Consider the following 60,948-nt stretch of genomic DNA (forward strand, 5'->3'; position numbering starts at 1 on the left):
GATTTACCACGCTCCAAAAGAAGCGTGACATTCTTTGTCAAAATGTTCATTAGATCCAATGTTATTCAGCACGACACGCTCGTGCCGTCAGTAAACATATTTACAAACAAGTTGTCACAACTTTGCTTGGTTCTCATTCACAAGATCGCAACTGTACTATGAAACCAAAACCATGCAAGACATATCCATGGCAGCAAAACAATAATTTATCAACATCAGATCACTTTATCGTTATCTATATGCGACATTGATTAGTTATCGACGTTTATATGCTCACTCGAGTTGGGTTTCCCCAGAATTATAAGATGATCAAGCAGTGTCAATCCTCGGCAGTCAGTTTCCCCGACTTGATTGACTGGGTGGTGGTTGAGTGTGTGGTTTGTAACAATTCACCATGCAGTGTGAGGTATACAATGCCTGTTCAGATTAATACGTGTATTGTATAGACAGAGAGCTTTTGTCGCTTTAACGGATTAACTTGATTGGCGTGACAGACAAATGCAGATAACAGTTGGTACACTAATGAGCAGCGTCTGGCGAAGAACAACACACTATAGGCGTACATCACCTCGACACACCACCATTGACTTCGTAGTGCCGCTAAGTCATGACATAGTTGTGACATTTAGCAGTCATGGTCTATGTTGGGATATAGCAGCTTAAGATATGGAAGTCGCTGCCTATAGGACTACAAATAAAGGGAAAACTTTAGGTATCAAAATACGGATAGGATTATATTGCTGGAGAATACCCCGCCACGATTCGATATCATTATAATCTCTGCTGCCTTTGAACGTGTTGTATAGTAGATTTAACTCATCGGTTTCTTATGATTTACATTTTAAAGCATTGACAAGCAAAAACAGACCCCGACTTGAACATGTGTTACTCTTTCGGGTTTTAAACAGACTCGAAAGCTAAATGTAAAGAAGTAAGAAATCATACATCATATAAACAAAATGTTTGAAATAAAGAGCTATCTGTAGGAAAGAACCAAATATCGTGAACATTAAAACTAGAATGTATCTAACATGAAAATCATCTGCGAGGACAACATTAAAACGTATGTTTTCAAGTATTACAAAACGATCTCAAATTCAGGACGCTATTAAACACTGACCTTTGAGCGTCGACGACGTTCCAAATCATGCATCTTCACAAATCCTAAAAGCGAGAAGGAAAGTTTCAGATTAGCTTTACCAGTTCGCTCTGTAACTATGATGAAATGTGGCTGCACATTAACCGGCAGTCTGAAGGTGGAGATTCATCATAACACCAGAATTTCATGTCTAAACACATTCCATTGTGCTATCAAGAGTGTATTGTCGTGCAAAGAAGTACACATTATCGCATTACACAACATTTCATCTCTCCAGTACAAGTTTAGAAACGTCACAACGGCCACTTGCTCCCCACCGATGTTCAAAGTTCATGAGGTCACGTCGAGACGGCAGGCATAGCGTGCCCCGTGCCCATGGCAACGAATAACTCTCGACCCCTTTTTTTTTTCGGTTACGGTAGTGCACGTCGCACGCAGACGATTCACAGGAGCAACCACTCTCCCTCTCCGTCGCGGTTGATTGTCGTAGTGATTTATTGTGTTGATATGGCTGTATAATGATGACAACGATGTTGATTATGTCATTTTTTTTTTGACCCATAGAAGTTTAGACTGGTCAGTTTGATGAGCTTTCTAATTCCATGCATTTATATCATCTAACGTTAAAACGCGCAGAGCAAAAACAGTAAAGTGACCCAACATAGTCAAAATAATGATATCATGTCCTTTCCCCTCCATCTGCAGTTTTTGCTTCATCGCGGGTGTCAAAATGAGGATCCCACAGTCGCCTACTTATACTAATATTGTGTTTCCAACTTTGCCATAAAGTGCCATCACACCGTTGACGATATACATAAGTTCACAACAAGGACGCTTAGATCGGGAAAACCATTAACGACACTGTTAATAACCAATAATGTCCTGTACAATACAACAGCGCTTGCTGGATGTAACAAAAACCTCTCAATGTAATCTAACACGCCTGTCTTTTAGACAACATTTCTTATTTGACAATATTGTACTCGAATTTCTGACATTTCTTCATTTTTAGAGCGAACGATTTTCAAAAAGAGAGAAAACTACAAGCGAAATAACCTCGTTTGTCAACTTTGGCAGAAAATAATAGGCTGCTCAGCTTTTTTACTGAGGCCATAGTAATACTGAGTATACCATTGCTTGATTGGACGTGGGTGACTAATTATAAGTTACAGCATGATAATTAGGTTATAGTCAGCCCATCCATCTGTTTCAGACAATCAGTAAGCTAAAGGCAAGCGAGAAAATATGGACAACAATAGCCAATCGTCGATTAGCTGGCTATACCTCAATGTTAGTGCTAGGAGAACGAGGGCTGGTAGACCGCAGGGTGCAAACAGAAAATAATGTACAATTATTATTCCGGTATGTGCAAGTAAACGGCCAGGCCAGGGCCCCGTTGCAAGAAAGTTGCAATCAATTGCAAATAATTGCTAATTTTGAAACAACCATTCTGATTGGCTCAGGGTCTGCCCTATTAAGAAGACATGCATGCAACAATGATTTTGATTGGCCAGTGACAATCAGTTGCAAGTTGCGTTTAAACGCAAAGTTTCTAGCAACGGGGCCCTGAGCTAAGAAGGCAAGCCCTGCCGGAAAACACAAACGAAACCCAAATACTATTAAACGGACATTAATTTTTGTATTCGTTGGTTCATACCAGGGAGGTGGCACCTCCCTGTTCATACCGATCGCAATGATATTACCGCTTCCAACGACAATGCCTGATGTGACTCATTCATGCCAACAGAAAACTAAAGGTGCAGAACAATCATGCTGGAGTCTGTCTTGAGTCCGTTATATCATTTCTTTCTCCTAAATAAATGGCTTGTGTATCAGTCGCTATAATTAAGCAGAACGGCGACGACGGTTCACAGATATTTCTTGGCAAACCTCGCGGGTGTTAGCTTTGAGGATTAATCTGGTCGAAAAAGGAGATAAATGGTAAAGATGGCCGTGATAGTATGATGAGGTTAGTCTCGGAGGAGACTGACGACTCATGTCAGTTTATCTGTTTTCATTAGGAGAGATAGCGACGATCGACGATAGCGGGATTTAAAGGGATGATAAATCTATACAGTTTCAGCTGAGATGGAGCTACATGTTTCCAACGTTTTTTTGATGATGATTTCTTTTTTTGATATACTGAGAAACCTATTGTGAAATAATGAAAGGGCATACAATTTTAAGAGGAATTCAAAGTTTATTTGATGAGAATTGGTTAAGAAATGGCTGTGGTAGCCAAAAACTTTTTAAGATCGCTTTATTTTACTTTAAAAAGATATTTCAACCATTCAAAAAAAAAAAAAACACAACCGACTTTCATCAAATAAACTAATGTTTCCAGGTTAGCGTGCCTGGTCAGTGACGGGGCATTAATCTGCACGTTACTTGAATATGAGACTGTTCTGAAGCAAATAATTTTCACACAACAGTAGATATCATAAGGTACTCTTAAATGAATCCCACAAGGATTGGAACAATCATCCCTCAGCATTTCCCACTGATTCCCACTGATCGATTACTAGCCATCCCCTTTAAATTCATCTGAGAGAATTGTACGCTCTTTAACATTTCATGAAGTGGTTTCCAAGTAGGCCTATCTCGCAAAAAGTTAAAAGCTGAATCCTCATCTCAACTAATACTATAAAAGATTAAAGATTAAAGATTAAAGATATATATCCTGGAAAAGATATTAGCACGCCACTTGCTTTTCACAATATTGCTGTTTAGACTTAGAGCACTTTTCGTGTATACTGCTGCTTGATGAATGAAGTAAAATATCAACGAGAAAATCCGCTATATAAAGTCACATTAAGAAAGTGACAAGTTTATTTCAATCGGACAAAAGCAGCAAGTCTGTTTAATTTGACTAACTTATCTCTCTCTCTCTCTCTCTCTTTTTTTCAGTAACAGTCATCTAAGTCAAATGCTGATATAACGATACATTGTATACATATTCAGGAACTAACTTGTCAATGTGTAAACTCAGTTAAGTATAGTAGTCCTTAGACATGTTGGATTATTATGCCTCCCGTACATTTTGCTGCGAAAAGAAATGTTTTTATGTATTCACTAAATGTTTTAATGTATTCATTAAAAAAGAAGGAATTTAGCGAAAATAAGATTGCAAGCTGTGGGATAATTGTGAAGAGATGTTGTCACCTCATCTAATTGGCATATCTAATATCAGTGGTATCATTCTACGTAATTCTGTAAAACTTCGGCGTGCCACAAAATTATTGTCTCGTCTGCTTCGCTGTTCTGTTTGTTTTGTTTGACTTCGCTTTTTCAAAGAACTTTTCAAAACCATCACATGATGGGATTGTATCCCATAAAGTACATAGGCCTATTCCACGAAACTTGTAAACTTTTAATCCAAGAACACCATCACATCCGGGTGTTTTCTCTTCCCACCTCCCTGATCACGTTTTGTATGGGTTTAACGAAAGTCAAAGCATTGTCACATAAAAATCATTTCTTTTTGTGTAACTGTAAGACACTTTCCAAATGATTGAAACTTCTAAATCTCATACACTCATTACTAATCTGATATACAGCGACTTAAAGGACCAAGCTTACGGCACATTCACATTCCTGCTTTGGTTTACGTATAGTTACTATGTCTTTTGTGGATGTTGAAGGAAAATCACATTCCGGCGTCGTGATGTTTATCTATTGGTCATGCAACGCAATCCAAAATTAATGTTTTTTCCACCTTTCATCACTTGCTGATATTTTCTTATTTCTCCATTACACTTCGCAGGAATACAGATGTGGATCCGAAACCAATAAACCTAGGGGGCAAGAAACCAAAAACCAGAGGATTATACAGAATTGATTCCCCCGCGGCCTAGATCCCCACCCATACATCCCCACTTTCTGGATTAAATTTGATTAGTTTTCCCCGCCACCCCGAATGTTTACATCGAATTCGTGGTTGTAAATCTATGCATCTGTTACTCTACCAGCCGCTAAACGCAAGGTTAACCAAGTCCTTAATCTCTCGTCAGGGTACAATCCTCAGACACCATCGATCAGGCAAATCGGACCACCTCGTTACGTCATAGGAAAGGCGCGAAATTCCTCGCCCTTCTCTTTTGGAGACAAAATGTGCACTTTTGACGTGCGGACATTCACTGGATGAAAACCTTGGGTAGGTCAGAAAGGTCACAGTGCGAATGCCCAAAATTACAGCAACATATATACTACCGTAATCAAAATTTATAATTGAAAATACAGTATAGGCCCTGTACATGCATGCATTTACCCGAGGGGTTAAAGTCGATGGTCGGAGTTGGTGAAATTGATTATTATGATGATGGCGATGATGATGATGATGATGATGGTGTCGACAACGACAATGGTAAGTAGCTGTGTCAGTCAATGATGTGATGTGTGATATCATAATTAATTTGCTCTTTCAAGTCTGCAACGAGGGCTATTCAACATCTAATGAAGTAAAGTTCGCACAGCCTGACTGAAGGACATAAAATCACTACCCGGTACTCAATAGGCCTACACCTTGACAGCGTACTCACTCAGTCTTTCCTTCCCAAACTGCAATGATTCTCACGAGCATCATCATTTAGAGATAAAAAAAATCACAGCCAATACAATGTCTATTTATTCCAGAAGGATTAAAACACACACCATCAACCGTTCAAACAAAACAAACAGACAACACTTTATAAGAAACAATAATTTTTTTTTTTGTATGTGTGTAATATATTATCAGCTGATAAGGTTATTCCATGAAAGGCAACTACATTATGTACATTCATTGCATTGAAAGACTTACAATGTATGTACACATCATGCAAAATACAATATAATTATCTGACATCAGAAGACACACTGTTTTGAATGAATACATTGTACTTAGAAAATAAGAGCAGATCAGTGACATTGAAAAAGTATGGCATCTTTAACAAACTTGAACATCAAGTTTTCTTCAAGGTTTCCAACAGAAACAATGAAATAACCAAACTGATTAAGTAATGGTAGCATTGCATTTAAGTACAGCTGTACATTGTACTCATATTTTGTTGGGCAAAAGATCAGACGATGTTTTTATTTTATTTTATTTTATATATTTTATTTTATTTATGACTTTGTTTAGTTCATACGAAGGCAATCAGCGTATTCGGTCTTCAAGGACCTACCAAACAATTGAGTGGCATTGTTGGTGACCGCATTGAAGTGAGATATAATAATGTAGTAGGGAGATATACAAGTTAATGTACCCCCACGCGCGGGCGCGCGTACGTGCCCGTATACTGAGTATTAGCAGACCATTGGCCACGGATGAATGACCCCGCCGAGGTGTCAAGGGACGCCCGGACGGTATTCCCGAGCAGACCGACGGACAACCGCAAGACAGAGAGACAACCCCCCGCTAACTACTGACCGCCAACTCACCTCCAGGCTGACACCAGACAGGCCCATACCATAGGTGAGTAGGCAATATCGGCCATTTTACAACAGTGGCGCTGCGAGCAAAAAAAAGAAACTGCGTTTTTGTGTGTCTTTTCGGTAAAAGATACCGGCAAGAGTTTCTTTTCGGTCTCTCTCTCTATATATTCGTTTTATAAAGTTTACGCGTTTTTTGTAAGTACCGCTTACGACTAGTGTGAATATTTTAGGATTTCTTAGGTCCCCGGGCACTTGATATCATTCTTGGGGAAGATTTTTCCGTAGAAATATAGCAGATTTAAACAATTAAGGGGATATCTGGGTATTTGAGTGGGACACTAAGGCATAGAATCGGTTCCCGCGCAGGCTATTTATAAGCAAAGTAGGAGTTTTTGTCCGTTTACCATTTCATTGTCTCACGGCGTGCCGAGAATTCCAGGGTTGCGTTTTGGCGGGAGTTTAGGACTCCTGCCACCTACCCTTTTCTAGTACGGAGTTTCCGAGTCGATTTTCGATTACTGTGACAATAGATTTGGATTTAATAGCTATTTAGTAGATATTTATATATAGATTTTTTCTTCTTTTCTGCGTATAAATGTGGTATATAACCGGATTTTTTTTTTGAAGATATTACGTGGATACGGGAATTAGTTTAATATTGTTCCGTTAGAGCATTAGGTTAGGATTAGCTCGTTTTCCTTATTTTGTAAGTTATTTAAGTGTCCCGAATTTTGGGAACCTTATATAACAACGGCATTTTCCGAGGAGGATTCTGTGAACCTTTCCGCCGAGAACCTTAACCGGATTCGAGAGGAACGGGAGCTCGGTAAGTGCACGTTTTCAATCGATTTGTGTGTTGTTTGGGTGTGCTGGTTCATAGTCTCTTTCGAATATTTTATTTTGAGCGACATTCTTGTGATTTTTCTGTTATCATTGCCCCCTGTCAGAGATAGAGAAGGGCTAGATCAGGCGAACAATAAGTCTAAAATTCGCATTTTTGGAATTTTGTCTAAACTATACATTAAATCGGTTACACGTGCGGATGCTGCCATTGTCGGGAAGCGCGCCTGTTGCATCTCGTGATCACCGATTCGCGCGTTTTCCTTAAGCTTCATTATTTTTCGCGACTTGTGAGCATCCACCTGTTTCCTTGGGGATAGAACAAAACCCCATCTCCCGTCGCACCAGGGTGGTGGATACCGCATGCACGTAAGTAGAATTCCTTTTTGGTATTTTGTCACGGCTTTCTTTCTTTTTGCTACTTGTACTTTCTCCGCACTTGGTTCGTTCTAAAAAGTTCCGCATATATTTTGTACTTGTATACATGATTGTAAAGTGATGTGTGTGGCTCTATACGTGACGAAACAACTTGTGAGATTTGAAAAGGTTATACTCTTTTGCCCCTTCTCTCGTTGATTCGCACTATTTTCTTTCTTCCTCGCTACACTGTACACGTGCATATGAGAAAGGCTGTTTTCTCCCGGTCTTGTTTTCGGACATTTACCTGCCAATACGCAGAGTTGGCGTCGAGTTTGGAGAACCAAGAGTTTTCAGCCAGAGTGTCCAAACACTCATCAATGCAAGGAAGGGGGTATACGTCCTTTTTTGTGACTTTGTTTAGTCTACGGTAGTCGATACACCATCGGACGCCACCATCTCGCTTCCTTATCAGCACTGGGGGGGATGCCCATTCGGACACTGAGGGCTTGATCACTCCGGCCGACAACATCTTGTTTAGAAGTGCTCGTTCCTCTTGAATGAAATTCATGGGTGTGCGCCTCATCTTCTGCTTGATGGGGGTTGCACTACCCGTATCAATGGAGTGGGTAACCTCAGTGAAGTTCCCTAGGTCAAATTCGTCTTTGGCGAAGACGCATTCAAATTCAATAAGTAAGTCCCTAAGTACCTTTTGTTCTTCAGGTTCAAGTTGTACCGAGGATCTTTCCCACAAACCTTGTAAATGAGGGGGGATTTTGTCCTCGGTAACGTTAACTTGATGGACCTGCATATTGTCTGACATATCACTATTGGGGGGCTGGATAACTAAGGCTTCCTGGGCTTGCCCAATTACCTGGTCCCTTCGCCAACGTATGTGACTGTCTGTTGGATTCAGAGAATAGATCTCTATATGATCTCTTTCCTCATGCAGCGTCCTAGGGATTAAACCGACTAAGCTCCGCTCCGGTTCCACCACAAACTGTTTCCAGGGTACGCAAGTTTTAATCTTGCATTTCACCCTTTTCACAGATCCTGTCCGTGACGCCAGGTATCAACACACGCATCGGGCCATCTTTGGGAAGCTCCGGAAAGAGGTGAGGCAGGTCGCCTTCTCTGAGGAGGACACCCGAGAGCCCACTGTTCAGATGGTAAGTGCGCCCCCGCCCAGGCAGGGAAAGGAGCAAGGGCCACTTGAAAAAAGGGTGTCAGCCCTCGAGGGCAAGATGAATCTAGTCCTCGATCAACTTGACTCTCTAAGAGCCACAGTTCAAGGGCTGACAGCAACTTGCGCCAAGATGGAGTCCCTACAAACCAACATGCAGGGATTAAAGGGATCCATCCAGGGCCTGAGTGAGATGATGGCAAAGACTCGAGCCTCACCAGCCAGACCAAGGGGCTCTCCGGCAAGACCAAGGCCCTCTCCCGGTAGGAGCAATTTGTGTTACCGGTGTGGGAAGCCTGGCCATTTTGCTAGGGAATGCCCCGAAGTGAACAGTGACAAGTCCGTGTCCTTCATGGGTGAAGAAGAGGGAAACGACTGGGGATCGGGAAGGGAGGAGGGCCCAACCCGATCCGAGTAGACCAGCGCCCTCAAACATCAGCCTCTCCGGGGAGGAAGGAACTCTCCAAGGGAGGCGGCCAGGGCAACGCTGACAGGGACACCTCATCAAGAGGAGCAAGAAAGGATGCCCCCAGGGAGCAAGAGGAAGTGAAAACTTCCTACGCTACTAGTGCCGGGCATCCTCCTATTCCACCGAGTCCCTGGGTAACACCCCCATGGCCCCCACCTTGTAATAGTATTGTGAACACCCTGAAAGACACGGATGAAATAGTGGTGTGCCGAGTCAAATCGTCATCACTTTTCAGAATTGATATCACCGTTGGACAGAGGCCTGTTCGTGCGGTGGTAGATACAGCAGCCGAAGTGACCATCCTTTCGGATAAGACATACCAGATGCTTCAACCCACCCCTCCCCTCATCAGAGAAGTAACTTTGAATGCAGCTGGGAGGGACATGAAAATGAAAGGCATGGTAGTGGGACCGGTGCAAATGACATTGGGGACACATGTTCTGAATGAGCATATATATGTGGCTCCAATCGAAGATGACATGCTTTTGGGAGCAGATCTGCTCCGTAAACATCATGCATGCATTGATATACCAGGTTCCATACTTTGCTTTCAGGGAGAAGCTTTACTTATGACCTTTGGCGAAGGAGGTGCAGTAGCACAAGTGTTCATTTCCGACCCAGTCACAATCCCCCCTCGATCTGTGAAAAGGGTGAAATGCAAGATTAAAACTTGCGTACCCTGGAAACAGTTTGTGGTGGAACCGGAGCGGAGCTTAGTCGGTTTAATCCCTAGGACGCTGCATGAGGAAAGAGATCATATAGAGATCTATTCTCTGAATCCAACAGACAGTCACATACGTTGGCGAAGGGACCAGGTAATTGGGCAAGCCCAGGAAGCCTTAGTTATCCAGCCCCCCAATAGTGATATGTCAGACAATATGCAGGTCCATCAAGTTAACGTTACCGAGGACAAAATCCCCCCTCATTTACAAGGTTTGTGGGAAAGATCCTCGGTACAACTTGAACCTGAAGAACAAAAGGTACTTAGGGACTTACTTATTGAATTTGAATGCGTCTTCGCCAAAGACGAATTTGACCTAGGGAACTTCACTGAGGTTACCCACTCCATTGATACGGGTAGTGCAACCCCCATCAAGCAGAAGATGAGGCGCACACCCATGAATTTCATTCAAGAGGAACGAGCACTTCTAAACAAGATGTTGTCGGCCGGAGTGATCAAGCCCTCAGTGTCCGAATGGGCATCCCCCCCAGTGCTGATAAGGAAGCGAGATGGTGGCGTCCGATGGTGTATCGACTACCGTAGACTAAACAAAGTCACAAAAAAGGACGTATACCCCCTTCCTTGCATTGATGAGTGTTTGGACACTCTGGCTGAAAACTCTTGGTTCTCCAAACTCGACGCCAACTCTGCGTATTGGCAGGTAAATGTCCGAAAACAAGACCGGGAGAAAACAGCCTTTCTCACAAAGCATGGGCTATACGAGTTTGTGCGCATGGGCTTTGGCCTATGCAATGCTCCCGCGACCTTCTCCAGGGCAATGAACCTCGTCCTCAGAGGGCTGAATTGGGACATTGCTTTGGCATTTCTGGACGACGTAGTGGTGCTCGGTAACTCTTTGGAGAACCATGTCAACAATCTCCGATTGGTCCTTGAACGATTCAGGGACTTTAAGCTCAAACTAAAGCCCAAGAAGTGTTCCTTTTTCCAACGTCGTGTGGAGTTTCTTGGCAGGGAGGTGGACGCTAACGGCCTGTACCTAAAAGACGAGCATATCAAGGCCGTCTTGGACTGGCCAACACCTAAATGCAGTAAAGAGGTGGAACAGTTCCTCGGTTTGGTCAACTATCACCGCGTCTTCCTGAAAAACTATGCCGAGGTAGTAGGGCCGCTGTATGGCCTCACCGGCAAACGGGAGTTTCGCTGGGAAGCTGACCACCAGGCCGCCTTTGATCAGGTAAAAGAACTACTGACCACTGCCCCTGTCCTTGCACTGCCCAACTCTGTAGACCCCTTCATCCTGGATACCGATGCATCTGGTACAGCTATAGGTGCTGAACTCATTCAGGTCCAGGAGGGACAAGAGAGAGTGATTGCTTATGGCAGTTGCTCCCTGTCCCCGGAGCAGCGACGGTACTGCGTCACTAGGCGTGAACTGCTCGCGGTCGTGAGGTTTACACGTCAGTACAGACACTACTTGTTGGGTAAACACTTCACAATCCGCACTGACCATGGGAGCTTGACATGGTTGATGAACTTCAAGGAGCCACAAGGTCAATTGGCCCGTTGGCTTGAAGAACTTAGCCAATATGACATGAAGGTTGAACATCGACCCGGTATGAAGCATCAGAATGCAGACGCATTATCGCGCATGCCCCAGGGTGATTTTCTCTGTGAGAATTATCGCCTAGGCATGGAGCCCGATGATCTACCCTGTGGTGGATGTTCATATTGCAGAAAGGCACATAACAACTGGTCCCTTTTTGCCGATGTCATAGATGACGCTGTTCCACTAGCACAAAGAAATAACATCTCAGAGATCACAGTGGATCAGAGTGTAGAAGGGAACCTCTTAATCACCCATTTAGACATAGATTGTCAGGAAGGTTCCCCCTCTCTGTCCATTAATGGAGTGGCAGCTGACGAAACTGCCCCCAGTCGCCCAGTCGACTTAGACTCAACAGACTCCCTACAAAAAGAGCAGGAGGCAGACGCCCAACTGTCCCTTCTACGTAGGTGGTTAGTCAGTAAGGAAGAGCCGGACGAGGGCACAATTCTCTTGTTGGAGCCCGCCAGCAAATTCCTTTGGATCAACCGAGACATGTTTTTCTTAAAGGACGGCATCATTCAAAAACAGGACGATGACGAGTCTGTGCTAGTGGTGCCAAAATCATTGCAGCAGGAGGTGATGAAAGTAAATCACGACCTGCCCTCCGCAGCACATGCAGGCGTGACTCGAACAAAAAGCAAACTAAAGTCCAAATACTTCTGGGATGGCATGTCACGTGACATTCAGGAGTATATCAAGAGGTGTACCACCTGTAACCGGAACAAGAAAACGGTCAGGTATGGGAGGCACCCCTTGATAAACTATCATGCGGGAGCCCCCATGGAGCGAGTACACCTGGACTTTATTGGCCCACTGCCCAAAACCACACAGGGCAATGAGTACATTCTCATGATGGTGGACCAGTTCACCAAATGGGTAGAATGCGTCCCCCTGCCCTCGCAGACAGCTGAAGTCACAGCCCAGGCCGCAGTCAATGAATTTTTCTGTCGGTTTGGGTACCCCTTCCAGATCTTCACTGACCAGGGCAGAAACTTTGAGAGCAAGCTGTTCACCAATATGTGCAAGCTGTTACACATCCACAAGGCAAGGACAACTCCCTACAGGCCATCAGCCAACGGGCAGGTTGAAAGATTCAACCGAACCTTGATGGATGCAGTACGCTGCTATATTGATAAGTCCCAACGCCAGTGGGACCAGTATCTTGCTCAAATAGCAGGGGCCATCCGTTCCACTGTGAATCGCAGCACCGGATTCACACCAAACCAGCTGATGCTAGGTCGGGAAACCAACCAGCCCGCAGAACTAGTCTTCCCCCTTCCCCCATCCGTCCCAGTCGGATCACTGGACGAATATTCATCTACACTGGCGGAGAATATTCTTCGGGCACATGACACTGCCCGAACTACACTCCAGTCGACACAGAGACGGATGAAGAGGGACTATGATGTAAAAACACATCTACGCCAGTTTCGGGAGGGAGACAGGGTCTACTTGTTGGATTCAGGTACCCCCAAGGGAAAGTGCAAGAAGTTACTATCCCCATGGAAGGGTCCTGCCGTAATCCACAAAAGGTACACTCCCTATTTATATCGAGTCATATACAGGAACAAGGTGTTTACTGTGAACCACGATAGACTCAAGGGGTGTACAGATCTCAGTGAGATCCCCAAAAGTAACTTTGGGAAAGACCTGTACTGCTTCTGCAGGAAGCCGGATGATGGTTCCCTTATGATCCAGTGTGACGGCTGCGATGAATGGTTCCATGGTGCCTGCGTCCGTATCACGGAGGCAGACAGCATGAACATAGACAAGTATTTTTGCCCCTTCTGTAAGCAGAAGAAATAGCGCTTTTATACGAATGTGGGCTATGCTTATGTACCATTTCATCTTGCAGGTCATCACCATGGACGATCTACTTGAAGTCATGGAAGACTTACGTGTGTTTGACGCGGAAGAGCCGGGAGGGGAGCCGCAGGACACAGGGGGACTCGTAGAGGCAGGACCTCCTCCACCTCCTCCACCTCCTCCACCTCCTCCACCCCCTCCACCCCTTCCTCCTTCACCTCCACCCCTGGCGGTACCTCCCACGGGGGCGAGGAGGCGAACACACAGGAGGAGAGCACGACGCCTCAAGGCGAGGTCCAGTGGGCCCCAAGCCCCGGCCCCCCAGCCCTCCCAAGCTGTGGCTCGGGCATGGGCGGGGATGGCCCGGGGTAGAGGCTCCGCCCAAGGGCTGGAAGCAGTCATCAGGATGACGCCAGCTCCAGCCATGGGTCGGGGCCGGGGCCTGCTGAGGCTGGTCCCCGCTCCTGAGCCCCTGCCGGGTTTCGACTCTCATTTCCATCCGGATAGGTTATGCAACCACATGTGGAGTCAACCGAACCCCGGCAGGGACCCCGTCCACCCGGTGCACTTGGTCGGGGGGGTACTCAATTACTGCGACCCCGAGACTTACCTCGACCCCGACTTCGTGGACCGGGTGGTGGCGGCCCAGGACGGGGGCAATGCCTGGAAGCTCGCCTTGGGGATCCACCCCAAAAAGGCCTCCACATTCACCGACCAACATTGGCGGGCACTCCTGCACCATCTAAGTCACCCCCAGGTAATCGGGCTTAGTGAAGTCGGGCTAGACTTCACCGTGCCCCCCCGGCAGTGGCCAGAGCAGGAGAACCTGCTTAGGGCCCTCCTTGATCTAGGTACGAGGGGCAGGATTCTGATCCTCCACCTCCGGGGTGTAGGTGACCAGACGGGCGTCCATGCCATCAGCCGGCGCCTTATCCAGCGGAGCTGCCCTGGGGATCAACGGATCCACCTCCACTCTTTTAGTGGAGATAGCCTCCAGGTCAGGGCCTGGACGGCCCGATTCCCCCACTGCTATTTTGGGGTGTCGGCGCTTGTCCGGTCCCTGGCCGATCCCCAGCGGACGGCAGTGAGGGAGATCCCCCTAGATCGTCTCCTTCTGGAAACTGATGCGCCCCACCTCGCCCCTCACCCAGGTATGCGTTACAATATGCCACGCTTCCTGGGTGATGTGGGCAGGCTGGTGGCCGACATCCGGGGTCTCCCTCTGGCCCGGCTGATGGCAGTGACAACTGCCAATGCCCAGCGTTTGTATGGGTACTAGTAGTATTAGTTTAATGATCTGTAATGTATTTTAAGGGAAAGTCACCCGTGAAATTATAATGTTATAAGAGAAAGGGAAAGTTACCCTTTTTTATGTTAAGGTTAAGAAAGGGAAGGGTTAGTTTTAGAAACAATGATAATCATCTGCTGTGTTGTTGCAGCGAAGGGATAATAATAAGTAAATTATAGATTTTTGTTGGGAGTGGGATGCATATTTTCACGGGCACCCGTCATGGTCGGTTGGAGGCGTAGGCTGACACCATATATCATTTTCGGAACATACCTCCCAAGGGTCTCTGGGTTGTGGGCTTCGTGTGGGCTTAGCCGGAAGCCCTTCCATGTATTTGAGGGGACTAGGTCTGTTTTCAGGCTGAGAAGTCTGCTCGACGTACTGAGCCGGATTGTCCAGAGAATACATTCCAAAGTGGAAGGTCACTTCACGGTCGGTCCTGCGGACGCCCCCCTAGACGACTAAGGGCAGATATGGAAATTGTCAGCCTTTACGGTGGGGATATTGAATTACAAATTTGGTTACAGTATTAGTGAAAGTCACTGGTGACAGTTTGGGATGTTGCCATAACTGTTGATAAGTTATGGGCTCCGGATGAACGCCGCGGGGAATATATATTATATAACCCCGGCAATTTGAATTTGAGAATTATACTGCATGTAAATGCAGGTTAGGTTGGGGTATAGTTTAAATATACCAATGCGGAAATTGCAATTTGTAACGAGTATTATTGAACTCAGGTGGATATACATGTATGTTTATATGGGTCTCTTTATAAAGAAATCGGACGATACTGCAGTTATATATCGAAAGGTTTTTGAGTAAAGGATATAAAATGCTGTAATGTTGAGATATTGGAGGTTAGAATGGAAGGATCTTTCCGAAAATTCGGGAGATTATATCAAATACATTGGAGGGATCTTTTTTTTTAGAGCTGGAAAAAGTGGGTTGTAGCTTTGTTGGCCGGGGGGTGTGAAGTGAGATATAATAATGTAGTAGGGAGATATACAAGTTAATGTACCCCCACGCGCGGGCGCGCGTACGTGCCCGTATACTGAGTATTAGCAGACCATTGGCCACGGATGAATGACCCCGCCGAGGTGTCAAGGGACGCCCGGACGGTATTCCCGAGCAGACCGACGGACAACCGCAAGACAGAGAGACAACCCCCCGCTAACTACTGACCGCCAACTCACCTCCAGGCTGACACCAGACAGGCCCATACCATAGGTGAGTAGGCAATATCGGCCATTTTACAACAGCATTATAAGATATGACAAAAGAATGACAGAGATTATATTATTTAGGCTTTGGCATGATGCCACACCGCTTAGTTTGTCGGCATTCACATTGTCAACACAATCACTGATCTTTAGCTTCCATTTAACTGCTTTCATCAAATGTGCATCACACATTTGAGTGCTTTCTATTTGACAATGATACAGTGGGACCGTGTTATACAATCTGTACAGAGGTCGGATATGATAAAACCCTCCAATGGCAAGGTGATTCTGCAGATCCCAATATTCCTATGTTTTTGTACCCTGATAAAGTGAAAAACCTGATACAGTGCACTCCTGGGTCCAATTTCACAAAAAAGTTGATATGAATGGCAACTGTCATAGTAACGACAAGAATCCAGCTTCCTGATTGGCTGTTGCCATTGGAAGTTGCCATTCCAGCAAGAGCTGCCATCCTAACATCTTTTATGAAATGGGCCCCTGATGTAACAAACATGGTTATAATGAAATTCTCTTGTTACAAAAAAGTTAGAAATCTAAGTCTTAAAATTATCAACTATACTACACGTATCTTTAATGCACTTTATAATGAAATTTTGATATAACGAAAGAAAACTGCTGGTCTCGATGGCTTTTTTTAATAAAAAAGAAAAGAAAAAAGGAATCACCTGTATAACAAGGTAACGGTCACTGTTTTTAGGTCATTGTCATAATGTATAACAAGGCTTCCCTGTATGGCTGATACAGTGTACAATATTATCATGAATTTCAATAATCAACAGAATCTTCTATTTCAGCAATCATTTTATTGTTTTATGACATGCCTATTTCTCTTTAACATCAAACTTAAAAGTAAGTTGATTTCTAACTAAAGAAGGCTCTGATGGCAAGATATTGCTAGAGTAAAATGTCACACTTCTTTTCTCCCTTGTGTTTCTGTTTGTATTTATCTATCCTGCATCCTGCTGGCTTGAAAAATGCTAGAGTGATAGTGCCTAAAAATAAGCACATGGATCTTGTTTTAGGGTTCATGATCTGATAGTCACCCCTCAAACTCATGGCTACCATTAAAAAAACAAACAAACTAACATCACAACTATAACCACAACCAAACAAAGCAAGACAAAAACAAAACAAGACAAGACAAAACAAAACAAAACAAAACAAAACAAAAAATCCTATGTTCCCAGGAATTATTCTGAATGCACCATTGCATGACAGATTCATTTGGTGAGAGGAATTACTCTGGCATTATCAACATTGACTTGAAGTATGACACTGTTTAAGCATTGACACAAAACTCTGTATCCACTACAAAAAAAGAAAAAAAAAAAGAAGTGATTATTTACCTTTTAGAGTTTGCCGAGAGTAATTAATGTTTGACAGGTCACTCATCAACTAAGGAAAGGATGGCTTATAAACAGTTTTATACTAAAATGCATTCATTACTAAAATGCATTCATTACCTTTAAACTAGAATTACTACTATCTAGTTTGAGGAGCCTCAGCATGAAAGAAAAAGTAAGCTTGCAGCACTGGTAACAACAGGGATAAGGCTGTGACTGCAGAGAAATAACCATCTGCCATTCTTTAAGTAGCCAGCATGTTTTCAACATGTATGTATGAAAAACAATTTCACTGTTTTGCTATTACACTCAGTGTAGTCTAAAAGCAGGAAACTGCAAATTCTACTCACTTGCAACTGCAAATTTTACTCACTTGCACCTGGTCATCCACTGTGAAAACTTATACTTGCCATTTCAGGTTTCCATGGATACATCATCCATTATCAAAAACGTTTCATGCATATACATATCAAGGATATTTGCCAAAACATTAAGACCTGGGGACCATTTCAGGAAAGTTGTCTGCCCTAAAAAGTTGTCAGTCTCTGACAATTTTCAGTAAAATCCTTGGTTTTGATTGGCTGAGAAGCTCTGGTCACTGATTGTTACTCTGGTAATTGTCAGAGACTGACAACTTGTCAGGGCTGACATTTTTTAATGAAACGGTGCCCTAAAGAGAGTCCATATGATATAACATAATGCCTTGGAATGATGGCTGTTTTTGGATGAATGGCATCATGGACGACTTCCGTAAACTCTTTGTGCGCTACGGTGTAAACCCACGCTGTGCTGCGATATTCCGAGACCGTAACGCATAAATGCTTTTTGAAAGCTTCTTTTTTTCAAACCCAAGTAATTTTTTAACAGATACGCTTGTGCTAGAAATGCGGCACAGCAAAGTTGTAGTACACTATGCTGTTATGCAAATTTTATGACAAAGCTAGGGCTATTTTTCTTGCAAATTGCCAGAATTCTAAACAGACTGCATAATTGTTTTCTTGGTCATGATTACACATTCATGTACCTTTATGAATAGGCCTGGGAAGCATGACTTTTCATAGACACAACCTTGACAGAAAATCAATACTCAAAATATCCCTAGGGAACACCTCTATTCAGTCGCTACACACTGCAAGCTATGCTTAAGGAATGGAATTGCATGAGATGCTGTAAGTGTCCTGTGGCATATTGTGATTTAACAATCTATTCTTGCAAAGTAGTGTGACTAAGCAAAATATGCAAAGTTAGCAAGCTGTCTACTGAGTGCGGCATGCAAACATGGTGTTATGTATTCCCTAAAGTGAACATTAAAGGACAAGTTCACCTTCATAAACATAAGGATTGAGAGAATGCAGCAATATTAGTAGAACACATAAGTGAAAGTTTGAGGAAAATTGGACAATTGATGCAAAAGTTATGAATGTTAAAAATTTTTGCGTTGGAACCGCTGGATGAGGAGACTACTAAGGCTCTTGATGTCATATGAGTACAACAGTATAAAGAAAGTGTAAAGAAAATTCAACATATTTTCACTTTTTTCGCATAATAAAAGAGCACTTGACTTGCCTCTCTCTAAAGGCAATGGGAATAATATTACCCATAACATATGTCAGTAACGAGTCAAGGGAATGTGTACTTTTTTCAAAAGATAAAATTTTGTGAAATTCTCTTTATATTTTCCTTATAATGTTGTACGCATGTGACATCATACACTGCAGTAGTCTTCTTATCCAGCGGTGACTGCACAAAAACTTCAAAAATTCATAACTTTTGAACGGATTGTCCGATTTTCCTCAAACTTTCAATGATGTGTTCTACTAATATTGCTACATTCTCTCAATCCTTATGTTAATGAAGGTGAACTTGTCCTTTAAAGTGACTTAAGTACAGAGACGAAAGAAACAAGTCTTCACTTGAGAGGGTTACAATTCCGAAGCATATATTTTCGCACAGCGCATGCACAGCTTACAATTGCGTCAACATGTATGTGTTCACACTCATAGTTAATCCAGATACATAACACATGGCACACAAAGAATTGAGAGAAACCAATGGAATCAGGTCAAGTACTGTAAAACCAGATAATTTTGCACGCATGAAATTTTCACAAAATTCTCAAGGAGCCAAGATTCATGAAAGTAAAATGCACCCGAAAGTGTTGTTTACACAATGCATTGTATGCCTGTGGCGAATGGCGAAAGTTTCATATTAAAAAGGTGAATGTTTCTGGTTTCACAGTGAATATCATGAGGCCATCAGCAACTGTGACAAAGTTTTGGTCATTGATGCTAAAATATGATGTATTCAAGCGAACGAAAACTGTGTCTCATGCCCCAAGCATGTGTTATAAGGACAAATCAAACCATTTGACAGGAAACTTGGAAACCATTAACCTAACTGGCCCATTATGAGCAGATAAAAAACATATGACTCCAGTCACAAACTTGGAAAAAATACAGATGGGACTTAGTTCATCAGAACTGATATCAAGGCCAACTAGGGCCACTTTCCAGTTTGCAAGCACACAACTAATGTTCCATACTGTGCTATTTCTATGTGCGTCGTAAGTCAAAGATGCATGGATCTTATGTCTAATATCAGTAAAGCCTCTGCCTGCATAACATGGATTGTACAGTCATTCCCTTTTCCAATTACAATCAATCAATAAATCTATTTTCAGGGAACGAGAGTGAAATCGGCTTTGCCTTGAAGAGATGATGAACTCTGATGCACTTGGGAAACCATCACGACATCTTGTTCTGAATGTTGCGGCTTTTGGTCCTGAGAAATGCAGATGGGAAGAAAGAGGGCAAAGTACATGCTGATCATAATCTCAGTAAAATCCACTTTTCTGGACATAGACAGCCAGAATACAGCATTCATAAAAAAGAATAATGGAAGCTTTATATCAAAGTGCCATGATTAAATTTCATACACTGAACTGGATGGATCTCCGCAAGATAGCTGTTGAAAATTTCAGGCAGCTGTTATCTCACTTTGGCATGAAAAATTTTGCACTATTTGTCAATTAATACCACAAATCCATTAATACAATATTCCGCAGGCAGGTCACACACCTGAGCAATAAGATAAATTGGGGTTAAAAATAATCTCCTCATTATGGGGTAACTCTAGAGGCAGCATTCAAAAGGAAGACATCTTACTCACCTGGATAAAGGCTGCAGGCCTACAGGCTTGGTGACTTGCATACTGGCCCTGAATTGTGCATCCACTTTGCTGAACATCCCTCCGGCAAACTGCAATGAAGGCGAGTAAATGGTGACATTGGCTTAACATGTAACTCATCACAGCAAGGCTATTTATGCATTCAGTCTGACAAAGATTCGTAGATATTCGAATATTAACACCATGTATGAAAATGAATCTCAACAAATTCCTGAGACACATCTAACAAATCTTCGGCACTTTTTTATTGTATTTGTCAGTTATTTGCGACAGAAGAAGATTTCTGCTAATTTTGAAGGCTCAAACATATAGGAAAGACAAATGACACACTGAAAAACTTGGAAGAAAGGTGTTCTGTCTTCATAATGGGATGTATGAATATGAACATTTTGTATGGCCAAATTGCAAGTTTGTATCATCCAGTAAGCTACATCACCATCACATCATGGTCATCACCTTAAACTTTCCAGTGGTCGAGTGACATTCCACCATCTATCCAATTATTCACCCATTAGCATTTCTCGAACGACCGTCAGCCGTGGCCATTCTTCTTTTGTTTCATTTCCTTCCACTGGCACTAACAAGGTTGTGCTATTGAGTAACTATGAAATATACACTGTTTAGATATTGTAGTTCATGGAGAATAAGCCCACTCAATACTTTGAATCCAAGGCTGCATTTTATCAACTTTCCCCATGTTTGAAACGAGTTTAAATACCAACTATCAAAACGTGTGTGCAAACGCCTCTTGGATCGTGTTTCTCAAGTTGTTGAGTTTATCAGCACTGTCGTCAGTCAATTGGACGGCCTTGTCACCGCGCAGCTCCACTGCTTGGTTTGACCAAGGAGCGTAGTTGGCAGTGGTTGGCATGGGCAGGTCCAGGCATAAATGCATTTCAAAACGACTTTGCATTTCTCAATTCTACAGAAACGCGTTTCTAGCTCAAATGCATTTGCGATTGCACTTTTTTTCAGCATTTCCAAAACCCATTTCTTACCACATAATCAAAACAGCCATGCTTTCATCGACTGCCCAAAACTTCCTGAAAGTTGTTTGGACTTAAAGGACAAGTTCACCTTCATAGACATGTGGGTTGAGTGAATGCAGCAATATCAGTAGAACACATCAATGAGAGTTTGAGGAAAACTGGACAATCCGTTCAAAAGTTATGAATTTTTGAAGTTTCTACTCAGTCACGGCTGGATGAGAAGACTACTATGGCTTGTGATGTCATATGAGTACAACTATATAAAGAAAGTATAAAGAAAATTCAAGACATTCTCACTTTTCTCACATCATAAAACAACGCTCGACTTCTCTCTTTCAGAAGTCAGGGGGAATAATATTACCCCTAACATAAGTCAGTAACAAGTCGAAGAAATATGCGCTTTATTCAAAAAGTCAAATTTTGTGAAATTCTCTTTTTATTTTCCTTATATCGTTGTACGTATGTGACATCATACACTGTAGTAGTCTTCTCCTCCAGCAGTGATTGCACATATATTTTAAAAATTCATTACTTTTGAACGGATTGTCCAATTTTTCTCAAACTTTCATTGATGTGTTCTACTAATACTGCTGCATTCTCTCAATCCTTATGTTAATGAAGGTGAACTTGTCCTTTAATTCTCCACCAGAAGTGAGCTGATAAATGCATGGTTGTTATGCATCCTCCTGGCATTGCCAGCTGCATTCAAGTAAAAATGGGATGTTGGGGGTGAGGTGTGTGTGTGGGGGGGGGGGGGGGGGGAGGGGGGGGGGGGGAGGGGGGGGGAGGGGACTCACCTCCTTGACTTTGGTCTTCTCCTGCTTCTCTCCCGGGGAGATCCTCATCTTGATCAAGTGCTGGACTAGGAAGTTACTACGCAGCTGATCTAATGGGACAGAAATCAGGCAAAGACGAATACCTGGGTACCATTCAGCTTCCTTGTACTCAGACGACATAATGACCAAAATGACTACAGACGGAAATATCCATGAGAGGATTGCATGAGAACAACATTTTTTATTACTTGGGAAGCTGCCATGTACAATGTCTAACCAAAAATGTATGGCATACAGCTGATACAAAAAAAAAATTGTGTTTTTATTTTCACGCTACTTTTATATTGTATAAAATCCGCAAAAACATCCACACTGCAAAAAATTTCCACTTTTACATTTACCTATCTATCTATCAATCAATCAATCTATCTATCTATCTATCCATATATCGTACAATGTGTACTCTTTTTTTTTTCTTCTTCTGTAAAAGTACATTTACAGGTGATGGAAACTGATAACGTCTAACCCTTCCTTTCTATGCCCTCCATGTAATTCTATCCCACGCCACATGAAACGTTTGCATTCACTTACCTTCTTCCCTCTGAGTATCTTGGTTGAAGCGCAGAGAGCGTGTGGCATCCCACTTCTTGCGATGGATTCTAAAAGATCAGTGGTGGGTGTGTCGTGGACAAGAAATGTCAGAAAGTTGCAATGCTGTCTTTTGCAATGGTTGACAATATCCTATGGCATGATATATTCAATTTAAAAAAAAAATCCTTTTTTTGATATTATTTATCTTTTTAGTAATATGAGATATGATTGATGCTGGTCTCATTTGTAAGTATCAAGAAAGAAATCATGACAGGAAATGCAAGAAAGGCAGAGTGCTTTGACATAATCAGGGTTAACAATAAAAAGCTGCTGAGGTCTTGAGGACTAAGAATATCTAATATAGGAATCTAGTGAGACCTGCAAATGGCCATAACTTCCCTATTGGTGGACTGATGCTACTTGATGCATACCAGCCAACCCTAACATTTAGTAAATAGGAATAACTGGGAGAAAATAATGCACGACCAGGAATTTTCACCCATCTTCCACACAACATTGTTATCAGCAGGTTGCTAAAAAAAAAAAACGATGATAAAAAAATAAAGGAATACAATGTTGAATCAAGCTCCTTTTCCCCGAAAAGAAATAACAATGTTGTTATTAAATGGGAACAGTGGGTTTAAGTTTCATTGAACCCACCTTTTATTGGTACCTCTTTGCTTTGCTTTGTATTTGGATATACGACTGATTTTCATCAAAGAACTCTTCTTACAATTGTATTTTCTTAATATTTCATATATTGAGAAGTTTGTCATCATCTTGCAAAAAGTCAAAAACCTGAATCAGCACCTCAACCAAAACTATACCATCCCTTTATAGTCACACAATATCACTCTCTAACAGCAAAAGAAAAAGAAAAAAAAAAAAAAACCCAACAACTTACTGGACATTTGAATTAGACTTGGCTGATGCCTGCAGTTAGGATAACAAAAGAAAGAGACAAAAACTGCAACATGACTAAGAGTAATAGTGACACATATCTTGGACGTACATCATGGAAATTTACGACATGTGTATGCTTGTACAGGTACTCATTTCTTGTGTGTCTGTTTTAATAGTGAAGATCTGTGTTTGAGCAGTCTCACCTCCCTGGTTTGAGCAGGGAGGTGGGAGGTGTCTCACCTCCCTGGTTTCAGGGAGCACATGAGAACAATCTGCCATGCTAATGTCTGAGAACATCAATCATGAGAGAGACATGCAAAGCCCTCCCTGACAAAACAGAAACATAATTCTAGAAATTTCAACACATATGGATGCTCAAGCCAATTCCCTCCTCCTACATTTCCAGTCTCATCTCCCTACTCCCCCTTCCCCACCCCTCCCCTTCCTCCCTCCTCTCTCTCTTTTCCATTAAAAAAAAAAAAAAGTTCACATGGCATGCACAAGAAGCTCTCACACCATGTGAGCTAGTCTAGCTTCTGGATTCTTTTTACTCGTAGCGGTGATTCAGTGGTATGCAACAAGTCAAAAGAGGGCGTGACACCCGAGGATTGCAATATGCCGAGAACTGCAATATGCGAGAAAAAATTGATGCGCAGTCTCATGTTTATTGCAATCAGAAAATTTGTGCCTTCTCTTGGTTTTCTTCTCACCTCCCTGGTTTGTCGCAATTGGCAAAATATCGAACCAAGGAAAAGGGACAGAGCCAGACTATAGGCCCGTTCACAAACAACGAAAATCGAAATTTCAATCGCGATCCAAATTTCGATTTTTTTTTTGACCATTCATACACAGGGAAAATCGCACTTCGCAGCAAGGAAAGAACGATCAGTGGCCAAACTGCGCATGCGCGAATCTTGCATGACCGAAGACTGACCCCGCAGTCCCAATAGAGTTTCGCACGCGCTACGAACGGTGGGATTAAAACTACTGATTTCCAAATCTCGATCGCGTTCACACACATGACGCTTGGCAAAATAATCGCGATTATTCTGAAAAATCGCACTAATAGTGCGAGTTGAATAACGATAAGGATCGCGGTAATTAGTGAGATTTTTCTGTCCACACTGGAAAAAATTTTGAAATTTTGATCGCGATAAGAAAATCAATTTTTAAATCGCACTTTTTCCCTTGTGTGTGAACGGGCCTAATATGTGAGGTTGACTGGGGGATACTGTAGGCTTGCAGTGTAACTTACAAGGTGTTCAGACACAAAAAATTTATATCAGAATGGTATAGCTATACAATGAATTTACACGTCTGAACGCTGACTAACAAAACGACATATAATGAAAAGATATAAAGCAAAACGACGGTCACAGCATCATTTCGAACTAGAGATTGTAATTTGTCATCACTGACAAATTAAGGTGATCCGATTTTTTTTTAATCAATGATTCGAGTCCTGATCGCAGTAGGCATGACCATACAAGTTTCATCTGTGTTTAGAGACATTGGCCGTGTGATGTTTGCATTCTCATTTAGCAAAGGGAGTCATATCTGCCATGTTAGGTACCAAATTCTGTATACACTATAAGGAAGACACAGCAACAAGCACATATGACCTTTGACCCACCTTTGCACTCCCAAGATTGCATCTGATGAAATAGTGGTTATTTTGTGAAATGATTCTCGCGATATCGTCTGTACGTGTGAAAAATATGGGAAAGATAGGACAGGTATTCACCAAGATACAAGATGAAACATTTATGACCTTTGACCCTAATTTACATACCCAAGATGTTGTCCGATCTAGTAGTTGTTATTTTATGAAATAATGTACGTGACATGAACTAAACATGTGCAAAATATGGGGGTGATAGGGCGTGTTTTTCTTGAGTTATTGCAAAGAAAGTTGCAGAAAGAAGAAATATATCAATACATAGAAGATAAGCTTTAATTTCAAGCAAGTTTTTTATCGTAATCTCGACATCGTATGAAGAAACGAAGGTCAACTGAACGATAGCGCAAAGTCTCAGCTACCACATATTAAAATCTGGGAGAAATTCACCGAAGGGTAAGTGAGCTAGTGCTCGATAAAGACAATCACGTCAATTTTCACATTTAAAAAAATTCCCTCCCGTAGAGATAACACGTCATAACGAAGATACAAAAAGAAGTACATATGACCTTTGACCTCAATTTGCACAGACAAGATGGCATCTGAGTAAAAAGTAGTTATCTTGTGAAATGATCCTTGTAACATGGTCTTTGCGTGTGCAAAATATGGGAAAGATAGGACATGTATTCACTAAGATACAGGATGAAACACTTATGACCTTTGACCCTAATTTACATACCCAAGATGGTGTCCGATCAAGTAGTTGTTATTTTATGAAATGATTTACGTGACATGAACTAAACATGTGCAAAATATGGAAGTGATAAAGGCCGTTTTTCTTGAGTTATTGCAAAGAAAGTTGCAGAAAGAAAGAAATATCTCAATACATAGAAGATAAGCCTGAATTTCAACCAAAATTTTTGACGTGATCCCGACATCGTATGAAAAAACAAAGGGCACACTTACGGTAGCGTAAAGTCTCAGCTACAACATATTAAAATCTGGGAGAAATTTACCGAAGGGTAAGTGAGCTAGTGCTCGATAAAGATAGTCATGTCAATTTTCATTTCCAGAAAAACTGCACTCCCATAGAGATAACACGTAAACTGGTCAAATTTGACAAGATTACTTTCAATCCATTTTTACGAGGTGATACCGTCATCCAATCAAAATGTTGTAATTTTATGTTTAAAAGAACATTAAATAAGCTACATCATACTGAAATCTGGGTGAAAATTGACAAAGGACTAGTGAGATGCGCTCGAATAAACTTGAAATTTGATGACGTCATTTTGAAAATTTACTTTTTTTTACTTTATTAAGAAATTTGATATCTTTTAATCATTTTGTCAGTATTGCCACCCCATGAAATGACATGTACAACTCATCAGCTTTCAAAATATGTACAGAAAATGGGGGGTCACCGTCCATCCTGACGAGTAAAATCAGATTTAAAATTGGCAGTTTTTTGGCATAGTTGCACTGTATATCGCCATTGACGCGCGCGCGGAATTTCAACTTTGACAGGCCCGTATGACGTCATATTGAGTCGGATTGACTTGAAACTTGGTATGAATATTCCTTTACATTTCAGACATCGGATCAAAGTGAAAAAACTGGAAATTTCAATTGCATATGAGCTGTGCGTGCGTATATGCGCGCGCGCGTACGCGTCCGTCCAATTTTTTTAATTTTTCAAAAAATGTTCCAAATGGTCTGAAACGTGTGCAAAAAAAATTTGAGCTCGATTGGAGCATACAAATATTTCAACGCGCGCGTACGCGCACGTTTTAAGAGAAAATTGAATTTTGAGAACATGAGTAGAATGCGCATAATTTGAAATATATGTGACGTAAATTTCATTGAAAAATTATATTCCATTAATGAGATATGATTGAGAATGTGTTTTCATATAATGACGTCATAGTGACGTCACGGTCAACTGATCACAATGATGCATTAGATTTGTTGTCTTTAGGACATGATGCATATATGGTATAATTTTGAAATTGATAGGCAGAGAACTTTCTGAGCTAACCTCTGCACAACTTTTGGGGAGAAATAAAGAAATAAAGAAGAAGAAGAATAAAGAATCAGTACAGATACAGAAGGTGATCCGAGAGGATACTCGGATCACCTAACTAGAACTTGTTAATGAATTAGCATTCCATCGTGTCCATTGTGCATCTGAACGTATGGCAACCACAGAATGGTATAACTGGGCGGGGCTTACTCATGACCATAACAACATGCGCAGTGAGAAACTGCACAATTACACGACGTTTTCTGGAATGGTCGAAATTAGTGTCTGAACGGGATGTGGGCTAAACAATAATTCTTTATACATTGGTTTTTTTTTAATCAAGTTTTGGTATAAACTGGCTTGCACCTGAACAGGGGGAATAAATCTAATCACTTCAAAGACGAAAGTAGCTTTGGTTGAACCATGGATCTACACTGTAGGTCCATGATTGAACACACTGACCCTCCCAACTCCCCCCCCCCCCCAAAAAAAAAAAAATGAAAAAAGATAGAAAACGACCCCATGACCTGACTGATTCAGCAGTGCTGTTGACAGCTATGAGTCAAATTGATTCTGAGCAGACCCTCGATCCACCTAATTTCTTAGGAATCAGGTGTGATTCTGGCCAGCACCATCCATAAATCTCACACCCAGACCAAATGTGCCAACCATGCCCCTATTCACACCAGTATGTTATCTACTCCCACTACTTGATATAAAAAATGGCAAAGAAGGGTTCTCTCTGTATACTGGCCCATAAATGGTACAACCATGGAGGTACCTCCATGGTACAACCATGAATTTAGTAGCTTCATGGTACAACTAATTTTGTAGGCAATAGTTGAGAATATACAGTAGGACCTCGATTATTCGGATTGATCTCGCCGGATGTGGACTGGCTGACATCTTTTTTCCCCTGTTTTTATGTATTTTCAGTGCCAAATTTCACTTAAAACAAACACACGTTCATCCATTATTGTGCATGTACACGACAGGACATATATTGTATTCCAATCATCGTAGTGGACTATAACTTTTAACTTTAAAGAGGAAATCCACCCCCAAAGTAAATAAACTTCAAAAGAAAGAGGACGACATTCCCAACAGAACGATACCAAAATGACAAAAATTGGATAAGAGAAGGAAGATGTGACATTTTGAAATTTCAAACTTTTTTCAGAAAACCTTTTTTGACCAGTCTTATGAATATTCAATACAGTGAGTTGATGGTGCATAGCGTTACAATTTTTTATGTATTAAATATACATATATAAAATTCTGAAGAAATGTTATTTTTAGCTAATGCAAGTAAAAGCATGTTCCCATACCAAGATACATGTATATATCAGAGTTAGCATCTGTTCTTTTTTATTTTGGGTCGTTTTAAGTCAAGTTTAATATTTAGTGCCTATACAGCTAAAATTTGAGATTTTTGTCATTTCTGTATACAAAATGAATAAAAAATTGTGACAGCATGACATCATCAACTTGCTAATTTGAATATTCATAACAACTGGTCAAGATGTGTGTTAAAAAAAATGTGAAATTTCAAAATGTCATATCTTCTTTATTTCTTATCCAATTTTTGTCATTTTGTATAGTTTTGTAGGGAAAATTTTTTCTTTCTTTTGAAATTTATTCGATTTTGAGGTGGATTTCCTCTAAGTCAGTTCGTGAGATGATGTCAATAATTTGTGCTGTGCTTGTCATTGGCACTAAGTGCGCAGCAGTGGTTCCAGTACAAAGCAGCGACAGTACTCGACTATGAGAGTGGCTATATCGATCTCACTGTCGGTCAATATCAATCAAACAAACAATTCTTAAAGGGCTATTACTTATATTTCGTTTTATTTCTGTATCAATCTATGAAGTATGGAACATGACATTGACATGCAGATAATCATAATATTAGGGAATTGGTACTGACATGTGTATACCCCTAAAACCAGTGCAATAGCAATCAAATTACTGCAGAAGAAGAGAAGCCGATCTTCCCAATTTTTAACCTGAAACTTGACAACAAAGGGAAAAGTCACGCAGACACGTGAGTTGGCTCAGTCGGTAGCGCGTCTGCCTCACGATCACGCGGCCCGGGTTCGAACCCGAGTCTGGACTGAGCAATGTTGTGTGTAAACATACCGTCCCCTCTAGCAAGAGGCAAAACACTCTGTCCCTCGGATAGGACATAAAATGGAGGTCCCGTGTATGAGAGAGCAACAACTCATGCAAGTAAAAGATCCCGCTTCATTCATTCATCGCAAAGAGCAGGGTGTTTAACCCGGTGAAGTGGTCCCACCTCACATCCAACTGGACCCCATGGAAGACCAGCTTAACGTAGCTGAATATGGGCTATCCAGCCATCTTGTCAGATGGAAAATGAATAAACAATAAACAAACAAACAGAAAAGGGAGAGAAAGTAGAACAAAGGAAGGCATCTTTGAAAAGGATACATTAAAGGAAACCAAAACCCAAAGCGCAATGTGGATTGAGTGAAAGCAGCAACATTAGTAGAACACATCAGTGAAAGTTTGTGGGAAATCGGACATTCGATGCAAAAGTGATGAATTTTTAAAGTTTTGGTGTAATTACTGGATGAGGAGACTACTAGAGTTCATGACCGTCATGTGTGAGTGGACAACACTAGATAAAAAACAAAGATAATTCCACAAAAATTCATTTTTTCATGAAAATCACAAATTCTACCAACTTGATACTGACATGCTTTATCTATTATGTTAAGGCAAGGATCGTTATTATTCCCCCTGCTTTCTGAAAGCGGTCAGTCAAGTGCTCTTTTATTATGCTAGAAAAGAGAAAGCATGTTGAATTTTCTTACATTGTTGTCCACACATGATGTCATAAAGGCAACAAGAGTCCATCATGTGAAGTGAAAATAACAGGATAAGCAGGACAGCATGCACAGAACAGATTACAAGAAAGGAGAAAGGTGATGGTGCATTAGTGAGTCAACCAACATAATAGGGGGAGAATGGGAACTTGAACTTGAACCCAGAAGAGGTGGAGTTGAGACAAAGTGTGTGTAATGGGGGAGGGGGGGGGGAGGGAGGAGATATGGGGGGAGGGGGGGGGGAGGGAGGAGATATGGGGGGGAGGGGAGATAAGGGGGGATTGATAAGAGAAGCTACAAGTACTTGGTATCTGGTAACCACAAATGACAAACTTGTGACTGTCACCTTCAAGGAGAGCTGGTTCACACGGGAGCTCTTTGTTTTGAACTTATCCCCTTTCATGCCCCACCCCTCAAGAAACAATGCATGCTTGTTACACCACCGAGTGAAAACAGGGTCGGTTTCATGGCTAGAATTCATCTCACCAAATGATGCAATAGAATTCTGGCTCCAGTTTCTTGATTGATCCACAAGCAAATGAAGGTTGTGGAAGAACTTTGATATCTGGCCAATGTTGTCATTGCTTGTGTAGTCTGGAACCACAAGAGTGGTTTTAGTTTGTGTTTTTTTTTTCCTGTACGATTTGTAAATATATCAGCATTTCATGATCTCTTGTCTTTCAAATCTAAATATTGTTATTACTGAAATCTAAAAAATTCAATATTCAAAATCCTTAGAAAAAAAAAAGGTTCAAGCACCATAGATAGTACAAACAGAAGTGGATCTGCACATCTGTACTTGCAGCAGTAGGATAAAGAAACAGTCTGCTTTGCTTCGCTTGCAAAAGACTGTCATTTACACGTAGATGGTCTGTGTATTTTCTCGTTTTCTTTCACTCACGTTTGTATTATCAAACACTATGAGCCTATAATCTTTTATATCTTTTGTGTCATTATGAACAATCTACACAAATTGTACTCACTGGTCTGTTATACTGTTACATATTTATATATTGTTTGTTTGTTTGTACTCTCATACCCCGAGGGAGGGTCGAAAGAGTCATTAGAATTCTACACAAATTCTACAAATTCCACACTCTTGTGCAATCTGTGTATTTCTCATCATTGCAATCACATGAGGTGAATTTCCCCCTAAAAAAACAAACAAAAACAATGTTGCACACAAAGACCAAGTTTTTAGCTTAAATTGTTATTTGATTAACATTATGAAAAGGGAGTGACAGAAATGCCAAATAGTTTGAACCCTGCAAACATTAACATCACTGCACTGTCATGTGTAAATAAACACACATTTGGTATTACTACTACTGACAGTAAATTTACTAAGGTAATGTTAAATGCCAAGCAAGATACTCAGACTTTTTTTTTTTTACCCTAAGTACTCATGATCTATGAAGATTGTCAATAATTACAATCATAACAAAACATCACTTGCTTGGCACCAAAAGTTAAATTGGTCTTCGGGGCATTAGCAGTCTGAATTTCTGTAACGGATTATATAATGCAGGTGTCTAGAAGAAAGCACAGCCAGTTTATCCACTGACCTGAAGGACTGAGCAGCTGATTAAAATAATGGAGATTTCTCCATTTGCTGCGGCATTCACACAGGATACCTCTACTACAATCACAAACACAGGTCTGCCAATTACACTCCCACATCCAAATTGGGGAGATTCCACACAGCAATCAGGGAGATGTCTGTGTGCTACATGCATTTCAGTTGGCGAAAATAATTCCCAAATCAGGGAGATTTTGACATTCTCTTATTCAAACATGAACAGATTTCGACATTTTCAGGGAGACTCCTGCAGAATGAGGGTGACTTGGCAGCTCTGCAAACAGCAGTGTTTCTCCCATGTGAACAGACCCCACAGCTCCCCCCCCCCCCCCCCCCAAGGGGGTCAATGAACCTGTCATCAGGCAGTAAAAGTCAATGCCGCAGAATCTTGCTGGCTGGGCCTGGGAACATTCCCCCAGTGTGATGGCCCATTCATAATCAGCCATTGTTTACACTCTAATTAGCCCAGGGATTGGGTGGGGATTACGGAGGGGCTCAGGATGTTTGTTGGATGTTTTGTTTACACTACAGTGTGGCATTTCCTCCTCCATCAACTCTCTCTCTCTCTCTCCCTCTCTCTCTCTCCCTCTCTCTCTCTCTCTCTCTCTCTCCTTTCTCTCTTTCCAGGGAGGTGGGAACTCTTTCTCATAATACAGTGGGTAGTTGACAGATCACTTGTTTATTTGCTATGCTATGATTTGGTTGCAGGTTGAAGTTGGCTCCAACCTGTACTTTGGTAAACATTATGATGGGAGGGGGTTGCTACACTTGTCTTTCTTGGGGCATTATCTACCATTTGTAGATGAAACAAAAACCTAGTTCTAAAATGTGAGTAAGGGACAGAAGCAACCTATGTACACATTTTGATCAGTATAAACGATGTTAAGTATCGTTAAATATACAAAATGTAAACAATAGTTGTAATGAAATTGTTTCTCTAATGAACCATCTACAGTTACAGTTTACTGAGAAAAATAGTGATATCTCAATTCATTGCTTTATTGCGAATTTTTATATGGCAGGATGTTTTGTGATACAACTGACCTACCAGGTACACATAGGCCTATACTATTGTAGGCTATGTATAAATGAGATAATATGCGACATCAAAGGAGGTATCATGCGCTACATGTATATAAGAATGGTGATAATAACAACAATAATAATAATAACTATAATATTTTTTTAATCACTGCTCCCAATGGTAAACAGTAGGACTTACCTTTGATATCTTGTGGTAATTAATGTCATGTTTACTTGCATGTGCATGCACTCAATAATACTAAAAATCTGCTTCCTCCACTTCCCTCCATCACACATCAAGGCTTGCACTGACCTGTTTTTTTTTTTTTTTTTTTTGGGGGGGGGGGGGGGGCTGACAAGGATGGGGAGGGGTGGGGTCAGCTCTAACTCTAAGGGAAACTGGTCATCCCAAAAAATTACAACATCCACACAAAACAATGTAAAACATGATACTACTCCAAACCACTGCAGATATCAAAATGTCCTTTGACATGTCCCCTGATATCTCAAATTACTCTGGGAATCATTTTCAAGGTACATTTTACCATTGGGAGTAGTAGTTTTAGTTCGTAGTTAAGTCAGTTGCATCACAAAACATCCCACCATATGAAAATTTTGCAATAAAGCCCAAAATACAAAGAGACATCACCATTTTTCTCAATAAACCATATAACTGTATACAGTTTCCTCTAGAAACATTTTTTGCAACTGATTGACAAATTGCCCTACATCGACGTAAATAAGCACTGAATTGATCAGTGTTTTAGTAGTAGCCATGATAAAAAATCATGGGCGTACATACTCGAGCAGGATTCGAACCATGATTTTTTATCATGGCTACTACTAAAACACTGATCAATTCAGTGCTTATTTACGTCGATGTAGGGCAATTTGTCAATCAGTTGCAATGAAAACATCTCGACGGAAGAATTTCATGAATTTAAATAACAAAGCAGTACCCGCTGCATGCTATAAGGATTAGAACCAACACTTGCTGTCGGGCGAAAGCTCGGTGGTCTAGTGGAGATGACGCCTGTCCGGTGATCAGGAGATCGTAGGTTCGAATCCTGCTCGAGTATGTACGCCCATGATTTTTTATCATGGCTTCTACTAAAACACTGATCAATTCAGTGCTTATTTACGTCGATGTAGGGCAATTTGTCAATCAGTTGCAATGAAAACATCTCGACGGAAGAATTTCATGAATTTAAAGAAACATTTTTATCGTTACTATTGTTCAGATTTGGTATATTCAACAATACTTAATGCAAATTTTTACATTTGTTGTTCCTATTCCTAACTTGCATTTAAGAACTATATTGCAGCACTAAAAAGCTTTTCATCTGCAAATGGTAAATAAATAGATGAGAACACTTTAAAATCATACAACATAGAGCATTTAATGAAAGAGGTAATAAACAAGTGGGTAATAGAGTGCTAACTTGCAATAGACCCTGTACAATTGCGCTTTGAGCGTGCGGAGCGAGACGCTGGGCTTGTCCCTCATGGTGGCTGACAGAGCTCCTTTCTAGCTTTATACAAGCATGCAGCGTTAGACATGGAGCAGCCACGGTACCAGTGCAGACTCACAGTATGCGCGCAGAGCACACACTAGCCCTCTACCCAGGTGGTATTTTCCGTCCTCCCAATAAGCAATAATGCCCCCTGCAGCTCAAAAACAAAAAGGGCAGCTTCATAAATACTGCCCGGTATATTTTGGATGATTTGTACCAAGATTGCATCGCAGATGATATGCATGGGAAGTTACAAGTTCTAAAGCCCTAAAGGAACATTTCCCATTGGCTCTCTGAAGTGCTTGTCAACGGTACCAAGTGTGACCTACTGCACGTAAAAGCATGAAGAGGGCATTTACGCACAAGCCACATTTGGACAAGGTGCGCATGACAGACAGGCCAATGGGCTGGGACAATGAAACTCATTAGATCCAGAGGTGGTGCCAAAGCTGCCTTGTCCTTTTTTCATGGGCTTATATGGACAGTGAACACAAGAGGGCGACATAAAAGGCCGATATGGACACAAAAAAAGGACAAGAGCCTTGTCTAAGCACACGCATGCAGAGTGAAGTCCACTGTTACTTGGTAGGGCATACCAACACTCTGTGCTAACAGACATTCCACATAGTCTGCCCTCTATAGGTAGTGAGTATATAACCACTTTGGCATTAACCCATCTTGCCCAAGACACTACATGTTTATGGCTTGTGCAAGGAGGTGCAAGAGAAGGAGAGGCAACTAAAGCTCTCCTTTGAAGTCATGCGCGGCACCGCCGAGAAGTTATGCATTCAAGTACAGGTGTTACCCATGTGCTTTGACAAAAGAGAGCATCAATAATCGGGACTAGCGCTCTCACATCTGCTCCTACTGCAATTCGCTCTCTCTTTCAATGTGATGGCAACAATGAATTTGTGTACCTTGAATTGGAGCAGCGAATCAAAATGCAGTGTAAAACTCACAATTTTAACAGCAAATAGTTTAAAAACACGCTGGAACACGCTTTAACGGAGTACTTTATTTGAAAGATCAAAATATCCCTTTATTAAAAGACAGAAAATTAACATGCGGAAATGTGCGCATTTTAGAAAAAATTAGGTTTTTAAGAGGGCCTAATTTTAATTTCCTTTCAATTTGAGAATTACGAAGAAACTAGAAATACATGTTAATAATAGTGAATTCTTTCCTAAACTATTCTAAATCGATTCGAGTATTTCATTTAAAATTTTGCGGTGAAATAAAGCTTGTAATTCTACGAAAGGTGAAATGCGTTCTTCGTCTCCGAACTTCGTCTTGCAACTAGAGCGGTGCCGAGCATGACTTCAAAGCGCAATGGAATGCTAGACATCCCATTGTAACGCCTTGAACCCAAACATGTATTTGCATGAATTACGAAGAGTTGCCACTCCATCTCTGTAACACCTCCCTGGCTTGTGCTATATCTTTGTAGTAAAACATAAATATATCCCTCATTGACTGTTACCCCTTTTATACTGCTCATGACTTTAGCTCGCTTCTAAAGTGAGCTAACTTTGGCTCGTACTAAATCGCCCACTGCCATTCTCAACCATCTAAGGTTACGTGCGAGACCAGATCTATCTATTCTTACTTCCTTTCTGAGTATGTGCAGAGTTTAATGATGAATGTAAAAATTTCAATCTATCTTTCTTCAATATAACATGCAGTAATTCATAGGTGTCGAAGAGTACATTCACCTTGTGACGAGATGATAATTTCTGCAGCAAACTTCCCCATGAAAACATGGGTCAAAGGACATCTAAAACCTGAATTTTGAGTACCAAATTGAGGGTATGTATATGTTTCAAAAACTCATCAAATGATACATCAGACTCACAGAAAATAATCCAATGAACACAACTAGAAAGAGTATGACAAAAAGAAATTATGAAAAAACAAACAAACAAACAAACAAACCCAACAACAATATGAACCAACATTACAACGGCCCAACATCCCACTGCTGTATTAGATTTAATATCCTTATGTCACAGCTTTGTTTACTCAAATAACACATCTCTGTCATCAATCTTAAGCCAATACTGTAAAGCAAGCAAGAAATATACGCGACATGAAATTTTGGGAATAGCCACTGGCATCCAATGCATATAGTGTTAACAAGAACTTTTGTGTGCATTTTGAGTTTGTGAATCTTGGCTCTCGCAAAATTTGCAAAATTGAAATGCACATGAACATTTCTGGTTATACAGAAAGATTTCTCATGTGAAATGTCCCCACAACAGGTTGATTAAGTGGATCCTCATTTTCTTTTTTTTTCCTTTTTTTTTTTGGTGGTATTATTTCATTACAAAGGCTTCAAGCTTTCCAATGTTACATAACCTGTTGTACTTCAGTGATGAAAAGCATGTATCACATATATTATGGAAAGAGAGACAACTATTGCAGGGACGCATTTGAGAAAATACGTTTAGAAAGTGAGAGTGCTGTCAAGCACGTACGCGTATTTGCAGACCATAGCAACAAGCGTGCAAGCATGCAAAAGATCTCTGAAAAAGAAAGCTGAAAAAAAAACAAAAAACTGTATGTGTCTTTCCGACAAAAATTATCAAGTGCTTGATATCTGAATTAAAAAATACGAATCCTCATGATTTTCCTGTCTGGAAAAGTATGACAAATCCTATTATTCATGAATCTTGACTATAGTTGGAGTTGTTTTCAGCATGTCTTTTTTTTTTTTTTTTTCTAGTACCAGTGCTCTTTTAGAAATTATACCAATGGCCAACTTTTTTGCAAGTGCAGAAAAAATGCTTCCAAGCAAACTGAAAATGCCCATATTTCCAGATCTCCTTCTATAGGCATTAGAATTTTGTCATGTGGTAATTGAGATGCTCAAATTTTGAAATGTCAGCCACTGTCAATTTTCATAATTTACACCAAGGGCCACCAATATTCTTGCTTTTCCTGATTTTAGGTCACACTATCTTCACCTTCAAAATCTTTGCAAAATAATATTAACTCCTTCATTATTATGAATGCAATTTGAAAACTAAAAAAACAGATAACTATAGAGTAAATTGATGTATCTCGCTGCAAGTTTTAGATTTCTAGGCTGAATTGTTGCTGATATTTACAGAAAGATTGCTGAATGGACAACTCCAAAAATGGCCAATTGAAAATGGGGAAAGCAAGTTTAATGTACATGTAGTAACTTACAATGATATTGAGCAGATATCCTGGCTGCTTTTGGCTATTGCTATCCGGTAACTGCTAGCATTATCCAATACAGTCAAACCTGTCATAGTGACCACCTGTTTATAGTGGCAACCTGTCCATAATGGCCACTCTTTTCGTCTCCCTTGGGGAGCCACTTTTGACAGGTTTGACTGTATTACAAAATATAACTCTTTCATACTTTAATATACAGAGTAATGCATGATTTCTTATTTCGAATTCGTGCAATTATCAACCACAAAAAAAAAAAACAACAACAACAACCAAGCTATATGTGCATCGTGTGAAGTGACATACCTGCTTATCCCTTCCCACAATGCTTTTGCTGGACTGTTTCCTGCGAATGGGCTGTCGCCTTCCTCTCCCTGTGAATAAGGGAAAAAAAACAACAACAACAATAAACACCAAGCAAACATAAAAGAAACAAACAAAACACAAAAACCAAAATGCTACATTGTAGTCTCAGTACAGTAATATCATGTATGCAAGAGAGAGAGATAGCAAATATGGAATATCCAGTGATTTGTGGTCAACTATGAAGAATCTTTTGCCAGGATGAGTACTGATCCCAAAGAAGGAACCACTCCATGGACATTTCAATCACTCTGAAATGACTAATGAATTAGACCTGTTTTAGGACCAGCAATCAAGATGACAGCTGAGAAATCACCAGACCTCAAGCCTCAGGCTATCCAATCATGGATTTCAAGTACTCTTTGGACAATGGGATGATTGTTTGGGAACAAAGTTCAGACATTGAATCTCCTTGCCACTCACTTGTAAATCTCATTTCTAAGACAATAACATTCACAAATATACAAATAAACAGATAAACATCTATACATGTATGTAATCTTTTATTTCAAAACACACAGTTATGGATGTCTTGATGGTACCAAACAGAATTTACACGTTGTGTAAATGAAGGGTTACAAAGACATGTGCTACAACTATAACCATGCTATAAAATAATCATTCTATTCATAATCTATTTGTTCAAAGTAATGTAATGATGATATGCATAATATAGAACACTTGGACACAATATACTATAGTGTACAACAATAACAATAAAAGCAAGCAGACACACTTTTACAAAATAACATTTCACTGAGTTGGTAGATAATAAATAGATACTGAGATAAAAAGTGGAACAAAGGAGCCCAATGAAAAGGAGTGCTTGCCGGGATATAATCACACTGAATAAATGTTTGTCACTGCAGCTTCAGATATGTAACAAAACAGCTGAACATAAGACTACTCTGCTAACCTTTGACCTGCTCCTCATCATCTCCCACTTCATCATCTGAACTGTCCCAGTCATCAGTGGAGGATGCCATTGGCTCTGGCTGAACATCAATCTACACCATGAAAAAAGCGCAAGTACAGTAGGACCTCGATTATTCGGCCATTGATTATCCATATGCTCTGTTATCCGGGTGTCGACTGGCTGACATATCTTTTTATGTTTTCATGCATTTTCAGTACCAATCCCACTCAAAACAAACAGAAGTTCAACCATTATCGTGTGAATAAACGGCGGGACATAGTTCAATCATTGCAGCGGACTGTAACTTTTTAAGTCAGTTCACAAGACGATGTCAATGACTGGTGCCACACTTGTCACTTGCACTGAGTGCAGCAGCGCTTACAGTGCAATGCAGAGGCAGTATTTGACGAGTCACAAGGAAAAGTAGAAATTACGCGGTGCGTAATATATGTCCCTGCCGGAAGTAGCATTTTGTAGCAAAATGTGCAATATAGGTAAAAAATCAAGGTCAAAGGTCAAAGAAGTCAAAGGTCAAAATTCTGTGTAAAAGTTTTGAAGCCCTCACCTAGTGCCATCACATAAAGCAAAAGGAATCGAAATTGGGTCAGAAATGGCGAAGGAGTAGCATTTTGTAGCCAATGTTACAATACAGGTCAAAAATCAAGGTCAAAGGTCAAAGAAGGCAAAGGTCAAAATTCTGTGTAAAGTTTTGAAGCCCTCACCTAGTGCCATCACCTGAAGCAAACGGAATCGAAATCGGGTTAGAAATGGCGAAGGAGTAGCATTTTGTAGCCAATGTACAATACAGGTAAAAAATCAAGGTCAAAGGTCAAAGAAGTCAAAGGTCAAAATTCTGTGTAGAAGTTTTGAAGCCCTCACCTAGTGCCATCACATAAAGTAAACGGAATCGAAATTGGGTTAGAAATGGTGAAGGAGTAGCATTTTCTAGCAAAATGTACAATATAGGTAAAAAATCAAGGTCAAAGGTAAAAGAAGGCAAAGGTCAAAATTCTGTGAAGAAGTTTTGAAGCCCTCACCTAGTGCCATCACATAAAGCAAACAGAATCGAAATCGGGTTAGAAATGGCGAAGAAGTAGCATTTTGTAGCAAAATGTACAATATAGGTCAAAAATCAAGGTCAAAGGTCAAAGAAGTCAAAGGTCAAAATTCTGTGTAGAAGTTTTGAAGCCCTCACCTAGTGCCATCACATAAAGCAAACGGAATCGAAATCGGGTTAGAAATGGCGAAGGAGTAGCATTTTGTAGCAAAATGTACAACATAGGTCAAAGGTCAAGGTCAAAGGTCACAACTGAAATTCTGTGTAGAAGTTTCAAAGCTCCAATGTAGTGCTATCGTATAAAGCAAACAGAATCAAAATTGGCTCATAAATGACAGAGAAGTAGCAAATTTAACATTTTGATCACACACGGACGCACACACGGACGGACGCACGGACGCACGGACGGACACACATACGTACGGAGCCCGTTTCATAGTCCCCTGCTCGAACTCGTTCGGCGGGGACAATAATATCGATCCCATTGTCAGTCAGTATCAATCATACACACAATACATGAAGGGATATTTTACATATATTTTGTTTCATTTCGGTATCAATTTATGAAGTATGAAACATGACAATGTCATGCAGATAATCATTATCTTGGTAAATTGGTAATAACATGTATAACCTGAGTATTAATTGCTAGAAATTTATCCGGCCTAATCAATTATATTGTATCCTGATGCCCACCAGTCCCGACGTGGCCGGGCAATCAAAGTCCTACTGTATATGATTATCCAGGTATGTATGTCAAACTTATGCATGTGCGTGGATCTTTCTACGCCACATATGAGTTGTAACTGTAGATGACTATGCATTAGATCATAGCTGGATTAAAATCAGACAGGTCATCAGGATGGAACTACATGACTTACTGGCTTTGTCATTGGTGTTCTTTTAACAAAAGAGGAGGGGAAGGAAGAGTTTATTAGATGAAGACACATGTAAACATAAATGACATACATACATTGTATCAGTCATGCAAATCAGCATTTGTAAAAAACAACAAAGAAAACAAATACAAACAACAATGAATGCAACTTCATATTGATGCAATGCCCAGAGAATGTGTTGACACTTACATGTTTTGCGAATGGCATGGTGTCATCAGGAAATATATTGTGCAGTTGACCCTTGACCCCGAGTCCCTCATCAATGACGCCACTCAGAGCTTCATCAGCACTGAAGATGTTGGCATCAGACCATCTGTACAAGAAATTTGAGAGTATTAAATATTTGGCTGACATACTTATATACACATGTATCATAAAATTTAGACATCAACAATATTTCACAGCCATTTTCCTACCAGAAGTATGCTAATTTACATCACATGTAACAGAAAGTCTCTACCCGCTACAATCTTTAGATCCTTTTAATGTAAATGCAGCATTACACAAACTACAGACATTGGAGATGGATCAGGGTGGTCCACAACTTGAGATCTTAGCAGGCTGCATGGGAAAAGTTCTTGATAGTGTGCTTGAATCTATGTGAGCAGAGTCTCTTTTGCCTCTGGCTGAGAGTTTAGACTCTGGCAGCTCTTGGGTTCTAGATGCTCTTTGGTGCTAGCTTAGCCTTACTGTTGAACACTGGATCACTGTTAATAAGTTTATATCCACAGACAAAAACCTTCTAGCCAGACTCAAAAAAAGGTTTGAGAACATATTTGCATCACTTGTAACATTTTTGTTTTCTGCATGTCATCAGTAATTGGCATGGCACATAGAATGTCAAGCATCCTTTAGGATGTTGCATAAAATCATGTATGGACCAACCTGTGAACATGACTACATCATAATCTTATGCACTTGTCAATGTAATGACTTACCCCACTACCCCCGGACATGGGTGCGTCATTTCCTCGTTTGGTCCGTCAAATTTGTGACCCAGGTGTTTGTCATTTTACCAGCTTTGTCCGTCAAATTTTTGACCGAGGGGTGTGTCAAAATCCCATCATTGTCGGTCAAATTTTTGACCGAGGGGTGCATCATGGTACGTCACTTGGCTATGGAAAATAACACGCATTATTCTGAACCGAGGAGTGCGTCACTTGGCTATGGAAAACTGCACGCATTTTTAGACGCTACCAGTACCGTATACACGTACCGCGAGTGAAATTACAGTGAGCGTTTTCCCGCGGCAAGTGAAAATCAAAGTCGGGAAGCGTTTTGGAATAAGAGGGAAAAATGCTTGCCAGAATCTGGCAAGCAAATAATTTAAAAGCCACCCTTTCTCCTCACATTTTCTATCCAACAAACCCATGATATATACTCAATCTCAAACCAGGGACTGTTTAGCGATGTAACAATTTCAACCTTACTGTCGAGCACTTAGTGCCTATTGCATATTGCGATGCAACACCAACACACATTGCTATCGAAGAAAGTTCGTTTATATTCCAATACAATGTGCGTCTAAATAATGTTCTGTGGTGACAAAGGCGAATTTTTGACAGTAAAAGAAGCGGCAGTAGAAGAAACTGCCTGCCGCATGCCATTTTCTGCTCGCGGGATAGCCCGACCAGCAGACGCGCGACGCTGTTAGCTGTGCGAATCTCTACGTACAGCGACTGGGCTGTATGTAGTTACTCGCGGGAATGCCGTGGCGTGGTGTGTACCTGCGCTGCAGCAGTATGCATCCACCAGACTAGCAATGGCCGCGCACACACAGCGCATCTGCACACATGTGATTGTCATGTATGGATTGCATGCACAGAATACATACTATATATGTACGGAATATCGTAGCATGCAGCAGCGTGATGTACGGTGAATGACGGTACGGTGCTTACAGGGCCAGGGTAAGGGAAACTTGCCGAAACTTTTACAAATTATGTTTACGAACCAAAAGAAAATGAAAATGCTTGAATAAAACGTATGCAAAAATCGTTTCAGTATTTTCGGGGGTGCGTCAAATGTACCGAGGATGTCCGTCAAAAAAGTGACCGAGGTGTGCGTCACTTTCAACATGTTGTCCGTCAAAAAAGTGACTGTGGTGTTCGTCACTTGCAGCGTTTTGTCTGTCAAAAAAGTGACTGTGGTGTCCGTCAAAAACCCTGTGTGGTCAGTCATGACGCACCCATGTCCGGGGGTAGTGGGGTGTGCGTCATTACATTGACAAGTGCATTATCCTTCATGTTTCCAGTCTGCGCTGAAACTAAATCATTATCAGTCCTACTATTTCTTTGTGACAAGCAGGTGTTTTGTGTGGTGTGGGTGGGCATATGTGTGTGTGTGTGTGGATGTCACCTTGCTAACAAAATAATGTAAACATCAATCTTTTCGCAAGATTTTATCTTTTGCCCTGAACAGCTCCAAACATGTTGTGGATTCTTGAATCATTTTGCACAATTGCTTGATACTTGTATGTTTTAATCCAATTCACAGAAAAGATTTCACATTTCCCTGCATGAAATCTGATTCGAAATCCATTCGAATGTACGGCCTGCACACAAACTACTACATACACACATACTCTCAAGTTAATACTACAAGGGCACATGCATACACACTTGCACACTTGCATCATTGATGAAGCCCACGATTCCACCTGCTCAAAATGTGCTAAGAAAATTGTGGAGATATTTTCATAGGCTATAGAATTCACGCTGTGCAAAAGTAGTGTGAAATACACAAAAATTAATAAACCATGAAAACTTCTGCTTTTACAGTATAGTATAACCCCCCCCCCCAAATACATACAAGTGCTTTCATTTGTAAGCCTTTATACAGAGTATTTCCAACTGTATGACTCATATCATAAATGCTAAAACAGAGAGAAATCCTGTAAAGAGATTTTTGACTGACTTCTCACTGATTGGCTGTAAGGACGGAGCACAGATGACATCTCTTCTCTCCAAGAGTGTCTCAAGGATCCTGGTCTCCTGGCTGTGTCTGGATGGATCCGACTTGTCCAGACCTGAGAACGTCACCAGGTGGTCCTTGCTTTCACAGCCCTGGAGAGTCGGGTGGGCAGGAGAAATACAGTTACTCTAAAAGTGGATATTTTCAAACTAGGCCGGGTAAGATGAGTTTTGCATGTTTTTAATTCTGCAGAAGCAGGATATTCCTTGCTAGAACATAAGATATGCAAAAATATTTGCATGCTTTTATTTTTGCACTAGTTTCTGGTTGCGTGAAAGGCGTGAAAATTTCCACACCATGAAAATTTCCACTTATGCAGTACTCTGAAACCAGAAACATCTGCCAAGTGAAGCAGATGGCTTTTTTTGGCAACATAAAACTTTTGCGAACTGGTGACTATCATTCAACGCGTGTAGCGTAGATAAAAAGTTTCATGTGCATTGGACTTTCACTATTCTTGGCTCCTTGCAAGCAATGCAAAAGTTTAATGTACAAAACTAGATATATCGCTACGGCGACTGATATGCCTCCGCCATAATGCATGGTTCTCCTAATAGGTTTATAGTACAATGTCTTGACAATGTGTGATGACAGTTTCACACAATTGGCAAAATATTAAAATGTGACCGGCGACAACGGTTTCAGGCAAAAGTCGGGAATTTTGAAAATGCATTTTTTAATTGAATCACATTGCCCATTTCCTAAGCTTTACAATGATATAAAACACTTGCATTCTCCGGCACCGTAAGTGGTCAAATAAAGCGAAATATAATGCACTTTTTGATTTGTTAGCCTGACAAAATTGCGAGAAAATGGGCTTTGAAGATTCACCTCTTGCTCGAAGACAATGCCGACCGGCGATGCGAGTTGAGAATCACCCATCCGTACGATGGTGCCAATCGAGATTAAGCTCCGCCTCTAGCAACCACAGCGGCTTCTGATTGGCTCACTGAGAGAGTCAAATTTCCCGGGCACCTTCCTCGGAACTCAGCGTATGGAGCCTAATACACAATGCGTTTCGCTCGGGTTGGTTTACCACACAGAACTCTCTGTGGTTTGCCAGTATGTACACAACGTCTTTCAAGATGGCGGATACGATAATTGCAAGCTTGCTGGTTACGTGTGAATGTGCACGTATTACCCAGTGGCCTCCACACGCTATGCCTGTGTGTTCACGTCACAGGAACGGGTGGCGGAGATATACACATCTTTACAAATCACATTATCATTGCAGTTGATTTGTCCTGTAAATTTCATTATTTGGGACCCTTTGTTTTGTTTTTGAGTCTCGCATGTGTTGCATTGTGCGATAAAGAAAGAAAGAAAGAAACAAACACGACTCTACTTAATTTGGTTCAATTTTAATGTTTATTAGGCCCTACAGTGTATTTTAATATTGGTCAGTTATGACCGCTCCTTTCCTCTCTTCTGTTGTCTTTCTGAATCAACCTGTTGTCGTACTACAATACTACACATGATGCACGATTTGCGACTCTGATGCGTTCAAACAATGTTCCCTATCGTATTTGTTTTCACATTGGAAGTCAATGCTGTCTAGTGTTGTGTTCACTTTTTGTTTCATTTCCGTTGTCGAAAATGCGGTAGAAACGCTCTGATAGAAAGCCAAACGAAGAGCATACACTAGAGCGAACGTACAGGTGTCTATTGTAGCAATAACAATGGAGCACGCACGCATGGACAAAACATTTCCGACACGCTGCAAGACGTATCTCCGAAAGCCGAACTATGTAAATGTATGCGACGCACTAGCCAATCGCACGAGAGACGCCGCTCCGTAGCAACACTGGGCATATTGGCGCGGCGCTCGAAAGAACATCGAAGCTGACGAGTGCGATCCAACATAGGGTGTTTAAAATTCCATTTTCGATAGGAAAAACTTTGTCTTATGCTCCGAAATTTGGTGTAGATGTAGTAAACATATCAAAGATTCAATTTCTGCAAAAAACCCAAATCGACAAAAATAATGGTCAAAATCTTTGTACCCCGCCTAAGAGGGAATTTCCTCTTGCGACTTTTGCCTGAAACCGTTGTCGCGGGTCACAAATGACAGGTTTGCCACAAATGTGCTGAATGTTCACTTTCCTAGAACTAGGTTCAATTGGATGAATGATTAAAATGTCAGAGTGCAGGTATTTGGGGAACTGATGATTTTTACTTGACTTTTGACCCTTTTATAAGTTTATGCATTGAGTAATTTTCAAGGTATTGAGAAAAAGTATAATTTCAGTATCAAATGGGAAAATAGCATTATGTAAACCTGGCCTTTGACCTTTGACCTCACAGTTCCAAAGAGAATCACTGTTAGGTTGAACATGCATAAATATGTAAGTTTCATGATGATACCTTGAGTTACTTTTGAGATATGGAGGAAAAAGTGCAATTCAGCACTTTCACTTGACCTTTGACCTTTTAACCTTTGACCTTTTGGCAAGAAACTTCCCACAGAATATATATTGGGTAATACATGCATACATCAAGTTAAAAAAAAACAAAAGAACCTTCAGGCATTGCATAAATATAAGGAAAGTAGTGATATTTTGAGGAGTTGACCTTGACCTTTGACCCCTGACCTTTGAACCATGACCCCCAACTTCCCTAGATAATCACTGCCCATTGGAACAAGCATATATACTAAGTTCCATGAAGATACCTTGAACCACTTGCGAGATATGGAGAAAAACATGAATTTTCAACCTTTTTTTTCCACAAAATAACCTGTGACCTTTGACCTTTGACCCCGTGACCCTAAAATCCAAACAAAGTATCATCCCCCCAGGATATACCCTCATACCAAGTTTGATGCAAAACCACCTCACGGTTCTTGAGATATCGACAAAAACAAAACGGGACGGACGTACGGACGGACGGACGGACGACCCGAAAACATAATGCCTCCGGCCACTTCGTTGGCAGAGGCATAAAAAATGTCTTGTTTTACAGTAACAAACATTCACACTGGTAAAGTATGTGCATAGGGGTGTGAGTATTAATATACAAGAATGGAGAGAAGGAATAGTTTTCAACCTTACTCCTAATTTCCTTCATTGTCCTCATGATGGGTAACAAACTGCCTGGGAACAGTAAAAACATTATCATATTAAATTTATATTAAGACCTCCAGAAATAAAAGGCATTTTCCTATCAGGGCTGATTCAATTTGCCACAACAAAACTGCCAAAGCATTCCGTGTTTCCTTCCTCAATCAGACAAATCAAAGTCACAGACATACATTGTATGTGATATAAACTGGGTCTACCAGACTACAAAATTATGACAACTTCCTGAAGATCATTTTAAGCTCTGAGGTTCTTCGAGGGAAATGAGTACCGTAATCACTGTTACTTTCTTGCAGGATCAATCTTTGCAAATTTCACAAATGACTGTTGGGCTACAAATTTAACAACGTATGTAAATAATGCCACCTGGGCCCCGTTTCATAAAACTTGTTATCAATAACAAGTTATAACAGTTGTTTTAAGCTGCTGAAATCCTTGCATCTGATTGGCTGAGAGCAAATTTTTCATAGAAATCTTGATAGAATTAAATTTGTGGAATGAACAGGCAGGCATATAGTGCAGGTACAATAGCCTTGGTGTCAAACTGCTAAAACAAAATCTCACAAAAATGTCTGTGACCTCCTCATTCTTGAAAATATCTGTATGCGAAAACAACAGCTTTTACAGAATGAGCTACTCACTGTGGACTGCTCCAGGGGGTCAAAGCGGTAAGCAGGCTGGTCACAGCATGGGTAGGAACCAACCACTGTCGCCTTCAGGCTGCCCTGGTCAGCAGACTTCACAAAGACGGGAGTCTTGGGGTGCAGCCGGCACTGGCCCAGCTCAGAGCACTGGAATACCTGCATTGACAGTGTAAAGAGGTACCGATCTGTCACTGCCATGGTTCCTCCCGCAATTCTCCAAGCGCCTTCAATGCCTCCAAACAAGATTCTTTTATGCATAAGTTGATGCAATGGGAACCTGGTATACTAGGTTCCCATAAGGAATGGGTTAAAACAATGTCCAGATTGGTACAGGGTGTGGAGATAACAATCACTTTGACAGTTTCTTCAACACTTTGTGGCAGATGTAACTGTAAACATCTTTGATGGGGGACAAAAATAAATGCTCATTTGCCTTTTTAACATTTAACTTGGAAACACAAAGTTGTGAATTTGTACTTAACTCTTATGTCAGGAATAGATATTTCTGCTGTAAAATCTCAATAAGACAGTCATTTAAATCTGCAAACTGATGAACATTCATGAATTCACACACATATTCTCTATCTCTAAGAAAGATGACAAGCCTTCATTCTTGATTGCTCTGTTACAACACTAAACAATGCCCCCAGCATATTCTCAGGCAGAGAGAGACGTATTGCAGAGATGTTTTACTGATGAAAAAGATATGATTTCTGACCTGCTTGCATCTGGAACACTTAAGAACATTGATTTGTCCCCACAGCCTCCAGTAGACATCTCTCCAGGATTTGAGTTCAGTGTGAAGTGAGATGAGATAGTCATTCACATCCCATGAGGTCATCCTAAACATCCACACACACACAGACAGACATGGCGGAAAAGTGGAAAACCAAGACATTGTAACCGATCAACACCACAATGAGCCATCTTTGTGTTTAAAAAAAAAAAAAAAAAAATTCATGAGGCAAGATTTCTGTCAGCAAATCAGCAAGTACATGACATCCTTACATGAAACACTGAGTCAAAATATGTCAATTTGTATTTTTCTTTCTCATAGTCCATCCCAAATTCAGGCAGCATCCTTGCTGTAGGAAGAATAACATAATTTGGTTGAAAGATAAGAAATAAAATACATAAACATTTCAAACTACTGTAAAACATGATAATTATTTTCATGGCATGAAATTTTCGCAAATTGGAGCCAACGGCTTTTTTTGTAGCATGAAATTTTCGCGAGTTGCCTCTTAGCATTCAATGCGTATAGTGTAGACAAGAACTTTCATATGCATTTTAATCTTACGAATCTTGGCTCTCGCGAAATTTGCAAAATTAAAATGCACATGAACATTCCTCGTTTTACAGTATTCTTAAGAGTTTAAAAGAACTCTCTTCATTACAGAATGATACATATGGATTTAAAAACAGACATTCATTTTATCTTGTGAAAGGGTACATGGCATAGCCCTCATAAATCTGTAACTAACATTCTATATCATTCTGTCCTGTGTTTGAATAGTGTATCGTAAATAAAGACATAGAAGGTATGTTGTTATCCACCACCATACTGCCTTCTGCTTACCTTTGATGGTGATACACCAGCCTCCCCGTGCGGTCAATGCTGAGCCTGGTCAAATAATCATGATAATTGGTATTCGTTCATCAGCATGGCGCTGGAGGGTATACTCATAAGTCTGCTCATTAGTGACAGAAACGGTCAGCAAGCACAACTACATAATAATCTATACAGCCAGATACCGTTTTTTTTCCTCCCCTCCCCCTGAAACATATCTCTCACTTGCACATATATACGTTTCATATTGATATTCATAATAGATTTTATGTTCACCGCTTACAACAGCCAGATTTAGCTTCCTCTGGACTTTCAAGTACTTCATACTTATAGACAGATATACACAAAATACAACAGATAAGAATTACTACTGTTACAAAAAAATGTCCAGATAAACCCGTTCGCCCAAAAAGATTGAAGAACACATATTTCTTAGTGTGTGTCAGTGTAAACAAGAGAAATTGCAAGCATTGACATCCATAATGACTACAAAGAGGACAATTTGGAATACCAGTAGGACACACAGTGAGATGCACTATTGAAAGTCAAGTAAACTCGTAACATTGTTATTGTAATAAAGTAAAATTGTGTGATGAGCATGGATGTGTGCCACTGGCATCTTCCTGACTTGGCCGTGGCTGATAGATGTGAGCAATACCTTTATCAATTGCAATCACGGGTATGATAAAAAGTGCCAATGAAGAAGTATATCACACATGTGATAGTACTTCGGAATGGTTGTTGAGAGAAAAACATCTCTCTGTCATATGTTCCAAATTATAGTAATCCCACTGTTCAAACATACTTTTGTGGGATATATAAGTACATACCTGCTTGGAAGACACTTTAGCAAGCTCTGTGATTCTCTGGTAAGCAATCTCTTACAGTGCTGGCATCTGAGGAGAGTGATTGGCAATGAGTCACACTAAATTAGAGTTCAGATCGATCACTTTGTAAAAATACTATACTGTAAGAGAAGTATATAGGATAAAAAAATGGCACAGTGTAAGAATAGCAATTACACTAACATGAATTAGGAAATGAATATCTGCAAAATCTAAAGATACAGAGGGTAATCAACATCAAGATAGTAAAACAGCATCATATTAGATGCAGTTTTCATCAGTAGATGTAAGATATTTGTGATTCACTGGGCAATGAAATCAGACACCACTACATTATAGAAAAAAAAAATCCACACCCAAATAACAATATCCTAGGTCAATACAATTATTCACGATGCAAAATATTTCAGTTTTATGTGAAATCACAGTTAAACATTCCTACTTTTAACTCCTTTTGATCTTCAATAAAAAATAACCCTACAGAACACATCACAGCATTGAAAAAGAATTACCAAGAATTTCATGCAAACAAATGGCAAGCTCTTCAATTCCTAGTTTCAAGGCTAAAATTCAGTTTCTCATGTATTGTACTGTTCATTATAATGCATTTATTTCTTAAATGAAGCAACATGTGAATTGTGGAAACAAACTTTGGAAAAAAAAATTCTTGATAAAACCTGTCATAAAGTGCTCAAATTGGAAGTGGCTCTTTGAATGTTACACAGTTGTAAGGGAGAATGAACAAATTGCATTTTTTTTTTTTGCAGTATATTACTCTCAACTACAAAGACATATATAAAATGTGTCATATAAAAGAGCAAGTATGGTTAAAATTCTACCAGAATGATAAGAAGCCAAAGCATAGCAGCATTTCAGCTGAACTTACTTGTACATTGTTGCAGACACATTGGAAGGATCAAAGAGTTGCTCAATCTTTTTGATGAACAATTTGCTGCAAAGGAAAATGGAACACAATCATTCATCATAATGTCATGCAAAAATGTCATCATAACTTTGAATTCTCTCTTTTCATCAAAATCCACTATGAGTAACACTCTCTGAAATGTTAAGCCTTTGAACTTAAAAAAGGTAACACCACTATCTTTCAGATTTATCATTCAATGGACATCTCATATGTGAAAGAAGCACACACAAATAAATTCAGGATGACAGTCAAGTCTGTAAAATTAATGAATACGATAATGATTAACCTGTTGAGGACCAGTCCCAAGTATACTCGGGCAGATGTCTATGGGAAATGCGTGATGTAGCAAAATCAGTCCGTCCTCAAGGGGTTAATCCCTGCAAAGCCACCAGCACAAGCTGAGAAATGGTGGCAACCACAAGCACTGTGCCAAATGTGAAAAGCTGTGAATCAGTGTGCTAATATTAACCTCTTGAATTTATCCTTCTTGTCCTTGACTTCATCTGCCTCCACATCGGTGAAGAGACTGGCGATCCTGGGGGAGGATTGAAGTCAGGCAAATAAAGGAGACAAAAACAGGAGCAGTGCCGGGATAATTCACATAGAAGCAATAATTTTTCCCCCCTGATTTCCAGGAACATCAAACAATTGCTTGGAAGGACTGACTGTATAATCAACACTCCAGCAAAAGTGGTAAAAACTTGATTTTACAAGTGCACTCTGAATCACATCACAGAAGATTCTCTCTATAAGAGGATCGATAAACCTACCAGTAAATCCTCTTACAAGGTGATCTAAAGGGTCTAAACTCTTCACACTTCTTTGTTTTTGTACCATGATAATAATGAGAAACCTGATGCAACAAGGTAACTGTCATGATTTTTAGGTTCTCATTTTCACAAGATTCCCCTGTGTGGCATAGCTCTTTCTACTGGACAGGCTAATACAAGCCGAGACACTGAGAGTACACTGCCCCAGCCAGGCTGGCATACAAGTCAGTACCTGATGCCAATACTGCAGCACAGGACAAAGTGCACATCGTCAGTATTAGTGTACACATCATGTCTTGGCCTTGTAAGGCTTTTGGAAGTCCTCCACAATGTATTATAGCACCTTGATCTCCCAATCATAAATGTTCTATTCCCTTGAAAGCAAGCAAGCAAGCACGTAAACAAACAAACAAAATCTCACACACAAATCATACAAAATATCTTTCTTACCTTGTAACCAACTTGTCATTGATACAGTTCATGTTGCACGGGGTGGACACAATTGCTGACATGTGTTTATGGCAAAACTGAACACATTCTGTCACCTTTTGAAATAGAAGACACAACATATGGCACAAGTTTGTACAGCTTTTGTAAAACAACTGTTACATAGAGCTTGCAAAAAAGAACAAAAAAGACTACAAGCCAAAACAAATCACCACACCTTGCAGTACATGAAATTATTTCCAGAATCATGACAAACTCATGAATCTGGCTATCTGATGGAAGAAAGTTCGGTTATAGAGGCAGAAAAGTGTGTCATCAAAATTTTGAGAATGAAAACATACATTATGATGGGTGAATTCAATCATAAATTTGAGAATGAAAATATACCTTATGATGGTTGAATTCACTTCACTGTGTTGTAATAATCATCTCCTTTCTCTTCTTATGCACTGTGCTACTATTTTCAGGTGACAAAAAAAAAAATCAATCTCTCACAAGAGATTATAGGGCATGGCAGTTACTTGAATGAATCAGAGGATCACACAACAGTTTCTTTACTTAATACACCATATTGTATGATATTGTAAATATTCATCTTGTGTCACACCATGTACTGATTTCCACTGTGAAAATGGTGTATCTTCATGCAACTGGTGTGTCTTCATGCAACGATCACCAGCTTCTACGCGCTTTCCATGACATCTTCATGTCATATGTTAACACACTTTTGAAAGATTTAATCTACACAACTTTTGATGGCTTTATTGCAGTTCTGAGCATGATAATAATAATCCCACAAGAAGAATCTAGTAGAAGACTCTACCACTGTGTCAACTTGATAGACACATACAAAATAGAAAACCTGATGCTACAAAATACATTATATTTCTGTCCATCGTTAGTGTTACCAATGTCATAGCATGTCACCCCTCTCTATGAAGTCAGTAAAGCTCAGTGGTTTTCTTTCCCAGGTTGGGCAAGGCAGTCTTCATAAAGGAATCTAATCAGATATGATCTGCTCCTTGGAATGAAAATGGAAAGCTTACCAAGGTACTTCGTGACAAGTTACATTGGAAGAGATGGTCGGTATGTTCATATCTCCAAACCACCCACTAAACCAGACTCACATGAGTAGCTGGTATAGTTGATGACAGTTTGGCAGGTACAAAGTCAAATCACCCACATGAATTAGAGAAATGAGTGGTAACCCCTGCCAGACCCCTCATTGTAGCAGAAACACTTGATTAGGACAGCGACCCCATGCAGTAGACAAAAATTAGACAAAAGATGCATTCAAGTTATGTATAGTTCAATGATTTAATATCTTTTGTTCTTTATCATTATTATTATTATTATTATCATCATTATTATTGTTATTATTATTATTATTATTATTATTATTATTATTATTATTATTATCATCATTATTATTGTTATTTTTATTATTATTATTATTATTATTATTATTATTATCATCATTATTATTGTTATTTTTATTATTATTATTATTATTATTATTATTATTATTATTATTATTATTATTATTATTATTATTATTATTATCATTATTATTATTATTATTATTATCATCATCATCATTATTGTTATTATCATGATTTTTAAAATCTAAATGCTGAAAAGCTTACCAGTGCATCCATCTTGAGAAAGTCTGATGAGATGAGAATGGATATGACATTGCTGGCCTCTGGAATACAAGAAAAAAAAGAAAGACATTTATTATAATACAAAGTAGCCAGCAAATATGATCACAGCTTACCGGTATAACCGCTGAAATAAAAAAGACATTTGGTAAAAGCTTGAATGTAATACATCCCACAAAGTTTTAGATAGTCAAAGCTACTGTCTCTGTGTCAGTTTGCATACAATATCAAAAGATGTGTGCTGCAAATAGACTTCCAAAATCAAGGCTACAATATTGCTGAAAAGAGTTTCGTCATTAAATTTATTATTTCCTTGTGATAATCAGACGATGAAAGTTCTTGATTCATTAAAAGTCTTTGAGTTTCAAGATTACTTAATCATGTCACAAACCTGGGTTGGAACCACGCCTACTCTGTCCATGTTATACTTCTCACTTATTCATTCAATACTTGGTAACTAAAACCATAACCATGACCATGAGTAGATATGAAATGATATTTCATTGAACAAACCAAAGCCAGAATATAATGTAAACCCTTTGTACATTATACCTGAAACATTCTAGAGTATATTCAACACATATTATCACAACAATTTTGACACTACCTATACATATTTGTAAGGATCAAATTATAGTTTTATGTAATCACAGTTTGCCCATGAATCATAGCATGTCTGAGAAAGTGGTACACATTTAAATTGCATGCATTCATTTAACTGTACAAGGCTACAGTGAAGCTTTACACATGTAGGATAACGAATAAAGACATTGTGTCCCATTACTCACCCAACTTGGGCACGCTGGCTTGCCTCTCTGGTATGTGGCGGTGGACGTAGCGCATCAGCCACTCAAATATCTGGACGTCGCAGTGGACAGAAATGTCTACCTCCTCCCATCGCTGGGCCTCCAGTGACAGGTATTCGGCGAAGTATTTCATCTCTCTGACCAGCAGGTCCCGGGGGCAATTGAAGTCTCGCTTGACTTTTGGGGAAAACAACAACAACCAGTGAAAGATTGATAACACCAATGCTGTGACACTTGAAGCATCAATGCCAATTCTGTATCCATCAAGAGAGAAATCATGGCGGCAAGTTATAAGTTTCTTTGAATGTGGTACTGCTAGTCTGAAATCTAAACATATACCATCATTCTGCAGATGAGCTCTGCAAGTGTATGTTACTTAGAATATTGCAGGAGTTTTAAGCTTGACTCGTATTCACGTGTCAGTGAAGATAGAACTGCTGGAAAGCATTTTCATCAGTTAACAGGTTATAAGGCTTAAGAAAATGAGCAAAGAGAATCATTACTGAGGGAATACTCCATTATTGAGAATATTGGTAAAATCTCTGAGATCCATTGTCCACTACTGTACACCGATCTGACACCAACAGAATACCGGTACTTGAACGTTGGGCAAGAATTGCATTATTCACATGGCCACAGAAAGGATACAGGGAATTTGGGGAAGAAAATACACAATTGAACCACAGAGAGACTAATTTGGACTGACGAGCAGATTCCTTTTCTCGAATTCTTTGCCCTAAAGTTTAGGGGGAGAATGAAGACAAGGATTACTCTCACACAACATCCCAATGCCTAAAACTTGCTCCTACACACACAAACCCCCCCCCCCCCCAAAAAAACAAAAACAAAAACAAAAACAAAAATGAAGTATGCTTAGTAACTATCTGGTTATTTCTGCTTAGGAAGATCTCAACACGCTTACCATTCTTTGCCTCATCACACACATGGATCACAATGTTTGGTCTGGAGAAAGAGATTGAAGGAAACATTTTAAGTTTAATAATTTAATTTAACAGTTCTCTCATGATAGAAACGTTCATTTTCATACAGCATGACCTAATCACTGATCAGCCAAAGTTATCTAGATATCTTCTGGTCTCACATGGACCTGTCACTCACTCTACGTGCGGTATATCCATATCATTGAGAAAGTGACACAAAACTTAATTAGAAAGATGTCAACAAACATTTATGGATACTTTTTTTTTTCTCTTTGAGGCTATTCCTCCAGGCAAACAAACAGGGATGATATTGACCAAATTTTCAGTTGATTTCAATACATGAAATTAGCAAAATGTGTACAGACTTTAAAAAAGAAAGCAAGAAGGAAATCAGATTTAAATCTGCAGAATATCATGTCTGGGAAAGAAAGTTCCAGTCTTGATTGTATCAAAACTTATTTATAAAATGGGTTCAAGAATGTAGCCAATTGGAAGCGCTGAAATGAGTCACGTGTGCTTGTATTAATTTCTCACTAACATGCATGCGGCCTGACGTCACAATGCTTACACTAGCAGTGCGCACTCAATCAGTTGTTACAAGTGCGTCGCGCACTACTATACGCGCTGTCAATCCTGTAAACAACTTCTAGTTCGGGCTGCTGGTCGGCCTTTCTTGTGCATATTAAACATGTGTGGCGCACATATACTCTTATACGTACAGTACTTATGTGCGGGATTTCCGAGTGCGACGTGCGTACATGTTTGGGACGAACATCTTCAGACATCTTGATTCACAAAGGTACGTGAAAAATGCTGTTAGTTTTCGACCCATTTTATAAAACAAATGATGCACAGGATTATTTCGTGACGTTAGTGGAGATGCAGCTCACTCTCGGGTATTTACAATGTAGTGCAACATGCACTCGGCTTCGCCTCGTGCATGTTTCACAATTGTAAATACCCTCGAGTGCGCTACGCCTCCACTAACGCACTCTATCCTGTGCATCATTTGTATAATACCAATATCAAAACACTAACGGATAAATCATACTCTTGATTGATTGAAAAGGGTCTTTATTAAAAAATCTGACTGGCGACCAAAGGTTTAATTGTACAGATGTACATCTCATCATACAAAAATATAGCAAGTCCACTCTAGTGTAATAAAAACTCACCCTTCTGCCTTTACTTTCTGGTTCACCGTGGCATCCTAGAAAGAGAACAGCATGACTTGCTCAGCATAAAAAAAAAAAACAAAAAAACAAACACACACCAAAAATACTCAAAAACTTGTATGTCGAGAACAATGGTGTCACAAAGTTGTATGTCAATGTTCTAACTATCTTAAACATGTCATTACATTTGATGACATAAATGGTATCCCGGGGTACCAAATAAAAATCAGCCATTTTGTTGAATTATTTATTTTCTAAAAAAGGTTGTACCCTGGGTGCCAAAAAGAGGAAATCATTTTGGTGCTGGAGCTACTGTAGCACGCGCTAGCCACTGCACTGCACTGCACTAAAGCACACGCTAGTGGTATCACAGTATGCCATGCTTGCATAGCATAACATGCAGTGGCATGGGAATGTAGATGTACACGCACACACAGTGCATGCATTTTTCTCTGGCTGTCCTCGAGTGGACGTGAGGTGGCGCTACACAACGCGGTAACCCGGGGTACTACGGTACCCCGGGGTAACGCGTGATGCATCATTTACTGAAACAAGTTAACATACATGTGTAAGCATAAAGGCTCACTCTGCTGAACAATGCATAGAAAATTATGAGGCACACAAATGTACCTTTAGAAGACACTGGTTTCAGGCATGTTGTCTGTATGTATTGTAACAACCTTTTGCTCACCTTGTTTGACATTTGGGAGGATTTTGCGTCTTTTTGTGCACTGCTTTCTCCTTGGGTCAAGTCTGAAATATTGAAGCAAGACAAATAAGGCTAAATCACATGACATATGTTGAGTTCATCTAGATTTACACTTAGTACTTTGACTGAATTTACAGAGATGCTTCTGAATTGTAAATAGTCTTCTTGTCAAAAATTATGTAAATGCCAAACACAAATATGTGCAACTTAGCATCTCATGGAAGAAAGATGGCTGCAGCAGTATCTCAATTGTACCTGGAGAAAAGATTACATCACATTACATGTACTTCCAGGAGTGGTCAAAGAGCTGTATTTCTTATTTCAAATGTGTCAGGAAAGGTATCTGAACATTAATCATGGTATTGAAGCCGATGCCTGTGCATTAGTCTCGATTCTAAACCCCACTTAGAGGCACACAGAGAATAACTTACCTTTCAAAAAAAGAAAAAAAAAAGAAGGTAGATCGCTAAACTGATCCAATCATTTGTGAATTTTTCTCTGACTCTTGAACAGGCTGTTTGTGAAATCTAGCATGAAGACTAAAATCTGTACTCAGTGTACGTGTACAACTGCCATCACTGTAATTCCTCAGATATGACTTTCAAATTGCAACTTTGTTCTGGGATCTATTTCATTAAAAGTTGCTAGGTGGCAACTCTTGCTGCAATGGCAAGTGTTGTCATGGTAATGACAAGAATCCTGCTTCCTGATTGGCTGTTGCTACAAGAAGTTGTCAGCAAGAATACAGCTATCATAACATCTTTTTATGAAATTATGAGACATGCAGGATGGCTATATAACAATTCCCTGTTGGAATACAAGCATGTATACCCTCTCTGTCCTGCTGGGAACTGGATTTCTTGCCCCTGGTCCTGTCAGACTGTAAGCCACTGCTGGGTCTTGGACCAGCCTTGTTGTTCCTCCTGGAGCTTGTCTCTGCATTCTTGCCCCTTGGAACTGGTTTACCTTGGGCAGCAAGGCTGGAAAAATTACCTAGAAAAGGTTTTACAAATAATTTATAAATCAAAATCAAATATTCAATTCAACGATGCACATTTAATAAGTTGAACTAGTGAAAGACACTAGTATTTCTCATTGGACAGCAATGTTTCATTTGTGTGTCCTGCAAAATACACCAACACTGGAGGACACATCACATTTAGTGTTACCACCTTAATGTGACTACAATAGTTATATGTATCGAGGTGAAGAGGGGATCAAACGTGCAAGATTTACTGATATTGACATGAGAAAACCTTGTCATTTGTCTTATCTTGGCCATATGACAAATCTTTTGCTCCTAAATAACTGCTCTGCTTCAGTACATTCTCCTTCAAAAAGATCTTGGCAGGAGTCCATCACAAGAAAAGGGCAGATCAACAATAGGGCATCACTGCTTATGTTTTGCCACTCTTCCAATGCTGAACTTACCCACGTGAGACAGGTCCCCAGCAGCCGACTGTAACTCCTCAAAGCGCTGGGCACACTCCTGTGGCATGGTGCCTGGGATCAACTTGGCGATGGCGTCCCAGTTTTTGGGCTGCATGTCGTTAAATTCGGAAGAATTCATGAAGGTTCGCAGCATCAGGTCAAGGGCTACAGCCCGCGATGGGTCTTCCCTTCGGGTCATGACCTCTGGTTGGAAACGATAAAGAACAAAGAAAACTCATTATGATTTAATCTTTTTCTGACATTTTGATAGTATTAAAAAAACCCCCACGAATACTGCATTTCTATTAACCTTGAAGTCAAAGGCTGCACTTTTATGGAAGAAGACGAACTTTCTTCGCTCATCGGTACCTCATTTGCCGTGCGTCAAGCGCCCATGTACCACCACGCACCGAGCAGCTGGCAAGCTTCTCTTGCTGCATGGAACGCCGCTTGAGAAGTGATAAGGTCACTAAAAAAGCCTGCCTCACTCACTGTGTTTCTGAGCTGCGGAGCTAGCTGACACATCGAACACTAGAATGTGATTGCAATATTGCATGCCTATTTTGCTCTCCGCTGCAGGATTAGTTAGTGAGCTTTACATTGAGCAGTGTTGCATTGCAGAAAATTGCCATGATCATTGATGGAGCATAGATCTAGTGTGAGAAAGTAGTGGCCTGTGTCGTTACAACAGATTCCATTTTTGAGCATCCTAGCTATCCACAACAGTTAGACAGACCCTACTTGAATATTTTTAGATATCTAACGTTAGAATTCTAACTGTTCAAAGTTATAGGATGCCTCCTTCATCCATCCCGATCATGCCGATCAGATCACAAATCGGCAATTTGTGCACTTTGCGATTGCGTCGAGTGCACAATTGCCGAAATGGATTGGTTTGCGATTTGTAAAGTCGTAAACGCCCTACTACTTCTAACAGTTAGATTTAGATTCTGGTAGAGCCTACTAGACTACACCACAGGAGAAAAGAACCTAGCCTACTTGCAGCTGCAGCATGCAGTCTTACACTTTTTACACTATACAGTCATACACGACTCAGCGCGACAGCGGCCAACCACACGCCCGCCGCAGCGGGCACCATGCATGCAGGGAGCTACTAAGGACGGCAGTGCCGTGAGCTCCCCTGGCTGTGCCGTAGCCGCCGTGTGCAGTGTTCGCTAGTCGCGCAGCGCCATCGTGATCGTGCCGCTTCGCGGACTTTTCCTCATAGCGGTTGAAATCATAATTAAATCTTATCTAATAGCATTCTGCAATGAACAACAATCTTTTGGGGACGAAATCAGTCATATCAATCAAAATTTAACAGTCTTTCCTCACCTAATATCATGAATATTGCTGGAATACTTTTCTTCGAGCTCTTTTGGCTTCTGCTGTCGTCAAGTTGATTGCGGTCAAAGGTCATGAAGAAATAGGCTTTCTACAAGGCTCACATAATAATTTTCAGTGAAAAGTTCTGAGAAAGTCGGATTTCTGAATAATAAATTAATACACAAATTTGTATACTTCACGATGTATTATCGGCCCGTATTATCCCGTGTTACCGTAAATGAAAAGCCGAAATGCAGTGTGTACTATTTGTGTTTGTGTGACGTGTGTGTGTGTGTGTGTGTGTGTGGGTGGGGGTTGGCATTTTCTGAATAATGTCTACACGAATAAGTGATAGCACTCGCTAATTAACTGCATGCAATGAAATGATTCTATTCTGGCGATGACAAATTTTCGCGTTGTTTTCTCTCTATCCTTTCTTGATGAAATCAAACGGATGATCTGCATCCTTTTTTAACGAAATGATAGAACGGGCTGCAATAATTTCACTCAAATGTGAATTTGAAATTGACATTCTAATTGCTGAGCAGACTGCCACAAACATTAGGCTTTATATTCAAATTGTTTATATACAAACCAAATCTTTGTTCCGATGAAATACTAAATGTGTTTGTATAGAGGGATTGTTGTAGATCATTGTGCTATATGGTGAGGAGAATGGAGAAATCCAAATATTTAAGGGTTGTTCTTTCATTTACAAAGGGATGTATTGTTTTGGTCGAGATGAGCCTTTAGGTTTCCATTTGTGTGTGTGTGTGTGTGTGTGTGTGTGATAATGAAAATCTCATACGATATGAAAACAAAATTTAAATGGATG

At 40.3% G+C, this 60,948-nt stretch overlaps 1 protein-coding gene across 1 annotated transcript; it reads right to left on the reverse strand.

The window, feature by feature from the left end:
* Positions 1 to 19,251: 19,251 nt before the first annotated feature.
* On the reverse strand, positions 19,252 to 60,169 carry LOC140226991 (SANT and BTB domain regulator of class switch recombination-like). The gene is made up of 24 exons (XM_072307428.1): positions 60,123 to 60,169; positions 58,788 to 58,991; positions 58,188 to 58,349; positions 57,339 to 57,400; positions 56,648 to 56,682; positions 55,454 to 55,494; positions 54,514 to 54,708; positions 53,711 to 53,769; positions 52,068 to 52,162; positions 51,317 to 51,382; positions 50,809 to 50,874; positions 49,908 to 49,973; positions 49,087 to 49,131; positions 48,226 to 48,349; positions 47,505 to 47,663; positions 43,730 to 43,878; positions 41,003 to 41,126; positions 38,858 to 38,948; positions 37,885 to 37,952; positions 23,776 to 23,804; positions 22,872 to 22,939; positions 22,302 to 22,390; positions 20,498 to 20,586; positions 19,252 to 20,110 (listed from the first exon to the last, which is right to left on the reverse strand). The coding sequence occupies exons 1-24, from the start codon at positions 60,130 to 60,132 to the stop codon at positions 20,074 to 20,076; spliced, it is 2,133 nt and encodes a 710-aa protein (XP_072163529.1). The 5' UTR covers positions 60,133 to 60,169; the 3' UTR covers positions 19,252 to 20,073.
* Between the last annotated feature and the right edge of the window lie 779 nt (positions 60,170 to 60,948).

Source organism: Diadema setosum, chromosome 4, assembly GCF_964275005.1.
Source record: "Diadema setosum chromosome 4, eeDiaSeto1, whole genome shotgun sequence".
In the NCBI taxonomy this organism is placed as follows: Eukaryota; Metazoa; Echinodermata; class Echinoidea; order Diadematoida; family Diadematidae; genus Diadema; species Diadema setosum.

What these genes read in the sequence shown, in the direction of transcription:
- LOC140226991 (XM_072307428.1), bottom strand. An exon ending in AGTGTTCCAGATGCAAGCAG is followed by an intron (nt 47,664 to 48,225) that starts GTCAGAAATCAT and finishes CTGTCAATGCAG; the next exon opens with GTATTCCAGTGCTCTGAGCT. An exon ending in TGATGAGGAGCAGGTCAAAG is followed by an intron (nt 37,953 to 38,857) that starts GTTAGCAGAGTA and finishes CCTTATTCACAG; the next exon opens with GGAGAGGAAGGCGACAGCCC.